This window comes from Sinohyriopsis cumingii, chromosome 14, assembly GCF_028554795.1.
Source record: "Sinohyriopsis cumingii isolate HCF-2022 chromosome 14, ASM2855479v2, whole genome shotgun sequence".
In the NCBI taxonomy this organism is placed as follows: Eukaryota; Metazoa; Mollusca; class Bivalvia; order Unionida; family Unionidae; genus Sinohyriopsis; species Sinohyriopsis cumingii.
The window spans coordinates 122943812-123015900 of record NC_142974.1 but is presented as its reverse complement, the minus strand read 5'-3'; the positions used below and the strand labels follow the sequence as shown (position 1 = coordinate 123015900).

The following is a 72089-nucleotide window of genomic DNA, read 5'->3' as shown; positions in this document are numbered from 1 at the left end:
CAATATATATATATATATATATATATATATATATATATATATATATATATATATATATATATATATATATAACAGATAAAGGTATAAAGTTCTTAAAGCATGTGAACCGTTGGAACACCTGTGACTAGTATATTCGTTCCGTTAAGCTTAGAATTTTCTGAAACTAAATGGATGATATAAGAAAACGCTGGTTACAAAATTGACTGATATACTTAAATGTATTATCGTTGGTCGTTTACTTCAGCTGATGACGTATCGAGAATTTATTTGATCATGGAGCATACACTTTTTATTAAATTTATAAGTTTTTGTTCTGAATGACTCAGTGTGTGATTCATCGATTGATGATTACATTGATTTATCATTGTCGTCAATGCGATATATTACGCCAATAATTCAAATAAAGGAAAATATTTCATCCTGTCTACAAAAATGTCAAAGTTATTCCTATTTAATTTGCCTGCACGTCTTCACATACAAACAATTCAGGCCCTAACACGGATTGTCTTACCATAAGGTGTCTTTCACAAATCGTGACGAAGTTCTATGCAGTGGCCAGGTCCTTCGCGCTATTGTCAGGTTCCCCAGGTACCCAGTTGGTGTAATCGTTGCAACCGACTATTTGTCTTTTTTCATTCATCTTCAATCATTTTTTCAGCCATTACGTTTGACTCACCGATAAAACAAAAAAAAATTATTATCTGAAAAGCCAGAAGACAAAACAATAAACATGAAGTATTTACGACCTCAGTTCCAGCGCGCTCGCTACAGACCTTTTTAGATTCAAGCTCAGTTTCCTGTTCTTGCGCATCAAAAGACGAATCGTGCCCCAACCAAGGTTTGTGATTTCGTCCATGTCTTGGGGAGTCTTCTACGTATTAAAGACAGCATACAATATTAAAATTTGTACGATTGACGTGAAGTGAATAAATTTAAAACTTTGCAAAAACATACCTCTTACTGTCATAATGCAACTGGTCTACCTCGTTTGCACTGCATAGGTAAAGAACAAAGCATATACGAAAGTGATAGTTGACAATCATCTGTAACTCATCCTAAATATTACAATACCTTTGACTGCAACAACATATGAACGATAATGAAAACCCCTTTCCAATGACGAAATATTCTTATAAACGTATTCCACCTACCTCGACACTTCAGCACATTGTCAATAACGGTAAGAATTCAATAAGATCGGTGTTTTAATAAACTGCGTGTCTTTCACCACATCTTGGTTTGTATCAAGGGATGTATCAAGACTCCTCCCTGGATTAAAAGATATTCTTGAAGACAAATGGATCCCTGAATGTACTCCTTTTAAGTAGACTTAATTTCGGCTAGATTATGTGTTCATCTATATCTATAACGTCAGTGCAAATGGAGAGTTGCATTTAAATCATTTATCTATTATCTCTATAACTCTCTCAGTTGACTTAATGACACTGTTGAAGAACTTAGGAGACCATGTGCAATGAGAGATACTTTGACGTTTAAGTGAGATTTAATTTGTTTATGGTTGATATCAGAACAACATGATAATCCACCTTTTTACTGAAGTTGAATGCCAAAATTATTTCACAAATGTTTGCTTTTTACTTAGATTTATGAAGTGTTTTCAGATTGCATAGTTCCTCTCTAAGACAAACTTTCACAACACGTCGTCAAAATCAGTATCGATTTAAAGTGATACTTCACGTTTGGATCAGGACCCAGGATACATTTTATGACTTTGGAATTTGATCAGGATTAGTTGCCTCCCAAACATACATGTGCATATTACGTTTACGGTAAACTTATTTTACCTATAAAATTAAAGGGTGTGATTTGATTGCAAATTTATTATGCTTTTTATAAATTATATATTTAGAACTACAGCAAAGAAGTGTGTTTATAACTTATTTTTCTTGTTTTGTAGTTAAATGTATTAACCTCAAAAATACCTAAATGTTTTGAACCGAAATTTGGATCGAGGAGAATAAATTCGTTCTAGTGAAATCCGCAAATCAACTTCATCCGTTTAGAGCAAAGCATTGAAAAACAGAGCAGTCTGAAGTACTTGGATAATTCATTCCTAAATTGTTGGTTAAGTCACGTGATTACATTTTTCGTATCTATGACAAATACAGGAAAGCAGACTAATATGATGATATGCATTGGAAGAAGAACAAATTTATATGGATATATTCTAGCATAAGAGTCTAAATCATAAGTACCAGATCATGAACTGAACGAGAATAATATTTTGTGACTGCAAATGTGGCTTAATCTTCTGGCTGACTAAGACTAAGACCATATAATAATATTGTATGACTGCAAATGTGGCTTAATCTTCTGGCTGACTAAGACTAAGACCATTTAGTAATATTGTGTGACTGCAAATGTGGCTTAATCTTCTGGCTGACTAAGACTAAGACCATTTAGTAATATTGTGTGACTGCAAATATGGATTAATCGTCTGGCTGACTAAGACTAAGACCATTTAGTAATATTGTGTGACTGCAAATGTGGCTTAATCTTCTGGCTGACTAAGACTAAGACCATTTAGTAATATTGTGTGACTGCAAATGTGGATTAATCGTCTGGCTGACTAAGACTAAGACCATTTAGTAATATTGTGTGACTGCAAATGTGGCTTAATCTTCTGGCGGACTAAGACTAAGACCATTTAGTAATATTGTGTGACTGCAAATGTGGCTTAATCTTCTGGCTGACTAAGACTAAGACAATTTAATAATATTGTGTGACTGCAAATGTGGCTTAATCTTCTGGCTGACTAAGACTAAGACAATTTAATAATACTGTGTGACTGCAAATGTGGCTTAATCTTCTGGCTGACTAAGACTAATACCACTTTCATATGAAGGACACCTATCAGCAACATCCAAAGAATTATCTTCATCGTGTTTAATCTTATACTGCATGTACAAATACAAAGAGGCGAATGAACGAATACCATGAAGGTATATTATATGAAATTTATCTTGTTCCTTTTATTTTCAAATGTTCAATCTTTACCTATTGGGCATTTGATTCGATGTGGATCAAGGAAGCATGTAAGGCGTGCTGAAATTCATTACAATAAGAAGTAGCCTCAGTAGGCTATCATACTTTTTCTTGTCGTAAGTGATACATTTTGGCTTGCATAAAGTGTGGCTTGATCTGTCCCTTATCATTCATTCATATATCCCTTGACAGTTGTGTCTCTGAGTAATTTATTTTGCCCCATATTATTTTCTTCAATTTCTTGGATCCTTGAATTTTCTGTCTTACACAATAAATATTCATCTGAAAACAGACAAGGCATTTAAAAGATTGAGATAACCATTGGCAATTTTCCTTCATATGCCATGATTGTGTGTTTTAGGGACAGGGTTGCCAATTGCAGAAATAATATGCACAAGTGGTTCTGAAATACTATAAATCCAATTACATTGGTTATTATGTGATATCACATGCCATAAAAAAATAAACACCAGGACAGGAGATATAAACCAGTGTAGCCCGTCTTTGACTCTATACATATATTACTGTATACTTAAAAGATATATCTTTAGATTAGCAGTAGTGGTGAAATCTGGTTGTAGAGATGTAGTACATGTACGAATATGTAAACGGATGTATAAAGGTATGCAGGTGCATGCTGATAGAAAATCGTTATCTACTGAGTATGCATAAAAGATGGTTTTCATATGCATATTTACAAAACGATGTAGTGTAAAGGCCAATTCACAAATTATGTGTTGTATAGCCTATTACAACAATGTGTTATTTAAGCCTAATCCCAAAGGAATGGTTTATAGGCCTAGTCAAAAGTAGTAAGATAAGTATGCCTTAGGAGTTATTGTTGGAACTAAATGTGTCGACAAAATAAAAATTTGATGAACTTAATTTGAAAGCTTGATGCAGAATTTGGTTTTAATTTGTTTGAACGCAGTTATCTATATGCTTCTTATCTAGTAATAATCTACCGTACCTGAAATGGCTCGATCAGATTTACCATGGTTACAGTGTATGTGACCGCTTTTCAAGAAGGTTTCGTGTACCGTTTGTTTAACGCATTGTTTGCTTCTGTTTGTTGCCATCTTGAAACCGTCCCGTAAAAGCAGTTTCTTTATCACTATGCCAACCATAATACAAAGTTATGTATTCTTACCATTGATAATGTGACCGGATTGTCTTAGTGCCTCCTACAACTGTTTGTATACTTTACCGTACAGTACTGTTTGTGTTTCGTCTTCGAACCGTTTACCACTACGCATAAGATGATATAAGCATTTTCATCTCCATACCATTTCTTACCACTTGCGAACAACACCGTACGGTACTGCTATCTTTTGATTTTCGTACCTTTTCCATGTTGTAAAAGACTTTCCAAATACTTTACGTCGTCCAGTAACATTAATCAATAAATTGGATATTACACTAATACTGCTCTTAGAACAGCGAAAGAATCATCACAGATGTGCATAAGGAAGGCCAGAAAAGTTTATGCTGCGGTTATACTTTCTCGACACAGCTTTACTTCGATTTACGTGTAACACTGCACAGTATATACCGCGAGTATACTGTCTCGTGACACAAATACTGTGATTTACATGTAACACAATACAGCTTAAACCCCAAGACAAAGTCCATGGATGCATGTTATTTTGGAACATTGGGTCTGCAATTATGTCAATTTGGATATTGACAAGGGTGTCCAACCTTATCATCTTAACTCTTAAATTCAAACTATACAATTTTCTTTATGTATAGGCCTACACTTATTCAAAGACATTTAGCTTCACTAGACCGTGCTTTGCTCCTTGTTCAAGTTTCTGCTCAACTTTTGATTGAACACTCTGAATAAAGAGCTAAAACAGCAACAAAAAAAAAACTCACACCAAGAGTTATAGATACCTTTTCTAAACATAATATTATCGCATATATTTCAACATTGTATAATTGTTCGCGATCACTTATATATTTAGCCAGTACCGCAACAAAATGCATTTCCCAGCGTTGTAGAAACCTCTGGTTCTAACCACCGCATCATAGAATGTATGTTTAAAATGATTTACAAGTGTTTTTGAATTCCCTGTAAGCGATTATTGACACAAACGACGACAGACATAATATAAAATAAGAAAATGAAACTCAAATGTGCTACTATATTAGCAACATCATTGTTGAGAAAAATGAAAACAGAAGAGTATCTATTTTAGTTACTATAGGAATTGAAATATACAACTTACCTTGCAAAATATTAACCGATATATATGAAAATAATTTCATCAGACACAAGTAACTGTGGGAAAGATCTGTAGTTTCCTTCAACTTCTGGATTTGACAGGTTATAGTGTCAATGTATATTACTACCGTGAGTATCATTAATATGATATCACAGACATAATTTCTACATGGTATTAATATCACGAATATCATTAATGTGGTAATAAAGCCGTGAATATCATTAATAATGTATTAATATCATGAACGTCATTAATACCATATTAACATAATGAGTTTTATTAATACGGTATGAACAGCATTAATGTGCCTTTAGCATCATTGAACTCATTAATATGCCTTTAGCATCATTGAACTCATTAATATGCCATTAGCATCGTGGACCTCATTAATATGGCTTAGAATTAGATGTGCCGTTTGTGATTACATCACACCTACTATTATCATAACGGCCATATAGATAAAATGCATATAAGATAACGGCAGTGATTTAAACTCCGCCAAGGACTAGTTGCAACACATTTACCAGGTCTTAAAGAAAAGAGAAGATGGCTCTCAAATATTTGGCAGCTATTATACTGTTTCTTCTATGTCTCACAGGTGAGGTATTGAATTTGTATGTACATCCTTGCTCCAATCGTAGTTAATTTACTTCAATTGCCTTCAATCAATCACTTGTTGGATAAAGGTACTGCGTTAGGACACTACTATTTTCTCCTTATAAGTTCAAAACAAATTGGGATAAGCGAGCTTAAAAGAAAATTAGAACATACAAATAAAAAAGTAAGAAAAGAATAAATACAAAACTCGGGATGCTGCCGAAGACCTCTTCTTTGGCAGCGTGGACACACATGAAGACTAATGTGTGTGTTTATATATGATACATTCATCTCATTTCTTCACTACAGACAAGCTATTAATATTTTAACTTAACATGATACTGCTGCATCATATTAATAGTATGCGAATGACTTATCCTAATAGAGTGTTTCCTCTAATTGCTTCAAAAGATATTTGATTAGAGAAATTTTGGAAAAAAATTGTAGCTATTTTCTTTTTGAATCTATTTATCTCATATTGAATTTTTTGGGAATGGGTTACGTACATAGCTGAGTGTTTGGTTTGGGTTGGTAATCTGTTACCAAGGAAGCTGAAAAATACCTAACCCAAGAACACGTTATGGTCGCCCATCTGCGCACTACCTAATGGCACCCTATCGTCCGTCACACTAACCATTACATATACAAAATGATAAATCCCTTAATATTATTACAATCATTATTAGTATTATTATTATTATTATTATTATTATTATTATTATTATTATTATTATTATTATTATTATTACTGAGTTCAAAGGAACGAAAGATAAATTTAGACTTATTTAACTTCTGTAAGTTACCTTTAGACCATAATAAATGTATACTATCGACATTATCTCTAAATTTTATGATAACAAAACGTGTATAAACACTTCATAAGCTCCAATTTTCATTTATCTACAATCATAGAGATTGCGATTTTCTTATGATTATGTATCTTCGAGGGGTTGGTGATTATCTTCTGGCTGTTTATATATTCGAGGAGATGGTGATTATCCGCTGGCTCTTTATATCTTCGGGGGGTTGTTGATTATCTGGTGACTTTTTCTGTCTTCGAGGGGTTGGTGATTATCTGCTGGGTAATTATATCCTCGAGGAGTTGGTGATTATCTGCTGGCCCTTTATATCTTTGAGGAGTTGGTGAGAATCTGCTGGCCCTTTCTATCTTCGAGGAGTTGGTGATTATCTGCTGGCCTTTATACCTTTAAGGGGGTGGTGATTATCTGCTGACCTTTTCTGTCTTCGAGGGGTTGGTGATTATCTGCTGACCCTTTCTGTCTTCGAGGGGTAGGTGATTATCTGCTGGGTCTTTATATCTTCGAAGAGTTGGTAATTACCTGCTGACCCTTTCTGTCCTCGATGGGTTGGTGATTATCTGCTGTCCTTTATACCTTTAAGGGGGTGGTGATTATCTGCTGACCCTTTCTGTCTTCGAGGGGTAGGTGATTATCTGCTGGGTCTTTATATCTTCGAAGAGTTGGTAATTACCTGCTGACCCTTTCTGTCTTCGATGGGTTGGCGATTATCTGCTGACCCTTTCTGTCTTCGAGGGGTAGGTGATTATCTGCTGGGTCTTTATATCTTCGAAGAGTTGGTAATTACCTGCTGACCCTTTCTGTCTTCGATGGGTTGGTGATTATCTGCTGTCCTTTATACCTTTGAGGGGTTGGCGATTATCTGCTGACCCTTTCTGTTTTCGAGGGGTAGGTGATTATCTTCTGTGTCTTTATATCTTCGAGAAGTTGGGGATTAACTGCTGGCTCTTTATATCTTCGAGGGGTTAGAGATTATCTGCTGACCCTTTATATCTTCGAGGGGTTGGTGATTATCTGATGGTGCTTTGTACCTTCGAGGTGTTGGTGATTATCTGCTGACAATTTTTATATTCGAGGGGGGTGGTAATTATCTGCTGGCCCTTTATATATTCGAAGGGTTAGTGATTAATCTGCTTTGCCTTTTATATCTTCGAGAGATTGCTGATTATATGCTTGCCCTCTATATCTTCCTCTGGTCCTAAAGGATAGTAGATATTTAAGAATCTGATATAAAGTCTGCAAATCTTTTAGTGGCAAGGGTAGAAGAAAATGCATTGCCTAAATTAAAAATTATTCCTCGTAACTGTTTGCATTTTGTTTTCTGGAACAGAATTTTTTTCATTTGATAAGGACATACCATTTCACATGTACAGCCTCGACACATTGTGTTAAAATAAGCATTTTAAATGTCCTACACATGCATGAACATGACAGAGATAAATCATGGTTCAGCGCCCCCCTCCCCCCTTTAATATGTCAATCCGTCGATTGCGTTTAAGCATTATACTTGTACATGTTTATTGCGAACTGTTTGTTGTCAATGCGTGTTCAGGTGTATTTTCGTCTGGTGCATTTTACCGGAAGTGCCATAGGTTTTTCACCAATAAAATAGGTTCAGTTTTGCTCATATTACCTCTTTTATTGGGAATTGTTATCAAATGGAAATCTATCAACTGTTTGCTGGTTGCATAGTACGTATAAACAATTTAGCACAAGTCAAGTATCCTCGTACTTTATTTCTACGGAAAAAGTGAAGAGCATGCAGAGTTAGAATTACAAGACCCACTTGGGATGATACAGCGACAAATTTAGCAACAAGGGGCACTCCAGTCAAAGAGATCGTGGTCACTATAGCGACAAAATTAATCTTAGGCCACTATAGCGTCAAGGGAAAGTTAAAGATAGGATGGGTTTTGCATAGGGACTAAAGGGGTCAAATACAAATACAAATAGCAGACAATACAGTAGAGACATAGACATAAGCACATATATACATGCATGCATACATACATACATACATGCATACATACATACATACATACACACACACACATACATACATACATACATACACACATACATACATACATACATACATACATACTTACATACATACATACATACATACATACATACATACATACATACATACATACATACATTGATGAACATCAATCTATCACACCTCAAATATAAAATCGACTAAAACATTTAGGAAAGAGAGCAAATCTTTTCTAGACATATTATTGGCCCTGAAAAGAGCCAATGTTTTTTTTTTTTTTTTGTTAATATGATTCCGTGCACATAGAGGGCATATCATAGGTCTTCTTCTCTTCCTCAAACTTCATCTGACTTCTGGACCATAGATGAGGACTCTCTTCAGACAGCCTTGTCTCTCCACATTGATCCTTCTTTTCCAAAACGCTGTGATCTTGATAATTGTCCATGATGATGTGACATACATGGGTAAGTCCGTGCAGAACAGCATCGACGATACGAGGGTAGACGATTCAACGTTAGTCCACATCTTGTGACGAGAACAGGTGGAGGGAATAAAGTGAACCGCGGTTTTTTATTGCGGAAGAGGGGATCGAAACGGATTGAGTTCATTTCACTAATCCTAATACGCGTTACAAAATTTATTCACAGTGCGGAGTCTGTCTTCCAATCCGACGAGAGCTGCCTGTGTCGTAACATTACCTATACAGATGCGCTAGCGTCTGTGCGCAGTGAATCAATGCGACAGTTTTTAAACATGACGGACACCAAAAAGACGATGAATTGGGGTGCACCTGCCGTGGAGACGATAAGCGATGGCATAGCAGCGGCTACTTCCAGAAGAGATCAATTTTAACTGGTATTTAGTGGATTTTCTCTCTTCTTCGCAAGAATTTGTTCCGGTACCAGCACCTTCCTCACCTTCTCCTTCCCTACCACACGTCGAGGAATTTAAACAGGGAGTAAACGAGTACTATCGCCGATTGAAAACAAATCCCGAGTTTAAACGTATCGTGGAAAGTTACAAGTTTGTGGACCCACTGAACCCGCGGAAGAGTTTGTACGGAGGACGAACGAATGCCACCTGTTTGCCGTACCACTCCGACAAGGAGAAAGGAGAAGAAATCAAATACTTGGACGTGTTTTCGCTGTATCCTTACGTGTGCAAATATTGTCACTTCTCACAGGGCACCCGCAATTGCTGACGGAAAATAATGACCTGGAAAATATTCGACAACACAAAGGATTGATTAAATGCAAAGTCTTGTCTTTGGAAATGTCATCATTGCGGATAATTTGACAGCAAATGCTCGCCTAAAATTGTAGGAAGAGTTACACCAACTAGGAGATCATCGATCGGCCGGGTCTCCGGGACCCTGACGGAGCCTGGACGAACGAGCACCCTAAAGACAAGATTCTAAGTTTTGCTAGTGGCGGTCCTAAAAATTATGGTTACGAATACCAGGACCCCAAGGAGAAGTGCGCACCGAGTGTAAAGTGAAAGGATCGACCCAATTATCGCACCAGTCACGTGGTGAACTTTGGCGTGCTGAAAGAAGCTTTGCAGTATGGATAGGATCGAAACTTTAGAGTGACCACTTACGAACCGCACAAGATTTTACGTTTACCCACACACAAAATCGCCAATCAACCTTTAGAAAAGGTTTATCAAATTGTGTACTAGAAGCGAATGCTGCTTCCCAAACACTTCACTTTACCGTACTGTCACGTCGATATTGGTTAGAATATAAAAAGGGACAATGTCCAAGACCTATAGTTCATTAAAACTACCAAGATCAAGCGAGAAAGATGAATGCTAACAAATAGGTCACACTATTCAAGTTCGGTGATTCTCAAGTGGAGTACGATGATGCGCCTTGCTATTGCAAGGATACCGTATGATGTGACAGCAGTCATTCAGTACCAAATCATGGGAACTTTTCTATGACTACTACTACCATACCTACCACTGAAAGTGATGATGTGTGTGTCAAACCTGACGGATGCGAAAGCGATGCCACTTTACTGGTTTTCATGGTGGATGTCATAATCCACATGAAACCATGCGGCTACTACCCTACGGATGTAATCCAACCGTGAGCAAAATTATGCTGATTTCACTTTGCCCTCATCGAATTGAACCTGTGAAAGACGAATATTCGTTCTCTGTGTGTTTGCCTGAATACTGTAACTTCGAAAGTCAATTCCAAACGTTCCAAGGAAAGTAGATCTGGAAGGACGCACCGCCGAAGACTTAACCAGAGCAGGATTGTTCTACTTGTGAGAAGGGGATAAAGTCAAGTGCTTCAGTTGCGGTGTGTCACTTCACGAGTGGGAGCAGTAAGATTCGGCCTACCTGGAACATGCTCCATGGTCTCCGGATTTCACTAGCTACCTTTAGTGGGGCGACCTCATTAATCTCAGTAATCTCTGGATGGATACTTTACAAGAGAGCATTCGTGGTTTGCCTGTGTAGTTAAGTGAACGCATTTATCTAGAGATGGTCAAAATACAAGTTCAACTCAAAGAACAATTACATTCATTACGTCACCAATGCTGGAACCACTGGTACCTGAATGGTATAAGAGGACTGATTCATTTGAAAAATTTCCATGGTCAGACATTGTTGAACTGGACGAGGACCAGAATAGTTTAGTGGCTACTCGTACTACTACTTACAAGGTGGCCATACTACGTCGAATTCCAAGGGAACAGTTACAGGATTACCAAAATCTTTTGCACCATCAAATTTTGTCTGTAGAGGAAACTTTTGTGCAGTGTTTGACGTGTGAACAAGTGACTAAACAATTTGGATAGGACGACAATCAGCTTTGTGCCAAACGTGCACTTATTACTTCAAGCAAAAGTGGTATAAAAACAGACTACCATGCAACGACCTGTATTAGTCCTGATACAACGATTTCCGTGGAATGAAATCAATGACAATATTTAGTCGTCTTGTAATACCAACGCTTTTTATGAGAACTGAATCCCATGAATTTGGGTCGTCGTGTAGTGTGTGTCTTTGTGACTTGCTTTCTGGGATTTTTTTTACCAGCAGATTCGTTGGCGCTGCACAATGTATACAGTGAGATACCGCCATAAAAAACACGAAAGTGGTACCTTTAAATGTCCACGAGAGACTTGTTCTGTTGAAAGCCTTGCGCTTTCATCTAGATTCTTCTCGACCTCTACGGGAAAGAAAGATTCGTCAACTTTTAGGTACTGAAGATGTGTAGGACGATGTGTGCGTAGCTTGTGACTCACACCCTCACAGGACAGATGTACGTAACTGAAAATGTTTGGGCTACGAAGCTTGAGCAAACGGAGTGGTTGACTATGCCCAAGAGATGTGATCCTAATTTCAAACGCCCAGTGAAAAAAGTAACTTATAAACCTGTCTTAATGGCAGAAGAAGAACCCTTCACCGAGAAAAAACACTCCCTTTAGGACAGGACTGTCATGGACATTCCCGAAGGCCATTTCGGGAGGACACCTATGTGACTGTACCAAATGTAGAGACTCTAAGAACATTACACACTGTCACTTGAACACCACACCTTCGCCACCCCAAATGTTGTACAGATATTTGTTTAAATTCCACTTTGATCGTTTGATGTGTATTTTATCCATGTACCTACCAATACGACTTTTATGTATTTTTATCTTTAGCCGGTCTCAAAGAAGTCTTACGACGGTTTACGGTGACGGCACGTCAATTACTGTAAGGCATCATTCACATTCTAGATCATTTACAGAAAGAAAGTAGCCTTGACACATCTGGCCGATCCTCGCATCGACAGTCAAACCAAAAAGCAAATCATTTTGAAACCTGGAGGTAGCGGTTCTCTAGCAGGTGTCATCATTTTCCCCCTCTTAAAATTGGATCGCAATGACCCCATAGTCCTCGCCAAGAATAAAACCACTCCCGGACGTATCCAGAAGAAGAAAAAGAGCAACGGTGTCAAGACCAGATCATAGCCTCAGAAAAAGAAACGTCCTCAGAAATATCCCCAGATAACAACTTCTTCCCGCAAAAGAGATACCTCGGCCAGGATGCAAACTTACATTCGTAAACCACAACCTGCATCAACGGTGATCGCGTCTCCAGTAGCCTCAGGTTCTTCCATTTCTCCGTTGTTGCTGATGCAATCCAAGCCCAATTTGACAGCCGTTCTTCATAGTCTGATGAAACAATGGTAACCCGCGTCTCCGAGAACTTCTCCTTAGCGGCGACCCCCTCTTCCTCTTTAGCTGCAGTGGCAGCTGCTCACAAAGTACCTGCCCCCAAAATCAAAGTCCAAGAGAGATAGGATATATTACAGAGTTTACTGGATTTATCCAAGCAAGAACTGTACCGATTTAGTCCGTTGCGAACCCATTCACGACGTATGATGCATGTAATCAAGTTGATACCACGTAAAGTCAATCAGTGGCGAAGAATCCCATTATAAAAAGGACCTGAGGCAAACGATAGGAATCAGTGTTTTTTGCTCCTGAACGCTCAAAGATGCCTCCTCAAAGAAGTGCACACCGTTACCATCATCGTCGTTCTCCTGTCCCAAAAGGAAAGGGAAAAATAAAAGGACAGTTTCGTCATTAAACAAATAAAAACTTAGCCAAACGTCAACGTCACCCCCAGAAAAGACCCTATTGTCCAAAGAAAAGGAAAAGGTGCAAAAGGGGTGATTGTTTTGGTTTAGAATCATCTGTTACAAGGACATTTACCCAAACGTTTAATCAATGGTATCGTCGAGACTTCAGCCGACAAAGGAGCCTACGAGGACATTCCTTTCGAGTTTAATCACTTCGAAGTGTCCAAGGCCGAAGTCAATCGCGATGGCAAGACACTGTGTACCAGACCCTTCGAAAATGAATATGACAAGAACAATTACTTGAGGTCGTAAAGAGGGTTGCGTAGACTATTTTGATTTGCATGGATTACTTCCTTTGCAAGACGACATCATCGACTTTATGAGAAACAAATGCCCAGAACACACGATCCAATAATGTGAAATTACAAGGAACAGATTCCATGATGTATGGACAATATTGTGTGTATTTTCTTTGTCAACACATTCTCGGATATCCCTTAGAACATTTAATTATTTTGATCGTAAGTCTTCTACAAACGATGACAAAGTAGTTCGATGGGTTTGTGATCATTATGGCTATCATTTGTCTTTAGCTAGGAAACGTGGGGTACATCAATGGCGCAATGACTTCCATCGGTGGAAATCGATCTTCACTTTACAACGTTGTCAACCTTGTCATAAATAGTTTGTTTTATTGTTAAATGTTCATTGTTAGTTATTTGAATACAAAATGTTGCGTTTAGAAAAAATATGTCTGCCGTTTGTTTTCAAAAAACACAATGTGACTATACATGCTCTTTGACATCTCTCTATCCCTCATGATCAGATCAGGTATCATAGCGTTTCGATCCCAAAAAACAGTAGGGATGATTTTTATCGCGTCCATGCCTGAGCCATATAAATCGGGGCAGTCTCCAGTCTGACCATTCATTGTTGACTCATCTTCCTATGATTATGCCTTCAAGACTAGCAAAGCTGAACGTGAACATACATCGTGTCAGTCAAAACCCGATACCGATGAGATAGACAATGTCAGGATGTTGAAAGTTACCGAAGACATGATAGAAGAACTCTTCAGAGAGGAAATCAAGAAAAAACAAGAAAAGTGGACGGAGACGTACAGAATTCAAAAACAGCAGAAGCCAGACAGAGGATTTGTCGACTGCCGTGTAGACACGAAAGGGTTCTCCTTCTCTTTCCGAAGAAACAGACCCTGTCCTGTGGAAAAGCCTGCCGCCAGACCGGGACGCAATCTTAGACGATAAAATATTGCCATAATCCCCGTCCACAAAAACAGCCCTTTTCAGGGCTACTAAATACTCTAGAAAAGAGATTGGTAATCATATAATTTTGTCCAATTGCCAGTCATATAATTTTGTCTATAAACACTTCATTATTTTGTTTTATGTATAAAACAAGTATAAGTGTGTCTATAAGCACTTCGTTTCTTCCGCAGCTTGTCAAATAGCCTGTGTGTTTGTGTTTGTAGTTAGTGATTGTAGGTAAAAAAGTGAGTGTTTCTTTAGGTCTGCGCGTTCCATGTTTCTGTGGTGATATGGGTCATTTAAGTTTTGTAGTCAGGGGATGTTGTTCTTCACGTCCGCCCTTCACAAATATAATCGAAAGCGTTTGTCGGTCTGGGTACTCAACGTTGACTAGTCAACATAAACATTGACTACCAGAATTGCCAAATTCTTGGAGCTTCACATGCATATGGAGTGTGCCAGGCGCATACTAGATGAGCTGGTTATGAAGGCCATAACCGAAGAAGCTAGAATGGAAGAAGAGGAGGAGGACAAGAAAAAGAAAGTAGATGAGGAAAACAAAAGAGGGATTCTGCCTTACCTCATATTGAGACCTATGTATGAGGTCAAGCATGAGGTGCGAGCACCTCCACGACTAGCACCAAAATCAGTACAGCATCACAGCCACCATTAGCAAGAGTCGAAATTACCAAATGGAAAACTTGGAGGAAGAGATGCAATAGCAACCACGCCAACAACATCATCCCCGAGTCTAGCGTAGGAGAAGACAGAGGGAAGCCTTCATTATCCCAGAAACTGAAGATTGTGATACTGAAAAAAATCAACCCCTCCCCCGCACTCCCAAGAGCAAGACTAAACTGGTAGCAAGACTGGAGTTGAACAATTATATGTCATGCACCTCCTGGAAAGTGCCAGCATTAAGCTGGTGCATCTGAAGTTACAAAAAATAAATCTCTAGAAGAGAGACTATTTAAGTTACCAACTTTTGTGAATGTAGAGTAGTGTGACTATAAATACTGACTCCTTTAACTATGTCTGTGTATGTATTTGTATGCGTTCGCGTACGTCTGTGTGTTTTTTTGTGTGTCGCTTTTCTCAAGTACGTTCTTGTAAATCGTATATTTAGGTTTGTTTTTTCCCCTTCCCGTGTGTAGATAATATATTTGGGGTTTGTGGTTTTTTTCTTCCTGTGTGTGGATATTATATTTGGGGTTGGTTTTTCTTCCCTTCCTTTTATGTGGATAGTAGATTTTGGGTTTGTTTTTTTTTTCTCATTCCCATGTGTGTGTAGCATATTTGGCTTTGTTTTTCCTCCTCCGCTGTGTGGATATTATATTTGGGATAGTATATAATATGTCAAGTTAGTGTTTTCCTTCACGTCCACGCTTAAGACATAGAAAGGCGAGAGTTCGTCATTCGCTCCATTCAACATTGAGAGTCAGCCATCGCTACAAAAATATTGGTAAGATGAAGACGTTGCAAGACATTCTTGACAACTTAAACATGAATATAATCTCCTCGATGCTGGTGAAACTAAATGATAATTATTACAGTCCCCATCGAGTGAAAATGGAGATAAACAACTTGAGAAAATTAAAGGAAATGTTGATGGAGATGATAAAAGAAGAAAAGGAGGAAACGGAGGATGAAGAGGATAGAATAAGTATGAAGGTATGGAACGAAAAGAAAAATAAAAAGGAGAAAATGAAAAGAGTAAGAATGAGGAGGAGGTAAATGAGAATCAGGAGGAAGAAAAGAATGAGAAGAAGACAACAAGTGTAGGACAGACAATAAGAAGCTGGTGGAGGAAAAGAAGGAATCAAAAGACAAAGAAGAAGACGAAAAACAAAGGCCCTTTCCAGTGCCACTCATATGGCTCTTAAATATTTGCTCTTTTGCCTAAAATTGTTTTAGTCGATTTTATATTTTAGGTATTATAGATTGATGTTCATCAATTTATGTATGTACCTGTGTCTATGTAACTACTGTATTTGTCTCTACTATTTGTATTTGACACCTAATGTCCCTATACAAAACTCAATCTATCTTCAACTTTCCCTTGACGTTATAGTGGCCCAAGGTCAATTTTCTCACTATAGTTACCCACGATCTGTTTGACTGTATTTCCCTTTGTTGCTATAACGTTTGTCTCTATATCGTCACGGGTGGGTCTTGTAATGCTAATTCCCATAGTCGCTATAAATTTTGTCGCGATATATCGTCCCAGGGAGGTCTTGTCATGCTAATCACCATTGTCGCTATATCGTCTCCTTTCAATACTAACAACTGACTTTTGCCACACTAAGAAAGCAAACTGTAAATCTGAACTATATTTGCAAAATGAAATATCTACTTAGCTAGAAGATCAAAATCAATAAACATTTTTGCTTGTTTGTTGAAATAAGGTGTACATGCTAAAACTTATAGAAGGCGTATCAGTAATTTATTCTGAGAACAGTAAAAAAAATTCAAACAAATTTCATTACTCTTATAATTTTGACTTTATTGTTTAGATGCAGTAATATTTTGTGATGAGAAATTTCATGCACACGAATGGTCAACATCTAAACCATACAGTATACTGTATGCTCCCCATATGTCGCTGGGTACCACTTTTAGTTGATTTTCCCTGCTTGATAAAAGACACGAAATTAAAGTCTTATTCTAGCAAATGTTTTCTTGTTGGAACCTGTTCTATTCCCATAGAAAACCATCATCATATCTTCTTTAACTTTTTCCTGAATATTTGCTAACCGGAAAAGAGTGTCTTTTTCAATGAACAGAAAGCAACGTTAAAACCTCAACAGAACATAAGATGCTTATTGAATTTCAAGGATGACAAAAGACGCAGGTTTTATTCGGCATGTTCATTTGCAATAAACTTCAATTCAAATACAACATAACGTAACGTATATCAATTGCTGTATCAGTTGTGCTTAACGTTAGATGGAACTGGTATAACCAAACTTAAAAAAAGTGCACTGGATTTGATCGAAAGTGTACAAAAATGATGGAGATACAGAACAAACAAAATTAGTGTCGTAATACCTATGAAAGCAAAACGAATACAATCAGACAAAACGACGCATTCCCATATCCACGAATATAATGAACCTATTTTTTGCGACAATATGAAATATTCTTATTTCAATGAATACAAGTACCGACAAACTTCTGTGTAAAACTTGAAAGTTTAATTCTCAGCATCCAAAATGTTTCAATATTGAAAACTACATTTCATGAGAGCGACATAAAGTTATAGCTCTTGACCACTACAAATGATATATATATATATATATATATATATATATATATATATATATATATATATATATATATATATATATATAAGTTGTGTCCGACATTCAATTCCTTTTGTCCATGTGCAGTGTCGGCTTTTACGGTACATTGTATATATTATACATATAAGTACTAACGATTACATTGAGAGACTTACTATATGCTTATCCTCTTAAATTTGCAAATAAACACGTATTATTAAAATGCATACTGAAAATTACATTATATTCCTTAATAAAATGTCTTAATCATTTTAATATCCAAGTATGTTATCCTTTTGAAATTTTCTACTTTGGGTTGTCTGTCTTATCACGTATACGAGTTGAATCTGGATTAGATATTCTCGTTCTCCTCACAATTCTCTTCCAACCTGCTGTAGCAAAATTCATGCACTAGAAATGTAGATAAATTTGATAGTTTATATCCATTGTAAATTGCTTTGGCTCATTTGAGTATCATGTCATGAAAATGAACAACATGCGATTGTCATTAAATCTTCAAAGGCCTGGTAAATAGAAGATCTTTCGGGCACTTGAAACAGTTCTTTTAATCTGTACATACTTGAATTGTTTTGATTGTTTCTTTCTGAGATTTTAAAACTGTTTACCGAATATAATTTTGTTCCTCATTTTGCAATTTCTCAAAATCACTTGGTCTCCATTTTTTATTCTGATTAGTGTCGGTTTTCTAATATGGTTGTTATTCAAACACGACAGCGGTACTACTTTTACATTTTGAAACTATGACAACCTATCACGAATGACAAAAAACTTTCTTCAATGTACATTTACATAATAATTTGGTACAGTTATATTTCTGCCTGCCACGTGGTCTAACATGCAAGCCTATAAAGATCATTCATGTCTCACCTGTCCACATGGATTTGAGTCCTTGAGAGTAAGTAGCTTGTAGCTTCTCCTGGGTTGGAGTGTTTCCTCCACCTAAATGTACTAGCCTCTTTTACAGCTTATTACGTACTGGAAAATAATAACAAATCTAGCAATACCAAACCAATATTTTCTACCATTGAAATAATGTAGATTTTGATACTTTAACAAGGAATCAATAATTTTCATTAAACATTATTTTCCCTTAGAGCTAATGAGAAGCCCTCTAAGTGTGATATGATCTCTAAATTCACTTTTAAACAATGACACAAATATCATGTCCTCTGGCACTGCCTTTCCGTGATAATACTCCAGATCATGCATTTTAATCAACTTAGAATTATCGCGAACATGCATTAGTTTGTAACATGAGTAAGTTTTACACTAGATATTTTTAAACTTACCTGATGTATTAATCGTGGAAAACTGTTATTATAAAGTTTAGAAGCTCATTGAATATTCGATTACATGAACCAATATGCAGTCAGCCTGTAACTGCTATTAAATTCAATTGCCTAATACATCTCCGGACAAACTGAAAAAATTATCAAATAAAATCCAATAACTAGGCATGTCATAGAATATATGGGTATGCCGCTTATTTGGAGTTTTTATTTTATGTTTGCAGGTTCATCCCTACGTAAAATTATCCTAAAATCAAACTACAAAGTATATGAGTTGGTAATTACCTAAGATTGAGGCTAGTAGCTGGTTATCGTGAATTTAATATTCTAATCTTATATAATTAAATTTAACTAAACAAGATAGGCAATGGGTGGCACGTCTGACCTGTCTCCAGTTGTTGGATTGAAACTATTGCAACTAATAATACTAATTTGTAATGTATAAGAAAGCTATTTTTGACTTGAGACCATTTTGACATGAGAAAATGAGTAATGAAAGGCAAGAAAAAAAAGAAAGGTAGATAAATATGAAACATTTAAAGCGAAAGTTAATTCCTTGTCGAGCAAGTTACATCATTGATATTGGCTGCTTTATAACTTACAGATGAATAGATACACAAAACGTAAAACTTTCTTTTCCTTCAATATGTTATCATTATGAAAATATGGCTACATGTTATGCTTCATACACAAAACAAACACATTTGTACTGCATGCTTTGTCTAATCGTCAACAGTAATTTATATGTTCCAGGTATAGTTCGTAGACTGATTATACCATGTTTAACGGACAACAGTATCAAATATTTTTCAAGTAATGTTTCGTCACTGACTATACCATGTTTAGATTATACGGCAATCTCTATGAACCTTGTTGATAATTAAATCAGAAATATAAGAATAAAATTAAAAGATAACTAACTGTTTTCATATATCTACAGAAAAATTACAATACAGAATAACAGAGTAAAACTAGAACTGTATTGTCAGGTTATATCAAAATTCGATCAACAATATGACCCCCAGAGTGGCAAGAAGGTCAGCCAATAAGATGCAAGATTGTCAGAGATCTTTATTATGACAAGCAAATAATACAATATAAATTCTGCTCAAGGTACACAATGTACAACTGATGACTGGACACACCTGTTCACTTTTATGGAAGCAATAAGGATATTGTGAATTTCTTTGTCTTTCCGGTTAAGTTTATATTTTCTAGGGTATATCATTTTTTGAATGTTTTCCTATCTTTTTTGCAAAATTATAAGCCACCAGCTGCTCATAGAGGTGAAACATCCAAGACTGAATGACGTCATTGAAAAAGTGTATGTGTGTACCGTATTTACAAAACATGGAGGGACACCATACGTTACTTTTGAAATTAATTTGTATTCCACCCTATTTTCTTGGACAGATCTGTTTCTGAATCGTAAGTTTAGGGACATCTGTCCAATCCTAATATCGAACCATAGCTACAAAATGACTAATAAGGGTATGACTTATAGGATTTTAAAATAAAATCATTTGAAACGTGCATGTCCACAAATGTACTCAAACTTGAATGCATTAAAAATAATAGTAAAACACCGGAAACATTTCTCCCACCTTTCTTCCTAACTGTAAACGCTCAACGAACGAAATAAATCTAGGTGCAATATCGGAAAATCTAGTGGTGGGCAGTACGTTCAAAATACTCTAAATTCAAATATTTTTGCAATATCGTGCCACTATTCTCATCAGCATATGTATAAAGTATATGATATGCTCTGAATTTATCTATGTTATTAATGTATTCATTACGATACCAATATCTACATTTGGATTTGAATAGTTTAAAATATTATATTAAATACTACCTGCCGAAAAGAAATGTGTTCATCACTGTTTTTTTGTCCTCCGGTTTTTACTGGTAAGTATATTTCCTCCATTTCTGTCCAAGTCCGAACTTATATTTTGCACTATATTTTGTGGTGTTTTGTATAGTCACTTTGTTGTCGAAACCTTTCATCGAGCCGCGAATTATATACTTGCTGAGTGTCAAATTGTCCTATCTTCGATGAAGAGTTTATTTGAATTTTATGTGATCACGCCGCACAACTGAAACCTATTCAGTTTCGGTATGAGTTTAAACAGGCTTTACAGAATATATGATAACGTGTCAGTTAAAGAGCACAAATTGTTCCATTATTTACATTTATTCTCGAACGTTCTATAACAACCTGTAGAAAGAAGCCACGGTCGTCTTCCTTGGGTTATCTTTTCTTATATATAAAAAATGGGCATAACATAATCTAGTGTTGGCTTCCGCGGCTGTCTGGCTTTGTAAACAAAATAACCTTTACATTTTATAGATAAAGTTGAACAAAAGGATTTATTTCTCTCTGCCAGGCATGTTTATGCACCATTGAAGCTTTTATTATTTGCCACCGTGTAATCATAATTGATAAACAATACATACGAATAGAACAATGTTAGATTTTTTAGTGTGTTATCATATCAGGTTTCTCTTTATATTCTTTATTGTAACGTGCGGGTATAGTTGGGGCAAATTCAATATAAATTTATTTCCTGTCCAAACGTTTAGGGTCATAATATCTCAGGAACTAACTGTTTCACCATAAGTTACGGGACAGGAAATTGATAATCTATTTTATATTGTTCCAAGATATACATTAAATGCGCTGTTTGCACTAGCAAGCAGGATATATTTTACGTAGAAAAGATACAGCATGTAATCCGCTAAAGTTTGATGACCCTACCATGAACAACGCTAGTTATAAGAGGCCTATAAGCAACTGAGATCACTACATGACTGACGACAAATTAGGTTACAATGTTAACATAATTTTGGATATCATTACTCAAGCCTTTACTAGCCATTTGTGAGGTATATAATGTGTTAGATCATACGGTACATCTTATACCGCAATGTTTTAGAAGTGCACTTTCCTCAAGGTTCATAAAAAGCATAAGATGACCCCTACCAAGTAGTTTCAGGATATCACGATAACATCAATTAATTTTTTAAACTGTTGAGTCCTGAAAACATTTATGATACTTGTCAGCAATAACAAGATCTTCAAATTACCTCAGGAAGAACAGTTATGGATGTAAGGTCACGACCACTGAGACATGAGTTGGGGTCTTTTTTTTGAAATCCCCATGTTGACATGGTCATTATTCAGGGGAAATCGCAATTACAAAATGTTAAAGAGATACTTCATGCTAACCATTTTATATACAAGACTGGCACCATTTTCGTTTAGGACGAATACAATATCCTGAGATGTCTTTTTAGCAAAACCTTATGTTGATATTGCCATCCGTTCAGTAATCGAGATAAAAGTTTCAAGACGTCCGTCCAGCATATTTTCGATGTCCATTGAGAACAAGTATTAGCAGGATTTACAAGATGGCAGTCACTTTAGACATCAGACTGGCACATTGTTCACACAGGTTCAACTAACCATTATGTGAAATCTTCTTGTGCAAACCACAAGTTGATTTCACCAAAGAGTACCATTTCATTTAGGACCAACTAGTCATCATCAGAAGTCATCGGGTGAAACCCGATGCTGATATTACCATTCACTTGAGAGAGGTAACAATAACACGATTTTCACAATGGCATCTGTGTAAAATTTGAAGCAATCCTCGAAGTAGCAATACTAAAGGTATGCTCTTAGATTGACCATGGACAAAAAGCCATCTCACAAGATTACATGATGTGGTGGACATAACGTTCATTCAATATGCGCCATTTTCATTTAGGATCAACTGGACTTCTCACAATGTCTTCAAGTGGAAACAAAAGTTGATTATGACTTTTGGTTTGAGAGGTATAATGCTAACAAGTTTTTTTTGGTTGCCATTACTGAAATAGTATATAACAGATTGACACTATGTCAATTTGTAACTAACTAATCAAAATAATTCTTTTGATGAAAGCACAACATTGATATACCAGTCATCTAGGAGACAGCACCAAGATTTTGAAGATGGTCATTTTGGTAGCCATGTTGGCACAAGTTTCATTTATGACCAACCTGGCATCGTAATAAGCATTGTTAGTGAAAACGCAATCCTAATATTACCATTCGTTCAAACGTAGTGATAGAATTTTCAAAGTGGTAAATGTGACTGTCATACTGGTGGTCTTGGAAGCGGCATGTTCATTAGGATTAACACGAGACGTTGTCTAGTACATATCCCATGCTGATAGCAAAATCCATTTAGGAAAATCAACGATAATAGAGTTTTAAATGGCAGATGAAGTGGCTATATTGTATGTATGGTTCAACTAGACATTAAAAGAAGTCTTCCGTTTCAAATCCATGGCAATTATGTTTTAGTCAGATGATGTAGCGATATGATTTGCATGATGACTGCTATGGTTGTCATAATTTTTCACAGCAGATATCATCATTTTCATTTAGATCCAAGTAGATTATCTATACAAAATATGTTGGTGAAAACTCCTTGCTGATATGACCATCCATACAGGAGTATCCATATAGCGGCCATACTAAATGTTCATTATGGACCAACTAGATCATGGGATAAAGTGCATAATGTTTTTATGGAAATGATCCATGTAGTCTAAATGGAGTGTGATAATGGATGGACGATATACCATCCCATATGCTCGTCTCTGCTTGAGTGCCAAAGATAAAAAGTAGGCTAGAATGTATTGATTTTCTCCCTAATATTTCTGTATATTTTATAAAGTGAGTTAACTGTTATGTTGTTTCTATAAATTTTAATGCAACAAAATCGAAAACATGTTGAGATCCATATCATGTATGGAGATAGTCAAGTATGACAATGCAAGGAACCACCTTCACTGGATCCCAAGGTCAATTATGTCTGGGTTTCAAACTCATTCGCTTTATAGTTTCATATCTATACTACTTTTGAACCTTTTACAAAACTATCAAAATATGCATGACTAACAGCATGCACATCATTCTGTCATAATTTTGTTATAAATTGCAAATGGATAGTAATTTGGCGATATGAGAGTCTCCAAAGGTTTTATTGTGATAAGCCAGAAATTTTGATGGCAGAGGCATTCACATGCCTCTGTCATACACTGTATCAATCTGCAAGTAAATAATGGCAATAATTCAAGCAGATCTGCAACAACAAATGTGATTTGTTAACATTTTCATCTTCAGGTGACGACCATGATATATATCAAGTATCAGTTATCCACTCAAAACAGGCTATGTGCATATACATTACACTGTACTCAGCTAATTTAGCCATAACGGTTGTAGCTCCAAAAACATTTGAAGTTTATTGTTGAAACCATAACCACAACATTTATATAGCAATCCACTGAAAATATAAGTTGCATTAAGAAGATTTTGTTATACACCGAATTCATCTGTAAGGAAAAAGCAACAGACTAAACCCAGAAAACTAGCGGAGAGCAGTAATTTGACAATATTCTCGTCACCAATTGATTTCTATAGTATTTACAAATTACAATTTTTATGCAGACTGGGACTATTTGCATTAATATAAGTGCAATATAATTGATGGATCCATTAAAGGATAGATGGATGGATATGGGGGACCCATGACGCGCTTGAACTATATCACTTATCTGAAGCTGCTTTGTTTCTTCCTTAACTTTGTTCGGGCTTTCCAGAAAGTGCTTCGTTATTGGTTCCTAGCATTCACTATTCCACAGCTGTTTATCTAGAAGATACAGACCAAAGAATATTACTGCATCCCAATGCAATGGACAAACAAATGTGTTTGGCAAGTTCTGTAGTGCTTCCACTGTCATGTAAGCTCCAGTGAATCTGCATTAATGGATAATAATCCTATGTGCTGAAACTAATTTAAATATTTACTACCAGTGTTGATTAATCACTCCAGAAGAACCTCATGTATACCCAATCATCATTTACAAACAACATTGCTATTAAAAATGTGCTGACCAGGTGCTCCACAACAGAATTCAATTGATCATAAAAATCTAGTCCGTTCTTAAGTATATTGTGCAAATAGACAACCTTCGGCTGGGTCACATTGACCTTTCATCACACCACTATCTTCGTCGTGATCATCATCACCATCATCATCAAGATTGCCGCTAATAATCATCACAAAGCTGTTTTATTTTCATAACGTGATTGTAATCGATTAAGATTGTGGACTGCCCTCTACTTGGCATCCATCTCCTTATGACAGACGATGTTTCATTAAAAAATGGTGGATACCTTTATGGTTTTGCCGCATATAACACCATGGATGAAATGTGATCATCTTCCTGGTGTTCGGCACTTTTACACTATTTGTCTAATTGGGTTATATTTTATGAATATTCAAATAAAATGTGATATTTGATTAATAGTTGATACAATTAAGTCACCGCTGGTTCTCTCTTTCTCGAACTATCATAAACATCAGCGATAATCTCAAACAAATCAAGGCTTAATCCATTTATGCATGCCCCGTTCATATTGCCTTAAAACAAATGCAATAAAATTTACATAGAATGTCTAATTAGTAGTTTGGCAAATGGCCATTACTGGCACATACACCATGTTTGTTAGGGACAGCACATGCTCAATAGGAAATTACCTGGGAGCGAATCAAGGGTACAGAAAACCAACAGTCAATCCGAAATCAATGTGCGTTATACAAATGTACAGGTTGGAAGTTCATGCGTCAGATACGGATCAAATATAAATTCCAAGCATCAAAACCTGGAAGGTATATATTGTCACACTTCTGAATGATTTCCTTATTCCTTCCTTGCCTTATCAATTGCAATATTAGTGGAATAATGGTAGGATTTACGAAATTAACCCAAATAATATCACGAAGAGGTTGCGGCCTACTCGTGGGATAATAAATGGAGTCATTCCTTTGAACCTGTGAGACTTTTACAATGATATACAAACTATTAAGTTTTGCATACCTGTGTTGCATAATTGTGTTTTGTATATTCTCTGGACCTAAACAGTAATTCCCGCATTAGTAATCCTGGTGAGACTGGCATGGAGAGATACCCATGATAATATTAAAACCGTGAAAAGCGTTAGTTTCGTCTGGTGTGATAAGCGATCAGTGTGCATTTAAACTGGTTTCATTGACTAGGTTCTCATGCATGATATCTTCCACACAAGAAGAGAAGTAGTCCACTGGTTGCATGGGCAAAATCGATATCAGATGGAAATTTAGGGCCCTTGAAAAGATTACACCTGGTACATTTTCGTTCCTATGTATGTATCTCTTCGGAAAACCTGATTAGAGACATATGTATGACTCAGCTGGCAAGTCCTGTAATGTCTGTCGTCTAACACAGTGGTTCACAACCTTTCTGAGTATGAAGACCAATTCTTAATTCTTTTAAAAAAGTGATGCGAGTACCCGCATGCCAATAGTGCTTCCCCTGTATATCGGCACAAGTTTTCTATCTAGAAGTACGTCAATGCTTCTTGTAACTGAAATAAAGGCCACCCGAGGGAAGATTTCAAAGTGACAATTAAGCCAAGGTGTATAAATCGACCATCTAGGATACCCATGTATTATTCTATAATAAGTGTCATTTTTCAAAATGCATATTGACCGTAAAACACAATTTTACAAATAATCAAGTAATGATGAAATATTTTCCAATCATATTGCATTTCTTTATTATTTTCTTCAAGCTAATCCATAAAAGTATCATATTTAAACATATCGAATTTGTTAAGGAACTGTTCATGGTATTTCAAAACAATCATTATATTAAAATATTTAAATCAATAGTTTCATAAACGTTTCATTGAATTTGTTTATTCTAGCAATATATATGCATGTCACGGCAACCAAGATTTCACATTGCCCTTGCTGTCTCAAAATTGTTCTGGTGTGGGTTTCCCGCGAACAAAAAAGTAAATAAAATCGACATGACAAGAACCGCCGTGCCATGAGCAGCAAGACGCAAGAATCACAAACTTGTGACAAATATGGCATTATTTAACTTGGACATTTTCGTTGATTTGAATTTTACTACTTATTTCGATCTAATTTCGTTCACAATTTCTTAATCGGAACCAATTGTCACGTCAACAAATGGTGTTGACCCACTTAATGTCGTCAGGATCTCATAACAGCTCTGGAAGAAAAATAGCGCATAAATCAAGGACGTGCACAAAGTTAGGCTCCATTGCATCAGAGTCGAAGATATACATCGTACGACTGTGCAACTCGAGAAAAAATACCGTCATCTAAAAAGAAATGATACTGTTTTTCACTTGCATGTCACTCCATAAAATGGGGCTAATCGACCACAATTTTAAACAGGCGTAAAGGCAGCAGCGAAGCACAGCGCGCTGCTCAAATAAATGTACGGCGATTACTTGCTGACTCGATCATTTGGATGACCCAATGCATTTAAAAGGGTCTTTTGTTCAGATTTTAAGTTTCAAGCGTATTTACCTTCTCAGGTGCGTACAACATATGCAAAATAGAAGATTGCAGACTGACGTGCATGTGCAATATGACATCAAACAGCAGGCAATCCAAAACAGTAAAAAATCCAAAGTGGTTCCAAACACAAAACAAAAAACTAAATTTTATATATGCACGTGAAATTTACTGTACATACCACTAAATCTGAAAGAAGATGAAGAACATCTACATTACCCAACCAAAGCCACAATGTTTGGCACAGGGTTACTAGTCAGTTGCGTATGCGTATCTTTGACATGGGCGGACAAGGTATATATTTTAGACTTGGACCATGCTTCGTTCCCTTTCAAAAAAGTATATCTATTTACGATTTCAATAACTTGTGGAAAATATAACAAGCAGATACATACTATTTTTCAATGATTTTGTTTTCTCTTCAAAAGTCAAACTCAAAATATTTTTAAAACTGTAAATATGTTTTGACAATATATATAGAAATATATATATATATATATATATATATATATATATATATATATATATATATATATATATATATATATATCTGGGTATGTCAACATTCGGGCTAAAGTATGTGTGTATATGTGTTTTTATACTAGTTAATTACAAATGACTTAGAGTATGTTGAAAGAAACCCTTAAAGGTATAAGTTTACATTGATGAATATAGCTCAGTCTACTGTTTTGATATCCCAGTAGTCTGTTATAGTTTGATGTGCGAGCAGTCTTGACATATCACAATGATCTAATCCAAAATATATTACAATGAAGACAAAGTAATTGGAAAATAGTTATTTATCCCTAATGTTTATTAGAATCTTGAAATTCACATGAATAATTGAAATAACTAAATCCTCTCAAATAATAATTGACTGATGTTTAATTGATATAAAACCCTTATACAACAAACTAAGACACAATAACATAACTAAGATGATGGTCAAATATATATGTTCAGCCCATTCCAACTTATCAACAGTCAAGTCTTTTATTAGCTACGAAATCAGAAATCAAGTGAACAATAATTTCCCAGAGGAAAAATAATTCCTGGAATTCAAATACCTTCAAATTTGTTAGAAAGAATTCTTTTTTAATCTTTCAAGGTCAAAAGGGTGCATAAACTTGTTTACCAAACCTACAAACTTCAAAACAATTAGTTATTTAGGATATGATCTTACATACATACATACATACATACATACATACATACATGCATACATACATACATACATACATACATACATACATACATACATACATACACACATACATACATACGTATGTACGTACATACATACATGCATAATTTATTCCAGATAAAGAGCAAAACTGATAGTTTAGATATTTATTTTCAACCTGTTATGTTTGGTTTCCTTTTTCTTTGGACAGTTTCTCATGCCATGTGTCCCGATGGATTTCAACATCATAGAAACAGCCGATGTTATAAATTGTTTTACATTCCCTCAAGTTGGATAAAGCAAAGGTTAAACTACCTCGACTCACCTATCTCTCTCTGTCTCTCTCTGTCTCTGTCTGTCTGTCTGTCTGTCTCTCTGTCTGTCTGTCTGTCTGTCTCTCTCTCTCTCTGTATATATATATATATATATATATATATATATATATATATATATATATATATATATATATATATATATATATATATATTATTTGTGGATCGTCGGTATTCGAAGGTGGTGTGGTTATTCACCAAGTTCTTACCCATACACTTTCGCCAGATATGAAAGATACTAAACCAGTTAAACCATATTAAGTCGGAGCTTTGTGTTCGCTAAGTAGCAATAGACTGAAGTTCTGGTTCTTCCTTTTCAAGGATATGATTTTAGCTAAATAGCGTGATCCAAAACCAAAGCGATGAAAAGGTTAACATTGTTAAATGTTGTAATGTCAAACACTATCATCGCAAACTTAAACATGTGAAAGGGTTGCGTTCCCTGATGCCAACTTTAGCTGATTGTACGCACTGGACGATGGTCATTTGGAGGACATACTGCAGATAGGAAAGATCATTCAAAGCACCTGGGGTCAAGGTTTTCTATATTTATGACTGCTCTTTTAGGTATCCGTTTGGGCATGCGTATGTGCTCGTTACCTCAAAATGGGCTGTACTGCGAAATGTATGCCTTACCTAATCATCCATTGCTAACCGCCAGTTTGAGCTCTTGTTCGTCCAACACTTCCAGCATGCCAGTAGACTTATCCATAATTGTATATCCGGTCATTGACAACGCAACTGGTGTTGATGTTTGACGTTAGCAAAAGTTTTGCCCGTTTTTGTTCATGGTGGGATCATGGCTGTTGATGGTATACATCGTGTTATTAACTAGGCTTCGTGATGGTATTCGCTTTCTTACAACCTCGCTATCCACCTAAGTATGGTCCCCTCAAAGGTCTATGATTTTGTTCCATAGACACACCGCGCTTTTAATTCGATTGCTAGCGGTTTGCGCCCCAGCTAATGCAATGATGCCCGCTACCATTTTTTGCCCACCTACCCTATCAACACACGTACACACAACTGAGCACAGCTCTCACTGTCTTCTATACCCTACCAAGAAATCTCAGAATCGATCAGAAACCTTGTTGCTCTTTAATAGGTGGCCAAGTGGTCTAAAGCACTCGCTTTTGTAGATCGCTGCCAACTGACCTCAGCCTGCCTGGATTCGAGTTTCTGCTCGCACAGCATGCGTATATGAGGAAAATTGCCAGTAGTTTCCTGCAGGCTGATCTTTCCTCGCGGGTTTTTTTCGGGTTCTTTCTCTACTAAATATACTGGCCGCCATGTTAAGTCTCTCATGTGCTGATGTATGGCGTTCAACCCAAAAGCAATGCCGGTGACATATTAAACACTGATGCAAGGTGAAGCCAAATCTCTATGTTTCATTTGCAGCTAAGTGTGTTATTAACTCCTTCACTTAGCATCCAATTTTTCCTAAATTCAGCACTCGCAGAGTAACCACATTTAAAATAGAATATCATGTCTCCCGCCATTATGTTAATATAAGTGAAGGCCACCAACTGTCTGGATGAATGTATTTGGAGGGTGTAGGGGTCGCATCTTTCCTCTATATTTCACAAATTATATCTAGAATTCATTTGTTTAGTCTTGTATTAATTTAAGAAATATCCTCTAAATGTAAATGAATATCGTAGGTTAATTCAGGCATGAAATTTCTGTGATTACCCCATTCCGTACATAGCTAGTGGGTACAGTTATGCCCTTGGCGCCTGTGTGTTTATTTTAGGTATGTTCTGTTCTTGTTACACTTTTGTGTCTGCAACCGACACTAGCAAATGAAACCAGCCAATTACAAAAAATATCCTAGGTTTGCAGATCCAGTGTAATAATTTATACTATTTGTTTCAGATAAGGGACATTTTTAATCGTAAAAGCTTCAAGCAAAATCAGCAAAATCCATTCATGTTTCAGTACAGGATACTCGATACGAACGACTTTTGAAAAGCGTGCCATAACGGTACGGTTATAGCTACGGCCAACGAAAAATTAGGCTCTGTTTGATTTGCTTCTCCCCTTCTTAACCACCAACATTTCACTTAAAATATTACATAAACTATGAAATTGATTATAAATCGTTCTTTCTACAGGTCAATCGAAGTAAAGCTGTACCACGAGGGGATAGAAAATACTTTTTAGAAATATGTTTTCCTAGTAGTGTCCTTAATTCATACACTATTTCAAGAAATATTTTCATTGTGTACATTGTGTCAGATGTATACTCTATTACAGGTACCTGTTCCCATGTACATATTGTATTTGTTCCCATGTACATATTTTATCTGTTATTATGTACATTTTGTATCTGTTCCCATTTATTAATTGTATCAGTTCCTATTTAGATATTATATATGTCCCCATGTACATATTATATATATTCCCATGCACATATTGTATATGTTCCCATGTACATATTGTATCTAAACAAAAATAGTTTTTTTTCTAATATGATAGAAAGTAATGACTAAAGAAGATTTAACACTGAAGAATAACAAGAAACTGCTACAGTATCATGCACAATTCACTTGTTAACTTATCCTGCGATAAAAGGGATAAAGGCATAATGGATTCGCTTGTCAACATTAATGGCAGTTCTTCTAAGATATGTTATAATTCATGGCCTCGCTTAAAGCAACCACATATATTGGACAAAATACAAACTGGAAGATTTATAAAGTATTAAAATAATATACGAAATACGATGCCAATTTCTGCGTGTTTGTCAATTTTAGAACACGGTCATAATTGGGTCTAAAAATGTAAGTGCTATGTATTAATAACCACATAAAGAATCTTCATAAATATAACAGACATATATAGGCAAAGCAATCCAGAATATTGACGATATTCAAATGTTTGCAGATGTACTGTCGAGTATTCGGAACTGACCTAGCAGCAATTGAAACTGCTGAAGAAATGGCAATAATAAAGGGAATTCTGGCGGCAGCCCCAGGTATTTTTTTATTTTTTTTAAGTACCAAGCAATTTTTCAAAAACGTCAGACAGTAAAGATAGCACAGTGACATGAGGAGCATTTTACAAGACATTATTTGACTGGGAGATTAATTATCTACAGTGCGGTATGCTGCTGTATTACCTTTGCCATGAACTTGCATAATTAGAGCGCGGTATGCCGCTTTACTACTTTGTAAGCATCGTGTCTAATTAGAGTGTGGTATACCGCATTACTAATTTTCTCAAGGTCCTTTGATCATTAGAGTTCGGTACTTATTTAAAGCGAATTCTGCTGCTCTACTACCTTTCTCAAGGCCCTTGAAGAATTTCTAAGTGCAGCATACAATGTATTACTTTTGTCAAGGCCGTTGTATAATTAGTGCATGTTTTGTATACCGCTGTTCTATTTTGTCAAGGCCTTTGTATAATTAGAGTTTATAATTCTGCTTGGCTACTTTTGTCAAATATCTTGGATAATTATTTATAGTGCGGCATGCTGCTTTTTCAAGGCCAAAGTACTTGACCGAATCTTTAGTCGCTAGAATAAAGCAAGAGCTAGTCTGCAGCACAATATCCAGTTAAAACAATGTACATATGAACTACATTAGTGCATCTACAAAACGATAAAAAGCGATAAAAACAACACCAGCCCACAATACCAGCTCCCGCTCCGTACAAAGAAAACACATACAAGCAAACACAAGACACGTGTAGTGAACCTGCAGTGTCGCAAAGCTATGGTTCAGTATTAGAAACATGGAGTGTCGTGCCTGCAGTCGGTAACAGTAAGTTCAACAAGTGAAAAAATCTATTTTGCTGCTATATACTGATTTCGGACAAAGATCTTTTAAATTTGTGTTAATGAATTAACCGCTTATATTATTATTAATTGTTTTGGAGAATATATGCGTATTTCAAAAATATTTTCAAATATGTATTTTATATAGCTCTCTTATTCTTATTGAAGTCCTTTACATATAACGAATGCATTGGACCGTGCGTACATCAATCTATCTGAAAGGATAAGATAATTTTCTTTTCATTACATACCAGACTTGCTCCAGAATCGAAGTCTAGAAAATTACACTCACTCTTGGGTCCAACACGTTCACATTTTTCGTAAATTCACCTCGCTTTCATAGTCTGATCATGTAAATATATACAGAGAGACTTTGGCAAGCAAATGTTTCAGCAGCAGGGAGGGTGAACCCTACAACATTTTAGAGCAGCCGATGGATGAAAATGAAAATACTAGCGTTACCGAGTCCTCTAGCCGGGTTAGCTTATTTTTGTCTCGTGTCAGATTTGTATGTCATCGTTCACTGACCTGTTGGTCGTCACCCACCCTCCTGCTATTTGTGTAAAAAAGTGACAGGTCTCTCAACCAAAGATTTGGTCGAGATATCCGTGATATCAAGACCCGGAGTCATGTAAATTTATCGTGATAAATCTATGAGGAAATATTTTAGCGCGCGAGAAGAAATTTCTAAATTTAATCATATCCACATCCCAGTCTGACGAATGTTTCGCAGAGTATGTGTATCGACTCCATTAAACATAACTAAAAGATTGCAGTATTATCCGATCGCCTTATGTATTTGTGTATATCGCTAAGTTACATTAATCACGTCTGTATCATTGTGCCTGCTTCCAGAAAATGTCCGAGCTGGATTTAATCGTTTGTCCAGAATCACATAATCGTGTACTACAAGATTATTAATACAGCTATCGATATCAATCAGAAATGGAGCTTCATCAATATCGGTAATAAAGTCAATAATACCATAATCGTCCTCGTCCAACAATTTAATATTTTCATTAAAATCTTTAAGCACGTTGCAAACATCGCTTATCAGTTATAAAGAATAGTGCCACTAAATATAACTTATCCCATTTGAGCCATCTCATTATCAGATTAAGCAACGATTGCGTCTTACTTGACCCAGATGGACCTATGAGAACTGTTCTGATATAATTTGATTGCGCTGCATGATGCTTGACTGGCTCTTGCTTTCGTTTCACTGGAAATCAATCATATCCATGTTGTACAAATATAATAAATAATATTAATTTATATTGTGTTCGATGCAGAGCCCCCACCCCCACCAGTGGATTGACTAGGAATAAAAAGCGTGCACTTACAGGAAAATGTATGAAATGTGGTTAAAAAATACGAATTTATCTATAATAAAACAGTTGGAGATATTGATGCTTCACTGGGAAAATTAACAGGGGCTCCATGGGCTATGTATCCTGGCGGAAAAATTCTTACTGGATATAATTATTGTGGTCCTGGAACCCGACTTGATATCCGACTCGATGAGCGAAATCATCCAAGACCAGGGCATTATCCAATAAATGCGATTGATCATGCTTGCAACGTTAGTGATGTCGTGTATAAAAATAAAGATTTTCAACAACGACATGTTGCAGATGTGAAGCTTATTCATACGTTAAATGCCATAAAACATCAGTCTCTCAGCCAATCGCTTGCTAATTGTTTGATAAGATATGCGAAGAAAGGTAAACTAGTGCTAGGGGCTGGTAATTAGTCAGCCGATTATTATCATTACAATAATGGAATCGGTTTATTATAGCCCATGAGAATTTTGGATGTGTAGATCAAAGATTAGTAAACTTGCTGATGCAGCAGGTGTCGCACATTCTGTTTCTGCAAATTGCTTAGCGCGACAGGCAATGTGGCAAACTTACCTAACACCACCTTAACAAATTCAGTACACACATTTTGATGCTATCACTCCCAATGAGGTTCATCAGGCATATATTTTTTTTTTTTTACCGCATGATAATATTAAAATTGGTAGACGTCAATCGTGCACAAGCAAATACGCGTTGAATGTCGTTGACAGTACAAGCGGATATAAAGAAACTGAATCAAAGACAACAATTGTAGTTGCATCTGCATTTGAATGGATTTATCAACAAGGACAACAAGGTGGTCTACGATGGATATGTAGCTACAGGTTGATCCAGACAAAGAATTTCTTGGTGCGTAAAGTCGATGATGAAACAGCACAGTGTCGAAATCAGGTGAGGACAGACAACAATTCATCACGATCAGGCAATCGTTGCAATTGTGATGACTGAGTTAAATAATGAATTACTCGTGAAATTTATATTCAACCAATACATGCGATCACAAAAATGCATACTAATACAACAACATGACTTTTTCTCAAAACAGCCAGTACTAGTTAATGTGACTGTCAGATATTTATATGAACCTGGTGAATTTGAAGGTGGTAAAATGAGCTACTGACCCATTCTGGAATGTGACCACACATACATTTTCCAGCGTGGTAAGATCGAGTGGTAGATCTGCAATTCACAGACTAGGTTGAACTTCTTCTCAACGTGGATTTGTATGTGAAAAATTACATGTAATTTCTGAAGATACACAATTACCACCGCCTTCACTTTTGTGAAAGCAGTCCACCATAGCCCCGACGTCAATTACATTCAGGATTGGTCAGCATCACATTTTTGCGTGTGTGACCAAGACTGCTATTAATTCTTTCCACGGTACACTGTCTTGGAATATTTTTCGAATACTGCCACAACATTCATGTGTTTCAGCTCGCACAATGATTATTCTGTCGCTGTTTCAGTGTCATGATGAATTCAGTATCGAGATCAAAGTCACGCTTTTTGTCACATTGCTTTTACCAGCTAGTGTTTTTTTTTTACTATATCATCACCATTCCGGTATTTGGACTGTGAAGTCTATGATAAGCCTTTGTAGATAAGATATTCTTCTGGCTCGAAACACTGACAAATAAACTAAATTTTACCATTCTATCCGATCATCGACAATCCATATACTGGTATCAGAAATAATTAATCATTGTGAGAGAATGAGTCGTTATAGCATAGACTAGAGTCCATGGAGATTTATCCATTGTTAATGCGCTCTCAACAGCAATAACAGTAACAAGAATAATATCATTAAAACGAGTTTTTGTTTCTAGATTTACTGCTGGGGGAAAAGATATGTGTGCCATAGATTTGTCTATGAATGTTTTCGCGAACAAATCGAAAAAGGACATGTGAATGATCTTATTAATTGAGACCAAAATATTATTTGAATAATTTGCAGGCTGTTACACAGAATCAGAATTACAAAATTGGAGGTACTGGCAGGTGTCATAATGTTCCAAAATCAGTTAAATCTGAATGTAGAAGCAGGCGAAGAAATAATATTTCCACCAGTATATGCAGTGGCAACCACTTTGATATTTTTCCACCTTCGGTACAACCTACAGGCGTCTGCCTCTTTGTTACCACTCTGTGTTAAGACCTCACAGAAGTCGCTTGTATATTTTAAAATCTAAATTTCGGTAAATCATCTTCGGATACTGACATTGCCTTTAAACCTTATTGTTTGACTGAGTGTTCGATACCATCATTGATCATTGATACCATAATTGATACAATCATATACCATCATTGGTATAATACTTGGTGTTTGTATCCGTTAATTAATAACAGACTGCACAAGTTTACGGTTGGAGGATTCAAAATCAAACTTGATTTTATTTGTGTATTTTATATGTGAAATAATTTCCTCACGAAGTTTCTCATTTATATATTCTATTATGTACTAGTTAAATTTCTTGCGTAGCTCATCTATATTGTAACAATATGATGCTACAGGCTGACAAGATTGATATTAGAGACAGCAGAGAAAAATATAATTTGATTTCCGATATCGTCTCACGTGTATAAAGTAATATATTACTTTATTTTGTACCATTTATAAATTATATGCTAATGTGATTTTAATTGGTATAATATCAAATGCATTAGTACTAGTATGTTAAAGAAAATTTTATAGTACAAATCTTTATTTCTATGAGAAGGAATTATATGTTTATCTATGTTGTGTGCTTAATTTCTGCCTGTGATTGTGGGTTGTGGAATTAATGCCTACCTGAGTTTTGTCATACTCCAAAGATATTTATTTGAATTTGATTTCAAGAGTTGACAGTTTGTACGAGTTATTTTGTTTTCCGTAGACAATAGTGTGAAATGTATATAAAGACTTTGGTAAACAATGATTCATTCCTGTTTCATGATCAGTCTGTAGATTCACTTATATTTGTTTTCAAATATAATTTAAGTAGAATTATTTATTGAAACTATTCATTGGAATTCATTGCAATTACAAAGTGTTCTTTGATATTTTGGCCTAAAGCACTATATTGGAATTATTGAAGACTCGTTTTAATACATTCTGGATTATAGTATTGTGAAAAAATCATGACCTTTGATACTTTAGGAATTCTGAACATTCTAAAGATTTGGACATGTGATAGTACATTTAGGCTCGTCTAGGATTTAATTCACAGTACTTAAAGAACTGTTACTGGTTTCATTTTCAATATGTTAGATCGTTAACACCATAAATCGTAACATGTTGATGGCATGATGTGTGACAATTGGATTATATTATTTGCATCTATGCAAGGAAAGAAACTTCCAACCGAGAATCAGAACTTTGCATCACGAAATAGGCCTTGCCGAGTTTCAGTTGTAAAATTGTGATCCGGGGACAGAATTGTTCCGTCCTACAAAACAAACTTAGTGAATGATCTTTTCATAATTCTGAGCGAAAATGACGTTTCAAGTACAGCTGCTGTATTGCGAATACTGGTGTAACTTTTAAACAGCAAAACATCCATTTTTAAATGTTTCTTCTTGTAAGATAGAGGGTACAAAGAAGTGGGATTTTAAGTGAAGAACTAATCTTTAAAGACATTTTATATCACACAGATGTGATGTCCAAAATTAACGTTTACATCAATGGCTTTTCGACTCGAAATTTTAGTAAATAAGGTGTACATGTATATAGGTCGTTCCATCGGAAGGGACCTATGTGATGGACACAAGATTCAACAATTTTTCTCTCTAGTACGTAAATGTGTTGCATATAATATGTCTTCGTCAACAAATGTTTACCTGATGACGGAAAGTGGAAATTGTTTACTACTCTGTGCACACTATGCTTGCAGTAGACTGTCAAATGTATGGGATAAAAGCAGTGTATTTTAGGGGTTTTTATATTGAATATAGTATTTGCTTGTTGCGTGTTTGCCTATTTTGTTTGTTAGTTTAAAAGGCGCTTTTCAAACGTTAACGGCTATATCATTTCAATGAATAGAAGCTCTGTGACTTTCCCAAGGACTCAGATAGGCCGCCAATCCACTCTAGCTTATGTATGTATGTACGTATGTATGTATGTATGTATGTATGTATGTATGGATGGATGTATGTATGTATGTATGTATGTATGTATGTATGTATGTATGTATGTATGTATGTATGTATGTATGTGTGAATATATGGTTAGGCGTTTGCTTATAGCCCGAGCCACAGCAAAACTGAGGAGACAGATAAGTGATCCTGGAATGATAATGCAAGGTGAGCGTTTATAGAGTTAGGCATCAGGGAAGAAATAATAACATACTCCATGATTGTTACTGCAGGCCACTTTTAGTGACTTCACTAGATTATATATAGAAATAAAACATAATTCAAGTAAAAATATATACAAATGCATTATCAAAATTACTGCTATTATGGCATATCTTCTCTATACACAAGTCATGGATTCTTTAGTCTTACTTTACATACATAATGAAGCTCAAGTGCTTGAAATTTTGGGCTCCGACCGCCACCACACAGAGAGGGCCCGCCACATCTAGCGCTCTCTGCGTAGTCCAAAATGAACAAGAAAGAGGGGAGAGGGTAATACAGTATAAGATAAGATAAGAATTCTAACATTCAGACTACATAGTCCGTATATCCAAATTAATATACAAAGCAAAAACATTGTAAACTGAAAAGAACATATATCCAATGTACAAGTATATAGATAATGCCGAATTATGCACCCCATATCGCGAAAAGGGTGTATTACATGACGCATAACGCAACTGGAAGAATATGTTTCAAGATGGTCAAACCTTCAACAAACTCATGTGAAGTAAAATGCTCTTCAGTGAACCTATATGAAGAGCAGTGCCCATATGATGTGGACGGCTATATCCGTCTGTGCACCCACGAGACATAGTACTAATGTTTGTACCCCTACTTCTACCTCGTGGACGGGGTACTAACATGAGCATATATGAGTCAATGTCGCCTCTTTTAGCTCCTTTAGCCTAATATCAACAATTAGAACATATTCCATGTATATAATCCAATAAATTGAGTAGTCCTCTTATTTAATACCGGACGTATCGCAAATCATTGCAGAAATAGTTGTAAAAACTCGTTTATCTTTCTTATCCGATATTTTCGTTTAGATCGTCCGCCATATTAGTTTAAATAATGATTACTTCCGTTCTCAGCCTCGTTTGTTTGTGTGCCATATAAGAACATGGAGGCCTTATATGGAAACGTAAACAAATCACAGCAAAAATATGGCGCGGTTTGAGTCAGAAATTCTTCGCGTTAAGGGTAAATACGGTTTATCGGCAACTTTGAATTCCCACCAAGAAACCATTTATTCTCCACTTGATTGATAATATCATAGCGTAGAATATCCAAATATGGTCTGGTAAGCCTTATATAGAAAAGGGGTCACGGCGAGAGTCTCGAGTTATCTTGTATGGCGGACTCGGTGAGGTTAGTGTAATTATGACAATTTATTTTATCGTGCAAGGGTTTATTAAAATCAAAATAAGCCAACATGTCTTTCACAACATGATTATACGTATGTAGTAGATTTCTACACTATTTGTTTTGCTGACTTTAGTGATGATTTTGTTTTGCTGTTGCTCCATTACAAGATATGGGATCAGTTCGTCGCCTCGACCTCAACCAATCAAGTTGAGGCAACGACATCGTTGCTAAAACGAGACCAAGAAGGAGAATTGGAAAGCAGAACAATGCAGGAGGAAGTGATATGATAACGTGTAGAACAACAAATGAAGTCCATACATCTAAATTATAATATAAAGCAAAACATTGTAAACATAAAAGAAAATATATCGTATGTACAAGTATACAGAAAATGCCGAATTGTGCACCCCATATCACGAAAAGGGTGTATTACATGTGGCATAACGCCACTGGAAGAATGTTTTGCAAGATGGTCACACCTTCAATGTACCCATGTGAAGTGAAATGCTCTTCAATGAACCCATATGAAGAGCAGTGCCCGTATGATGTGGACGGCTGTATCGGTCTGTGCACCCACAAGACAACTATACAGATAACGACGAATTGTGCACCCGATATCGCAGTGCCCGTATGATGTTGACGGCTATACCTGTCTGTGCCCCCACGATACCTGGAAGAATAAGAATTAGAAAGCAGAAGACGGCAGTAGGAACTACTATGATGACATGTGCAACAACGTATGTCCATGCATCTAAATTAGAATGTAAAAGTAAAAACATAAAGGAGCATATATTTCATACAGATAATGCCGATCTGTGCACCCCACATCACGAAAAGGGCGTATTACATGTCGCAGAACGCCACTGGAAGAACGTTTATGCAAGACGGTCACCTTCAATGAACCATATGAAGTGAAATGCTCTTCAATGAATCCATATGAAGAGTGTCCGCATGATGTGGACGACTGTAGCGGTCTGTGCACCCACGAGACCTGGAAGAAGAATTGGAAAGCAGAACACGGCAGTAGGAAGTGATAGGATGACGTTTACCCGAACGGAAGTCAGCACTAAATTACAGACTGGAAATAATATCGCTCAGCCGTATATATTTCTTACAGGCATCGGACCTCCACCGACCCAAGACCCAAATAAGACTGTCTGAGAGACCCTGCTTAGCACCCTCGATGGCTGCCCCTATCCTAAAACTATGAGTTTTGAATAATTGATAGTTAAAACCGCATTTCAGGAGCGCTGTGCGTAGGGCTTGATTGAACTATTGCCTAGTTATGGGCAACCCCCGAGAGGTAAGGAAGAGTGGTCCCACCTGACAACTCCGCAGTTGTAAATAATGGCGCAGCGCGTGGACATGGCACTGGTCTTGTACATTTTGGGGCACGACAGTTAAGCGAAAAAGGGTACCATTGGAGTGTTTCTAATGTGTAAACTGGACAACTAAAACATCGTCATTGATCCGAACCTGAGAGAAATGAAGCAAGTTTGGAATGCTGCAACCAGGCTGTCTAACGGTCATTTCTCCTCAGAAAATAATGAAATGCAAGAAGAAACGTAGACTTAAATCAAGCCGCACGAAAAACTTTGTGGGTAAATGTCGGCAGGAATATAACGAGTTTATGTAGCATGCATTTTTCAATTGGTATTCTGACATCTGTGTGCGGTAAATGATTATGAAGCGCTTGCAGTAGTTTTTGAATAAGAAATGAATTGGTTGGATCAGGGATATTTCTTAGCTTGTGCACATAGCCAATAGCCGAGACATAGGTATATATGGCTGATGGTGCATAGTGTTCGTCAAAATTATACGAGATATAAAAACACCAAATTGGTACTTGAAACCGGGACAGTGCTGTCGAGGTTTAAAGCGGTTGAACAATCGATGTATTGTTTCCAACTGCGCCTGCAAGATTCTACCAAAAATGAAGAAAGAGCACTCTGTACTAACGTAGACATTATCACTACCAGTCTGTTAATGTGGATAGTTCCGGGACCTATTCTGGGATTTCGTCTGCACAAGGTGAGAGCTGCAGAAATCTATGCACATATCAGTGTATCCCCCACCAATGCTGACGTTGCCATCTCTACGGCCTGGTCCACCACCTCATGATTCCGATGCTGTGACATAGATTCCGCAGATGCTGGATTAGCAGCTGTTTGATGTATCGGTTGTAGATTGCTAAAATGTTGTCATTTACCTATCTTGTTATGTTTTTTTTATCGCCTTAGCATCAAGTGATGGAGAAGTGCCTGTAGCTGGAGTGGAGGAAGTTCTTATATGATTGACACCCGTTGTACCCCTATGAAGCTTTTCGTCGCGGAGGAGCTCTTTTGCGTGCTTTATTCATAGTCTACCACCATCTGTATCCCCCCGGAGGCTTTTCTCTGTGGACCTATTCTGGAAATAAAAAGGGAAACAGCAAGCAGTATCTCCGTATTGTTTGAGTAGGAATGAAATTATTACATGGTGTACAAATGGCATAAGTCATGGTAACTAACACCCTAAATAACGGCTGTCAACACGACCAACTAGATACAATATAGGAGACACGTCATGTGTGTAGACTTTGTAGCTCTGGGATTGAAGCCAGTTGCCAAAATTGAGAACTGAATCAACCAGTAGATGCAACTGGAAAAAGATGAATATTGATAAAATGCAGATGGAACTAGTCAAGTGGTCAGAAGCGACTTGATAACTGACAAGAGTATGCATCTATGTATGTATGTATGTATGTATGTATGTATGTATGTATGTATGTATGTATGTATGTATGTATGTATGTATGCATGCATGCATGCATGTGTGTGTGTGTGTGTGTGTCTGTGTCTGTGTGTATGTGTATGTATGTATGCATGTATGTATGTATGCATGAATGTATGTATGTATGTATGTATGTATGTATGCATGTATGTATGTATGTATGTATGTATGTAATACATTAAAGTTCAACGACACATCATGATATGGCATTGCGGCATGGGAGAAAGTTACAGTTCAGTTCTAAAAATTTAAGTAAACAAATTGTACGAACTCTTTAGGAGGACAAAGCCTTCAATTGTGGATCAAGATGGCCGCTATCGCTAAACCGGCTTGAAGCAGCTGTTCCGATTTTTGTGCCGTTTTCATATTTGTGCTTGTTGTCTGTCTTCGTCTACGTTATTGTGTTCATTATGCATTGGCTGTTCAGTTAGTACGTGTTTCTTCATCTACTTGTTTTGGAAACTTCACCTTTTTCTAAACAAACCGCCATCACGTGATACTCGCCAGTCAAACCGTTTATGCTATGATGGACCCTCATTAATTGCTTTAAATGACCACTCCTTGGCTCTCCACACTAGATTGTGCTCTAGACTAAACGAACTGGGACTACATTCATCATCACCTAAATGTAAACAGAAGCGAAACAAAAAAAAAAGTTGTTTCAAAGCCGGCCGGCGTAGAACAGGAAGAAGAATTCCAATTATCTCCCTTATGCCCTTTCCGGCTCAACATTTTAAAAATTCGACCGTTAATTTAGATAACCTAACTCAAATCCTTATTAATTCGTCAACATTTGTGTCAACTATCCAAGAGATACTTCTGCGTATTGCATTAGTCACTGCCCAATCAGTAGGACTACGGAAAAGATCATAGAAATAGTTAATTTTATCAACGACCAGAATATTGACGTCTATTTCCTGACAGAAACATGGCTAAAAACATCAGTGTGCGGATCTAACACCCACTGGTTACTCCATCAAGTCGTTCCCCCCGTAACTCTCTCGGAAGTGGAATTGCTGTCATCACAAAGAACTCCATGATCAAACGTCTTAACCACCCGACAACATTCAATTTCGACTACACATCGTTTGAACTAGTCCAAACCACACTCACACTGGAGCAATGGTCAGTCCATTTTTTCTGCTTATACCACCCTTCTCCTAATAGAAAAAAAAAACAAGCTGACTAAATCTCTCTTTGTTTAAATTGTTTCCGAATCTCCTGGAGTATGGAAGTTCGATAGGTGGCAATCTGATTATTCTTGGAGATTTCAACTTTCACTCTGACTGTCCCGGAAACCCAAACACATCAAAACTCTTAGATTCCATCAATGTTTTGAACCTCAAACAGTCAGTTAACCAACCCACCCATAAACATGATCACACTTTAGACGCGATTCTTCATAAACCTGATCATAACAATATACGGTCCTCCCTGGTATCCCATGAACTTGCATCAGATCACCTCTGTATTCTATGACATCTTGAAGAATCAGTATCTAACCCTCCACCTTATCTGTTACTAAGGGGAACCTCCATATCGTAAATAGAACAAAACTAATGCATGACATCCAAGCAAACTTAACAACTTGCTTACCTCCTACAGTAGAACAACTCGATAATTGCCTGCGTTCATTGATTGACAAACATGCCCCAGCTACCAAGTGCAGAGTATCAATTCAGAAGTGTTCTCCATAGTATAGCAGTGATATAGACCAGCTTCGCACTGCTAAAAGAGACCGCCGTAAAGCTGAGAGGCTTTGGCTTTCCACCAGACTCGCTATTCTTAAGTAAATCTATGAAACCGCTAAGAAAAATGTCACAAATATAGTCCATGCAGCGAAATCAGCCCACTACACTACTAAGATCATGGAAAGTTCCAGATGCAAAGAGCTTTTCGAGATTACTAACACGCTAATGTCAAGGAACAAATCTACACCACTTCCAACTACCTTCTCTCCAGTGTGACCTTCCGGATATGTTTGTACATTTCTTCCTTGACAAAGTACAAACCATTAGAGATAAGCTAGACACCATACTTCCAATCGATTCGTTATCACCATACAGTTGGGATACAAAATTTGAGCGGCAACCATTCGCAGCATTTGAACATGCCCCTGTGGATTTCGTACGTACAATCCTGATGAAGAGTGCACCAAAAGTCATGTGAACTTGATCCAATTCCAACATCACAGCTGCTTGAGTGTTTTGATCCAGTACTGCCTTCACTAACTGATGTTATTAATACCTGTCTCTTATCCGGGTAATCCGTATCATTTTTCAAAACTGCCATTGTTAAGCCTCTGCTGAAGAAACAATCACTAGACCATAACGATTTAAAGAACTACCGCCCAGTTTCTAATCTCCCATTCATATAAAAAGTCTTAGAAAAGGTTATTCTATCCCAGCTTGTATCTCATTAAAATTCAAACAGTCTTGTAAGCAATGTATACTCTGCATATCGCCCTTGCCACAGTACTGAAACTACTCTTCTAAAAGTAGTTAATGACATTTGCTCTGCTTCGGATAACGAAAAGATTACAGTCTTCATCCTCTTTGATTTGTGTGCAGAATTTGACACAATAGACCATGATGTATTACTTCACCGTCTTCAGCATTTATTTGGCATTCATAATACGGCCTTACTGTGGTTCAAGTCCTACTTGGTCAACATGACATAAATTGTCTGCAAATGGAATACACTCCAGCCCAGTTGATATATGTTGAGGTGTTCCACATTGGTCTGTTATTGTACCTGTTCTCTTCATTCTATACACTCAGCTGCTCTCAAGTGTCATAAATCATCATGCAGTGTCTCACCAATTGTACGCTGATGACTCCCAAATATACAAATCTAGCCACCTAATTGAAGTTGATGCTACCATCCAAGGTGTAGAGAGGTGCATTTCATGAATGACATGTAACAAACTGCAGATGAATGATGATAAAACTGATGCCAATCTAATCACAACACAAAGACTTTCTCATTCACATCCTTTACCTCAAACAATAAATATCAGCAACAGCAACATTACCTTCACACAATCAGTACGGAAACTAGGCGTTACTCTGGACAGTACTCTCATATTGCACCAACATGTCATGAACATATGCAAGGCTGAAAATCTTGAGCTGAGACGCATCAGCTCCATTCGCAAATATCTTTCAGTTGATGCCACTGAAAACACTTGTGTGTTCATTATTATTTGGACTCTTGTAACTCAATTCTGTCTGGTTCATCTCAATATCTACTCCAGAAGCTTCAAAAGGTTCAACACACAGCTGCTTGGATCATACTTAGATTACCACAATCAGAGCACACCTCCCCGCTGCTCTGTACCCTACACTGGCTATCCATTCGATCCAGAATCAAACACAAAATTTGTTCTCTGTGCTAAGTTTCACTGACGGACTCTAGTCCAACATAGCTATCCGACCTCACCCATGTGTACACACCATCAAGATACTTACGCTCCTCTTCTGACAATCGTATACTCATTATTCCCATTATGAAAACAAAGTCATATGGACAGCGTTCTTTTGCATACAAGGGCCAAGCAACACGGAATGAATTGCTCACTGAACTTAGACACAAAGACACAGTGATCCCATTCAAGAGTGCTCTCAAAACTCACTTATTTCGACGGCAAGAACAAACTTAAAGACCTAATAATGTTTCCTACCTTAAATATTATCAGCATGTCTTTTATGTGTTCAAATTTCATGGAGTTTTTTTTTGTAATCATATCATTAAATATGTTTTTTTATCTGATAGGTGTTGTCTAATGTTATAAAGTACTTAGAGCTTCTAAAGAATAGGTGCTATACAAAGTCCTTATTATTATTATTATTATTATTATTATTATTATTAACTAATTATATATATATATATATATATATATATATATATATATACATATATATATATATATATATATATATATATATATATATATATATATATATATATATATATATATATATATATATATATATATATATATATATACACGTTTTCTGGAGAACCATGATCATAAATTTCCTTCATTAACTAGACATCAAAACAATGGTAATGGTAGAAAGAATGATTGGGACACTAACATACTCAAATGTTCGTTGACAAGAGACTGTTAATCCAATTCCAAGACACATTGTCGAAAACATTGTAAAATATTTACTTTTGCGTAGTACCCCATAACGATATGTGAATATCGTTGACAATTCAAGAGCTGAAGCAGTCTATCAGCATTGCTCGAAAAAATAAAAGAATTGAAATAATATTAGAAAATGAAAATGAGACCAGGAAACAGATTCTATCATTTAAAGTGTAGCTTCTGCCATTACGTACTCCATATTTTTTTTTATTTGTTACTTTTAAAGAATAAAATATTGTTTTACGTATGTTCCATTCCACAGTAATACTATGTTGCAAGGAAGATACTTCTCTTTTTCTACTCAAGTTAAAATGATGTTACCTTGAGTAATTTACCTGTTTATTTATAGTGTTCATAATGTCTACAGGTGATATGTTATTAATAATGAGGCATAATATATATATGTGATTTCATATTAATAATTAGTCATAGTATTTGCAAGGTATAATTGGTGTATGTTTGCTGTATGTTTGCCAAAATGCCATGACAAGGTGGAAAACTCGATAATGTGTCTTCAGTGTTTGTATCTTTGAGTCAGGCTAACATTCTGCTTTTTGTCAGGATAAACTGATTTTGTGTCAGGCTTAATTTGTATGTCTCTAGCTAACTTTGTATCTTTGTGTCGGGTTAACTTTACATTTTGTGTCAGGCTTACTTTGTATATTTGTGTCAAGGTGACTTTGTATTTTTGTCTCAAGCTAATTTTGTATATTTGTGTCAGGCTAACATTGTATCTTTGTGTCAATATAAACATTGCATTTTGTGTCAGGCTAACTTTGCATATTTGTCTGAGGCTAACTTTGTATCTTTGTCTCAGGTCAACGTTGTATTTAGCTATTATTAAACTTCAAAAGACAGCTCATTTAATTTGCCGTTTGAGATAACCTCTTTTTTATGTCGCAAAAGATGTGGCTGAATTTTTCATCGATGGATCGGATGCAATGGCGGAAAACGATTGGAGGTGGATGGGTGCAGATGGAAATTCTTATCCTCTTACTTACACACACTGGAATCCCATCGAACCGGACAATTATGGACCAGGTCAACACTGCATGATTATCCAACAGTCTAAGGATAATGTTTGGGGCGATCGAGAATGCGAGGGCCGGAGAGGGTTTATCTGTGAAGTTCCGTGAGTATAAATCGAAGGCCCATACATGCTAAGAAATATGAATGTTTTTGATAAACGAACCGTGCTTTAAGTGATTAAAGAATCCTGACATACTTACAAAACAATCGTGATATTGTGTGCAATTGTTTGTGAGGCCGGACATGGGATATTCCAACTCTTTGATGAATATTTAATATTTTTTAAACCTGTCCTTTTTTATTATTAGTTTATTAAACCATTTATTTTATTCGATTCAGTTTTTTTAGGTTTTTAGTGTTTACATACCTGTAATATACACACCTGTTGGCTATTACCGTATTTACACATGCAATAAAAAGAGTTGTGAGAGTTTAATGTGTTACGTTAGTGGACGTCTATTTTAAAAGCGTCCATACACATGTCTTTGTGTTTGCAACATATTCACATAAAAGAGATATTGTTGTGGTTGTTGGTATGTATGTATGTATGTATGTGTGTGTGTGTGTAATTTGGATTTTTAACGTAGCTTTAACAATTTTTCAATCATATCGCTACGATGTCTGCAATGTGGCAGTTTATAGTGATGTCTAGCACTGGGGCATCATGCCGCAGACATGTAGCATGATGTCCCACCCAGTCAAATTATCTGACACCGGGCCGACCAGTCCTAACACTAACCTCTTAATGCTGAGCGCCAAGAGAGGCAGCTGTTAGTACCGATTTTGTAAGTCTTTATTATGACACGGCCGGGGATCGAACTCAAGACCTCCCGCTTCCGAGGCGGACGCTCTAACCACTAGGCCACCGGAACGGTATATGTATGTATGTATGTATGTATGTATGTATGTATGTATGTATGTGTTATTGTCAATCTCATCTATTTAGGGTTTACAAGCGTCTTACGCATACAAATATTTTCATATTGTCTTTAATCTGAAAACTAAATATATGGCTATAAAGTAACAATGACTATATATCCAATATAACGCAATGCTACTCGTTCCTATAGTAATATATCATTTTATAAAACAAAATAGCATAACCGGATTATGTCGGTAGAGTATAGAGCGAAATTTCCAGCCATATTACAAAATACTGAGACACCAAGTCATGTTCCTTCTGTCTTTCATTCAAGTAGTCATATATCTCAGCTGTTTCCATTCAGCTTTATAGTTTTCCTCTTTAATTCTGTAATGGCCTTGTCCTGGTAAATTCGTTGTATAACCTTTCCCTTAGGATCAAATAACCTAATAGATAATTATCACCAATCATTGTAAGACAGTTAGCTTATTTGTTATCCAATGATTACAGATTATGTTGTCATTTATCCTAGAATAAAGGCTTCACAGACTCAGAATGTCCAAATACTTCGAAATCATATTTTATAATTTAACTAGAGATGCATAATAATAGGCTTGTTTCCTGTATATAAATCATCACCTTCGATGGTCATTAAGATCAGGTTTGTTTTCCATGGGCAAAAAAAATCACCCTTGTTGGTGACCAGTCTCGGATCGTTTCTTATCATCATTTAGGGTATGATTAGACTTAGATTTGCTTCCATAAACTAATCATAAGCTTTGGCGGGCATGAGGCTCTAAAAAAGATACAGTAGTAAATATTACGAGTTTGCTTTTCCATAGACAAATCTTCACCATTGGTAATGAGGCACACTGAAAAATAATTAATACAATACTGCTGATAGTTTATATCTTACTCTGAACATCTCCATCGTAACACTCGTGAAGCGAAACTCTGAGATTATGGTTCAATTTTGAAAACAAAATACGTCATAGTTCTATTGTATATACGATGTATTTCTTTCTATGTACGTAGTAATTTATTTTATACATTGAGTGTCTATACAAACATTGTTTTAGTTTACCTCAGACTCTCAAAATAAATGTTCAATGTCGGTTCTATATACAAACTTAATATGTGGTTATTATTTTAATATTATAATTGCTTTTTCGTTTTCATTTACCTGTTACGTTTTCCATGGAGCTTCATAATTTATGAAGGAAAATGTTTTGGAAAGTGTTTCATTTCAAAACTGAAACACCAGTTTGAGAGCGAGGTTCATACAAAAGCTTTGGGAGATGGCTCGTTCTGTTAACAATGTTTATTTCACGCTGGAAAATCCCTGAATCCAACGTTGATATGAACACTATCCGTACCAAGTCTAGTGCACTCAAACATATAGTTTATGTATGTGTCAGTTTCTTGAGTAAAAAAAGATTATTTCTGTCTATTTTTTAGTTTATTTGTCCTGTCTCGAAATGCCTGCTGTGAACGAAACGGCTTGAAGATTTGAAAGTATTCGACATTAATACAGATTAAACTGTATTTCATTCAGATACAAAGATTCATAAATGAAAAGTCACCGCTCATCATTATAGAACGTTTGCTTATGTTATAATTTGTAATTTTCGTTAATACATTATTTTGTTTGTTTTCTTTATCAACTAATCGCGTCTATAAATTTAATTTATTTTTTTTTTTCGCAGAGACTCCCGTCTTCAACCAGTGGTAGTTGGTTAGATGTCCTGACTCGTCAAAAAGCTATAACGGTCCTTGTCAAGCATATAATAAAGCCAATACAAGTTCCTTATAGACATTACTTTCCCTGATTGCGTCCCCGTGTTCCTGTTCCTGATATATGTTAATGTCGCTGATGACATAGATGAGGGGTCTCCAAATTTAATGAGACGTGAACCATATTAGATTTTTGAACTGACTTTGCTGCTGAATCGATTGCGAAAAATAAATTAATATATGCAAAATCGTTTTAAGAACAACGCTTCTGTGTCATTGTTGCATTCAATTCTAAACCAGGTCTAGCACACAAAATATCTATCAATACATTAAAACTCATTTCACATTATTGTTTTGTGTTGGTTGGGGGGCCGGACAAATCGAAGACGCCGGCCATGGTTTGGAAACCCCTGAAATAGAAGATTGATTCAAAGAGGGAAACTAATATCTCAAACCAGGAAGTAATCTTGTTTACTCTTTCGTTCAGCATAGTAGTGATGTAATATTTATTTTTAATGGGACAGTATTTCTTTTATAAAACTATAAGTTTTGTGAAACAATTGCAGAAAGAATCATATTCTTATGTTGGACCTCAAATATAACTTTAAATTTTTTTTAAACCTTTCATTTATTCAGAGGTTGGCTTAACTCTTCCAATCATTTAAAATCAACTTTTGAAATTACACTTTAAATTCTCGAAAGCCACAATGATGAAATTATTTCTGAACGAAAATGTATGCCGATTCCATTGATATCAAAAGCAACGTGTACACGAAAAACAGATTTAAGAAAATAATATAAGTTATGTCTATATATATCTTATAAAAATACATAGTAATTGACTTTGTGAGGACTATGTAGCCCAGCCAGGGGATATGATCGAATATACCTATATATTATAGCTAAACTATGCCTTTTCTGACAACACATGTCAATAGACCTGAATAAGAGGTAATGGTCAGTGGATGTATTTTGTTTCAATCTGATGCTGTCACATTATTTTCATTATATGTGCGGCAAAAATGCAAAACATAATATAAGTCCTGGAATTACCTAAGAGTTTGATAGAGAAATGGAAAAAGCATGCTTGATCACTCCAAACATTATCATTTTGAAGTTGGATATTTGGTATGATTCATAATGTATGATTGATAATAGAAATAAAAGAAAATCGACTTTACTTTTAGAAGTTTATTGGACAAAAGAGATTATAAATATTTTCCTTTTTTGTCTTAGATTTCCGATGTGATTTCAGATTGCTTTGGGACAAACGTTTATAACACATCGTCCAAACCAATACAAATTTAAATTGTTACTAATCTTTCGGCTCGAAACGCACCATGCTTTTCATGAATTTGGAAGTTGATTACAAACATACGTACGCATATTCGGTTAAAATATACTTTGAGTATAATATAAAAGGACATGACTCAACGAAAACATATTCTGCTTTTATAAATTAGATATCTAGAACTACAACATAAAATATATTATTTTGCGAGTTTTCTATTCAAAAGGGATACGCTCAAATGCAGCTAAATCTTTCCGATCAAAATTTGCATCAACTAAAACGGGTTCATTCTCGACCAAACATCGTATCATTTTCATCCATTCAGAGCAAAGTGTCGCACAAACAATTAATAGCAAATATTTGGATGATTCATATCTCTGTCGTTGCTAAAGCCACGTGATCAGATAAATACGAAAGCTTTGTAGCACAAATATGGAATGGAAGACGATTAAGATGATGATGATGGGATGGGAAGGAGAGGAACAATGCCGACGAAATGTATTATGATAGACTCTAGAAAAAGACGCTCATTCAGGAGTAGCAGATTATGACCTATTACAAAAATGATGATCTTTCTAAATGAAACTTGAAAGGTGAAAAGCAAATGGAGGAGGAGCACGTCTGTGAAAGAAGATATTATAGGTGCCTACCTGGAGTTGTTTAAAGAATCCCCTTAATAACTGACATATCATCAGCCGATTATATGGCAGCTAGATCGGTACCAAATACAAGGCAATGCATCTGCAAATTAATTTAGATATGGCAATTAATTTTAAATTAAGTTCTGATTTATCATCAATCAGTTTGAAAAGATATATTTATTTACCTATATCTCTTTAATCTGATCAGAGCAATATAAGAATACATTCATCATGGTTTCTGCTGGTTAACCCACGAAACAATAAAGCTGTCATACATCTAATGCAACATATCTTAAAGATATTTAATTATTCTGCGTTTGCGCCGTTAGAAGTAAGAAAAGTTGCCGAAATTTGTGAAACCCATAGTTATGTTCCCTTACAACGTTTCGTCTTCAGCTAATGTCTAGTTATTTTTCTTCTCTAAACAAACTTATCATTAAACCATCCTTTAAATTCCGTAACGTCCGAAAGGAAATACTACTGAGCGTTTGTTCAGTTGCAAAGTTGGCTTAATCTACTGACTGGCTAATTATATGATCAAGGACACCTAACAAGACGTCGACGAATTATCCTCACCGCGTTTAATCTTAGACTGCATGGAGAAGAATAGACCATATAAGTTTGAATACAAGACTATCACGAGTAGAACGTATATGACATGAAGTTTACCTCAAAAACATGTATATATATATATATATATATATATATATATATATATATATATATATATATATATAATAACTGCTTAATAAGTTATATAATCATTCAAATGCATGTCACGTGAGGTAATGTAATATAAATAGCCGTCCGATGGCTAATGTGATTGCTAAGCATTTTGTATGAGCCGTATCAAGCGTTTCGACCATGTATTTCATGAGGTATTTCTTTTGCTCCATATTTTATGCTTTTCTTTCTTCACTTTTTGAATTTTCTGTTTTACAGAGAAAACATTCCTCTGAAAACCACGCACACATAAAGATACATTTAACAGGTCGATATAACCATTTGCAGGTTTCTTTCATATGGGATGAATTTAGGTCTTAGCGACACGATTACCAATTGCATAGAAGAAAATGTAAACAAGAGGTTACGAAGCGTGAAAGCTTCCATACATACGTTGTTATGCGAAATATTAGGGCTGATATCAGATACCTGGGTAATACACAACAACAAAATAATTCAAAAAAAAAGATATACACCAGTGTCACAGTCTATCGACAGTTACAAGTTTAAATATATACTTGATTATATCCTTATCATCACTATCCTTATCATCACTAGGAGTGGAAATCTGGCTGTGGAGATGTACTTCATGTACAAAATATAAACGGATTTTTAAAGGAGTGCAGGAATGCAGATACTTGCTGATCTAAATTATATTTCACTCACAAGATTGATCGAATGAAAAGACTTTATAACACTGAGCCCTGTCATTTTAATCACAATCCCATCTGGACACGTTGTCTTGACAACTGTTTAAACAAAGACAAAGTATGTGTTCAAGAATTAATTAGAGTAGAATATATATTTTATACAGAACATAGTATTTAAAGGCCTATACATAACAAATGTAAATTATAGTCCAATTCGCAACCAATGGTTTGTATAGGTCCATGCAAACGTAATGCGTTTTAAAGACAAATTCACAACCGTTGGGTTTTATAGGCCTATTCACAACCAATGGTTTTCATATGCATATTTATATGTTTAATAGGACTATTCACAACAAACTGTTTTCATATGCCTATTCATAACCATTGGATTGTATAGGCCTATTCACAACCATTGGGTAATATTGGCCTATTCACAAACGATGAGCGTTATGGTCTATTTCAACATTTATTAGTTTTATATGCCTATTAACTAACGATGGGTGTTATAGGTTTATACATAAATAATGGGTTGAATGTGCCTAATCACAACAAATGAGTTGCCTATGCTAATTCACAAGCAGACGGCTTAGCAGGCCTAATCACAACCACTGGGTTTAATAGTCATATTCACAAACAATGGGTGTGATGGGCCTATTCACAAACGATGGGTTTTATGGACCCATTCACAAACGATTGTTTTATAGATCTATTCATAACCCATGGGTTTGATAGTTCTATTCACAAAATATGATTTTTTTAGACTTATTCACAACAAATAGTTTTATATACATATTCACAACATTTGGATTATATAGACCTTTACACAAACGATGTATGTTAAAGGTTTGTTCTTAAATAATGGGTTTTGTATGCCTTTGCACAACCAATGAATTAGGCCAATTCACATTAACGACTGTATTGTCCTATACACAAACAATGGGGTGTCTAGAGCTAAACACAACAAAATTGATTTGTAATGCTTTGAGAGTTTTTATTGGTACTAAATGTTCCAACAAAATAAAAACATGATGAACTTAATTTCAAAGCTCGACACAAAATTTGCTTTAAATTTTTGGAAAGCATGTATTTGCTTCTATTAATTTACCTTACCTACAACTTAACTATGTATGTGTGCGAGATTAGATAGATAGATAGATAGATAGATACCGTATAGTCAAATGTATTACAATATGAAGCGTGGCATTGATACTAAATTTGATCTTACCATGAATAATTTCCTTCATTCAGATTTAATTTCTTTTTCAATAAATGTCTGTTTGACTAGCACGCATAATGCTGCTGAGTTATATACAGTCGTCACGATACTTTATCTAAGGATAAATAATGGGTAATATATATATTTTCCCACACGGAGAAAAGAACACAAGTGTATAATTTGTGACTGCTCCAGATACGTTATTTATTCCATATGGATCAGCACAACTCTAAGGAAGTCCAGATGCCAGAACTCAGAAAAAGAACTATGTCTGACTTTTTGTATGCCTGTAATTCGTCTTTATCGTGTCTGAAATTGATGTAGTGACATTCTCCGATCTATCTGAAAATTTCTGGTGATCTGTTTCAATCTTCCCTCTTCTTTTGGGAGAGTTTTCAATTGGAGCCCAGATGGAGTTTGCGTAAGATGGTGCGATGTCAACTTTGTAATCACACTATTACTATCACTATTACAATTATCTGCCTGCATTCATCACCATTAAGAATTTATTTTCAATGAGCGATGAACATAGCAGAAATTCTGTCAAATATGTTTTGCTACAAATGCACGAGCAATATAGCAGCTAGTTTAAAATTCAGAAAATACAATGACTTTCTTTATGATGCTTTTTCACCAAAGCCCTGACCATGTCAGCCTGCAGATTCATTTATTTGTGCATACAACACGCCAGGAAAACTTTCCAGGCAGCCCATACAACAGTTCGAATTTTCAATCGACAGCATGTAGTGCCGAAAATGCGATAAATTAGGCTTGGTAAGCTACCAACAATAATGCCAACAAGAATAAAATATAATGAACAGGCCAAGCTTTTGTCAGAGGCTCTACTAAAGTTCTAAATAAGCTTTTGGTATGAACAGAAAAATCAAGAAAACCAGCATTCCAGAGGTCAGCAAACCAAACGACACCAAACCAGGAATGCGAAATCCCTTGGATTTACACGCAGGATCCCCTGTTAGCATGGCATTGGAAATAAACTTGTAAACAAATTTTATATAATATTGAATTCAAAAGTTTCTTCCATCGCTTTAAAATTGCTTTTTCATAATGAGAGGCAATTTGTTTTTTTTTTCTGGTTTCCTTCACAAAGCAGATAATGTATTGAGTAAATTCTATGATGCGAACAACAACAAAATTTGTAGAAAATAAAAGGAAAAGCATCAAGCATAGAAAGTACAGCACTAAGATTTGCTATGCTTTTGCTGAAGCTGATAGACGATTCAGAGAAGCACGCTAAAGGTGTCCAGAAAAAGGATGTAACAAATACTTTCACATATAATGACCATGTGGAGGAGCTTTATTTCTGGCAAAACAAAACAAAAACGCTTTTGGTCCATATCATAAGGTGCTCAGTATGATCATACAAAATGCCTATGATGACAAACAATTTATCTTAAATGACAGCATACATAAGCAAGTGAGAATATCTAAAATAAACTGCATTATGTATGAAAAGGAATGTATTCAACTTGAAGTACACGTGCACCTATATGACCTTCAGTTATTTGATCTCAATTATTGTCAGAAGTTTTCTTCTAGTCCCCCAGACTTTGGATAAACAAGAGTAGGCTGTATTTAATCAATACCAAATAAAAAACGTTCCATTTTAAAATCCCACCAGCTTCTATTGTAATTTTTTTTTTAATTTAATGAGTTATTATAAATTTAAATGTTCGATTTAGTGGAAGTTTTATCACAGTAATACGAATATTACAGTGCTATTATGGTGACATATTTTTTTATTTCTTTCTTTTTATATATACATTCTAGTTGTGTTTTCTTTAAGGATTGGGGGGGGATTCTCCCTGTAATATGTTGACCACTGGGTCGGGGAACCATCCCAGGGTCACCTTACAGCTGATGTTATGACATATTTATGAGACAGTCCTTACAATATGAGAGAATACCAATCATGATGTATGGGATACCACTACAGTAGTTGTGGATTTGAGGATATGATTAATCCTTTTTGTGCCAAGAAAAGGGCTTCACCCCTCACAAATAAGGGCTTCAATCCACACAAATAAGGGCTTCATCCCACACAAATGCCTATAGAAAATGTATTCAGTATAGTTTCTGTCAGATGTTATGAAAATAGACTCCACCATTCTGGATAATAGCTCTAAACATGCATTTCCACTTGGTTGCTAGAAGCCAAATTGATGCTATGGGTATCAACCTTAACATAGATCTGGTTCAATACATCAAACATTCCTACCAAGGATAATCAAAATTGTCTTGAGTGTTCTAGAGAAGAAAAATGTATCCACCTAGTAGCTATGGAAGTCACATCATTGCTTGGGAGTCATTCTGAATTAAATGTGGTAGGTTATACAAAAAATTGTTCTGTCTTAAAGACATAGGTCCATACATTCTAGAAATAAGCAGAAAAAAGGTATTCCTCATTTTTGTTAGGGAAGACACATCATGACTAATGAAGCCCCCCACCCACCCACCCAGCACAAGTTTTGATCAGAGAATATCTTAAGAAATATTTTCAACAAGTTTCATCCAAACTGGCTCATCCATTCTGGAGAAGCTGAAAACAGTTTTTCCACATGGTGGCTAGATCAACCCTGGACAAAATATCATTATGTTCTTACAAACATTCTTACCAAGTTAAAAGAAAACTGGTTCAGCCATTCAAGAGAAAAAGTTCTAGTTTTTCGCCTGGTTATGAGATCATTGATGGTCAAATGGACTAATATAGTTGCCTTTACATATCATTCACAAATTTCAACTCTGGCTCAATGAGTTTGTCTCGGCTCAACCAATGTATGTGAGAAAGTTTGGGAGTAGCATCCCATGAGTTGGTGGTTCATACCAGGGTTTCACTGGGTTCTTCCGCCACAAAATATACTGGCCGTCATGCATAGTCTATCAAGTGCTTAAATATGGCATAAGACTAACAAACAAAAATACCACTTGGTTGCAATGGAAGCCATATTGTTTCTAGGGAGCAATCCCAAATAATGCTCTTAAAGGGCATGTCATTCTTACCAGTTTTACCAAAACAGACTTAGCCATTATGGTTAAGTTGAAAACAGGTTTTCAATGTTTGCTATGGAAGCTATACAGTCACAAGGAAAGAAATCAGGTTTTCAATATGTTTGCTATATAAGTTATACAGTTGCACCAGGAGCCACCCCCAGAGAATTTCATTACAGCATCCCTAATGATTATTCTTGCCAGTAGCCCAGAGGTTTCTGAGATGTCAGAAAATTCAAATATGGATGGACAGACTGACAAAAGGAAAACAGATGTACCATGGGCACAGGGCCTTGCATAAACTTGCATAGCCTTCAGCTAGGTAAGTCAAAAATTAAAAATAAAGAAACAATTCCAGCTACATAAATGAACCATTCAAAATGTATTATTCAACAAATGAAAATAGTACAAGGTAGAATAGTAAGGTCTAACAGGCCTTAACTTGCAGTTCCTTTTTCTCTTCATTTATATTAAGTATCATATACGCCAAAAAATCAAACAGAAAAATCAATCTCAAAGGTCAATGTTCATTTCTTCATAATACAAAACTACAAACACAAGGTAAATTCAGTGAAAATTCTACATTTATACAAATCCTTCTCATCTAAATGCAAATTATATCAGTGCTTTATCATTTAATGGTATTCAGTTTCATTTCAAATGCAAAACATTTCACTGTTCCATTTCTTCTTATTCATCCCCATCATCTTTTTCCTCTGGTTTCGACGTTTTGATTTCTTTATCTTCACCTTTTTCCTCATCTTTCTTTTTCTGGGCAGCCTGCATGGCTTTCAAAAATGCATCTAAATCTGGAAGAATAAAAACAACCTCAATATTCTGCTGAATCAAAACTCTCATTTGCAACCACATATTCATAAATCCCCCATGAAGAGGCTTTAACACTGTTGATACTGACAATGTCTATGCCAGTGTAAAAAGAACTTGATACCCATGTTTCATAAAGCCCATGATGGTGAGAAAACTTTTGCTTATCCCATACATATCCTGGATACAATATCTAATTTATCCCATGATACCCTGCATATTATATCTAATTTATCTTACAATATCCTAGATATAATATCTAATTTATTCCAACGTATAATACATGTGATATCTAATTTATCATATGATATCCTAGAATAATATTTAACTTATCCCAGGATATCCTAAATATGATAACTTATTTTAACTCAGGATATCTTGCATATGACATCTAACCTATCACATGCTATCCTAGAATAATATGTAACCTATCACATGCTATCCTAGAATAATATCTAACTGATCACATGCTATCCTAGAATAATATCTAACTTACCACATGCTATCCTAGAATAATATCTAACTTATCTCAGGATTTCCTACATGATCTCTAAATTATCACAGGATATCCCACATGATACCTAAAAAACTTAAAATTCTATTTAAATTTATTTTTACATAATATGTTTGAGCAACCTTTCTCAATGGCTTCTCAACAGTACATGAACAAATGAAAGACTGGATCAAGCAGGTATTCATAATTCTTCCATCCCTAATAGTTACAGAGTAATGGTAGCATGAGTCCATTATATTAGGCACACAATTTATATTCAGATCTCCATGTGGTTTCATCGGACCAAATAAGTGAACATGTACTTATAAGAGTAAACAAAGTCAGTGATGTGTGAAGTATAGGTCACAGCAAACTTCTTTCCTTATGATGATGTAGAAATCTTGGATAATCAAATCACACAATTTCATGCCTATTACGAACAGTAACAAAGAAATTACACAACAAAGAAAAAGTCCCAAGTGTGCCTGAGATAGCTTATCTGGGTTTTCTTTCAGATGATAGATAAATATCAAATGTGTAAACTTCCAAGATCTTTATGCAGAAATGTTATTCTGTAGAATTTTGGCAAATTATATTACTTTTTTCATTAATCTTAGCAAGACTGGCTTATTTTTAGTGATGACTCTGCATTATTTGTACACACTGAAAGGCCTTGAGGCCTGATGCTTTTTGTCCAAATTGGTCTCATATGAGGAGAAGTCATATGAATCCTTTCAGTAACAAAACTTCGTGCATAAATGCATCCACATTTGTAAAAAGCTTGGTGCATCATCCCTTTAAACTCACCTCCCTCGGCTGCAGCATTGGCCACATCCTCCCCAAGTCCAAACTGTGTCATCAGTGGGCCCAACTGTCCTGATTGTAAAGCTGCGCTGAAGGAACTCAGAGCCTGCAAATTTAAAAAGATCAAAGTACTGGGAATACTGATGGCTTGTTGCATGGAAGTGATACTAATTTACATCAGATCAAATGCAAACAACATAAATGACAATCTGTTACTGATCTTGTCCCATAAACATTCTGCTCTACATAATCTTTACATTTCCTAAATTTATATTAGAGCCTGAAACATTGTTTGTGGTGATTTAAAAATGAAAAATATTTTTTCATTCAGACTAGATTTCAGGACAGTGCAATGATATCCAAGGAAGATAAGTATGATCAAGTCTAATAATTTAGCAACATTTTGAATCACCTCCCTTTGAATAAATATGCACTGAAATGCCAGTGGATCGACACCTAGCTATGAATTATTGTATGACCATACATTTTATTATTGTTCCTTGTGATACAAACTATATTTGGCAAATGATAATGGACACAATGCCATGAACAGTGGGGTTGAAATCCCTCCAAGTCAAAAGCTGTCACTGATCTTGTATGGTTACACTAAGTCTTCAGCAACTGAAACCTGTGTTTTAAATATAGAACAACAGTAAAACAAATGCTTATGTCATGGATATTTCTCCACAAGAACTGGACTTTCAGTTAGGGACTTGCTTACTATATGATAAAGTATGAACTTGTGTAAAATTTCACCAAATGTCTAAAGAGGTAAAAATATGATAACCTGGGAAAGGAAAGTTCTCAGTTTCATTAATGATGCCCCCAAATGTTCCTCTGACTGTCACTCTGCATTATCATTCCTATGATATTTCTGATAATTTTTTTTCAGCCAGAGACACAATACAAAGGTTGAAAAAACACTCCTTCAATTTTAAAACTATACACCTGAGTTCTTTAATTGTAGAAAAATGAGGCAAGCAATTGGTAAAATTTGAGTAAATCATACTTTCTCCTCATTTACAAAACAAGCCTATTTTCAGGAAATAGTAGGATATTATGAATGCATTTTAATCATGAAAGTTCATAATTCCAACTCAAGAAATATTTTTAAAACTCTCAATCCAGCATAAGAAAATTTGCATGGCACTGACTTGTATTATCATTGTAGTAATTGTGACACTGAATCAATGATTACATCTGTGAATACTGTAATGACATCTAAAAAGTTAAAGTTTCTTAAGAACTACTCATGTGGTGCAAAGGTTATGCTCTACACCAACAGAGGTCACAACATTTTACTTTCCCCTGATGTGACCTTGACCCTGAGGCAGGCGCATGGGTATGGTTTGCCCCAAAATTTGAATGTCTAGCCATGAAATACAACTTCTTGAAGTTTCATCAAAATATCTTCAATGGTTAAAACATTCTACTCCAGGCAAAGAAACAGATCATAGAATATAAGTTTTCCTTGCCATGATCTTGGGGCAGAAGGCATGGTTATGGTTAGTCCTACAATGTAACATGTCTCACTCATATATGTGTTTTGGGATGCAGCATCTTTCTGCCTAAATAATGGCCTTGTTTGGCATGCTACCTGGTCAACTGATGCATACAGGACACCACATTTTCAGGAATATATCACACCTGGCAGCACATATTGACACTTCCCCACAAATTAAAGTCATGTTGCTTTAGGCCGACTTTACTTAATCGGATGTCTTTTTTTTAATAAATTCAAATTCTCACACAAGAAAATATGTTTCAAGTTCCAATGTACTACATTTCAGTTGACTCCAGTGATAGAAACTGGCAATGCTGAAATCCATTAAAAGGATGATAACTATTTTGAATGAAATAAAGCCATATAAACACTTTCTTCAGTATTAGTATATTTTCATTCATTTCATTCAAGAAACACACTTCAGCTTAATCAGAGACAGAGTTAGAGAAGTGATGATGATTGACTGAATAAATGACTTTGGAATGTATAATCAGTGATAAATGTTCTTACTGTTAATATTGTATAACTGCTATGATCCTGTATTATGTTCATCCTTTTAAAAACATGAGAATTTCTATCACTTTTTAATATCTGACTGTAGATATCTTCCACACCCATAAGGAGGAAATAAAAGCAACCAATTAATCAAAGTTACCTGTTGGAACTGTGGGGAGGATATGGTGTTGCGAAGTTCCTGTTCAGTTCTAGGGAGTGATTCACCCTTAGGTAGATACTGTATCAATCGCTGCTGTACTTCTGGATTAGCAAGAATGGGGATCATGGCCTCTGGATTCAGTGCTTTTGCCAAGTCCAAGCCTTTAAATGGTAAAAAATAAAGGCTTCTTTATAATACAGTACAATTCTGAATTTTTCAACAGTAACAAAATAATTATATATTTTGTTCAAGTTTAACTGGCTTCTGAGATTAACACCATTTGAACGTTATGTTCTCCAATAAATAAATAACTGAAGGCATAATGTCAAATTAAAATGCACAAGAAATTTGAAATGTCCTGTTTGGAAACCTGGCTTCAATTCAATCTTCCGTGTTCCATTTTTAACTTTCATTCCAATCTCATACATTATAAGTGACAAGGTTCAATAACAATGGTTTTGTACAAACAATGTTTTCTTTGCTGCCCTTGATGTGCTGTATTCAACTGTGTCTTGTACAAGCTTTAACACAGAGATTTAAACAAGACACTTATCACTTATGTTGTCGTAATTGCTGCCCAAAAAGGATATATATATATGTACATGTCTACAGAGAGAGAGAGAGAGAGATATGCTTACATCAGACAGAGCAGAAAGTACCATCGTTGGATCCTACTTGAGCAAGTGTGATAATATAGAAGGATATTATTTATTGGGAAAAGAAAATCATAAAGTTAGAGAATTTTGAATTCATTCCCTACCAAGATTCAAGCACTTGCCTTGTGATAATTGCCATAATCTACATGTCATAATATATATATATATATATATATATATATATATATATATATATATATATATATATATGTACGTATATATATATATATATATATATATATATATATATATATATATATATACATAGAGATAGAGACTGAGAGAGAGAAAACGACAAACAGACAGACAGTGAAAAGAAAAGGGAGAAAGACAGACAGCAAAATGTACTATCCATGGACCTACACGAGGATGTGTGATAATATAGATTAAATTATGTACTGGGAAAAAATATAATAATAGAGAGTTACAAATTTTTTAATGCATTCCCTATTGAGATTTGAAAACCTGTCTTGCAATGATTTCCATAACCCATCAACCCGGGTTTAATGCTCAGTAGGGAATGAAATAAAATACACTAATCTGTACCACCCTTTTCATATAGATATATCTATAGGCGAACTAAACAAGAGGTTTAATGCTTACACTCATTTGATTGTCCAGTTGGAACTGAAAGAGAAAAAATAAAAATCATAATTAAGTTCCTGCAAATATAAAGGGAGACTTTGAGGATAACTATATATATATATATATATATATATATATATATATATATATATATATATATATATATATATATATATATATATATATATACTATTATTTAAGGTGGGTCGTGGGCAGTTTTGTCGTCCTCAGACGGTTTCGTGGGCAGATAAAAGTTCGTGGGCAGATTTCCATCTGCCCACGAAGCACGTCGTCCTTTTCTGCACCCTTGCCACGAATATCAATAAAATAAATGCATATTTACGCTGCTGAATGTTAAATATTCGATAAATATTCATCTGCAAAATAAATAATTGCCTTTTTACCTATTTATTTCCATTTTTTCATTAATGAATTGAATTGAATAGCACAACTTGAGTTACCTCCCATTATGTACTAGTATTTATTGCACCTTAAAAATAGATTGACCCGGAAGCAGTATGTTTCAAATTTATTGCCCATGATGACAGGGGGTCGTTACAAAGAAAATCAAGGGATGGGGTTCTAACCTGTAACAATATAATATGTTAATAGTGTTACAGGTTAGAACCCAAATCTGTTGATTTTCTTTGTAACGAGCCACTGTGCCCGTGATTATTATTGTTAGAGATCAAAACTGCCCGGGAACCAGGATGTGGAGTGAATAAACTGACAATGTCGCCAACAAGCACCATACATATATACTATTTATTATGATATCTAAGAAGTTTTCAATAATGCTAATTAGTAACATTATAATGAGTGAGCTGTTATATGTCTTTCGAAATACCTCTATTCACTATTGCTGGTCTTGAGCCCAAACTAAGAGGATTGTGGCTGTCATTAGAAATACAAGTGATACCATTTATTTAAATCCAGGCTTATAAGTTCATAACTTCACTTAAGTTCATATTATATGCTGCTGCATTTTCTTCTCTCAGTCTACCATTAACAACAACAACAAAAGAAAAATGGTGTTTACTCAGAATTTGTTCCTATATTTATCAAAAAATTTGTTTTGGAACACATATTTTGTTGGAAAAGCTGAAAGAATAAAATTGGGGGAAAATCATGATGGTATAATAATACAATTGTTTACTTATAATAAAAGAATACTAGATTTAGTGTACAACATCCTTGCAATAATTAAATGGCATTGTGAATATGCAGAACCCCAATTCTTTAATGTACATGTACTGTTTAAGGTACAAAACTGTTTTGCATACTTCATAACTTATTTCTATAACAGTGCAAATAATAGGAGACAGAAGACATTTAGAAAGAATTAATTTGTCAAAATAAGTTAAATATCAAGATTAGTTTAATGGACGTTGGAAAATTTATTATTAAAGTAAAACTGCCTATTTTTGAGACAAAAATCCTAATAGTAATACACGTAATTTTATTTAAATTAGCAGTAATGTAGAGGATGCTGATTTATTTATGAAATATACCACAAACGTGTGTTTCATGTTCATTACTCCAAAGTAAAATACCCAAGAACCACCTCAGAAAATCAGTAATGACATATTCACGTAAAACACAAAACACAATTCTAAAAAAGTGTTGGAGATGCAGTTATCAGCTGTGAGTCACATAGCTAACACATGTTGAGTAGCAGACTGGATGCTTGGTATGGTACGAATTGTATTTGCCTTGTCAGAATAGTTGGTAAAGATTTTAAGAGGACTTCCTGGTTGGAAAAAAGTGAATTGGAGAAATGTATTATTTTTTTCATCGTATGTGTCCTTGTTTCACTTCATTAATAATAATGATATGACTTTTGACAAATCTTTTTGTCCGAGTGACTCAATGCTGATAAGTGTAAAACAATGTCGAGCCTGCGATAGATGTGTCCTCTGTAGAAATGGGTGTTTATTAAACTAGGTCAAAATTAGGTAGTGTAAAAATAGGAAGTGGAACAATATACAATATGGAAAACGCTCGCTGTGGAAGACATTGGGCGGACATACAGACACATCAAGATGTACTTAATAAGATTCATACACATATTATATACTGTTGTATGCTTCAGATTTATGCTATTAACATTGAAGTTTGTGGTACCGGGGCAAACGGCAATGGAAGATGCACGTATCAAGGTTATGAAGATGGTTAAATTCACAAGCGATACAGAGTCAAATATACCAAAACTTTCATATTGCATTTTCTTACATTTCTACTATCACAGATCGATTTAGACTGATGCGAAACCTATCAATTTGTATCAAATTTGTCAAAATCGGGGTTTATTTACTATTGTTATGAGTTATTCACCTGTATGGAAAACGATCGTATAGGAAGACATTAGGCGAAATGACAGACAAAGGAAGACATACTTAATAAGATACATACACATACTATTTACAGTTGTACGTCTTTAATTATATGCTTTAAATATATAGCAATAGCATCGAAATATGTAGTACGATCGCAAAACGGCAATGGTAGATTCACGTAGCAAGGATATGAAGATCGGTAAAGTCGTACCCGATATTCAGTAAAAAGAACAAAACCTTCTATTTTGCATTTTCACACATGTCTATTGGTACAGATCGATTTAGTATGATTAGAAACATATCAATTAAAATCAAATTTGTCATCTGATATCAAATGTGTCAAAACCGTTGCTTTTGCGATTGTTATGACTTATTCGCCCATGTGAAAAACTTTCGTATAGGTCGGATCTAGGCGCACGGACAGACAAATAAAGACGTGCTTATTAAGATATATACACACATTTTATAATATTGTATAGTTTTAATTCTATACTTCAGATCTCTAATATTAGCATCGAAGCATGTGCTATAATCACAAAACGGGAAGGGTGTATTAAAGTAGCAAGGATATGAAGATCGGTAAAGTCGCACCCGATATTCCGTAAAAAGTGGAACTTTTTTATTTTGTATTTTCTATTGGCACAAATCGATTTAGGCAGATGAGAACCTATATATTAATATGAAATTTGTCAAAAGCTGTGTTTGTTTACTATTGGTATAAATTATTCACCTATATGGAAACCGTTCGGATAGGAAGGCATCGGGTACACAAACAGACATATGAAACCGTACTTAATAAGATACATACACATATTATTTAATGTTGTACAGCTTAAATTATATGCTTCAAATCTATAGTATTAGCATCCAAGTATGTGCTACTATCGCAAAACGGGAAGGGTAGATGCACATATCAAGGATATGAAGATCGGTAAAGTCGCAAGCAATAATGAGTCATAAATACCAACTTTTTTATTATTAATTTTCTCGACTTTTTTGGCACAGATCGATTTAAACTGATGAGAAACCTATACATTGATATTATATATGTCGAAATATATGGTTGTTTAAGATTGGTACAACTAATTTACCTATATGGAAAGTCTTTGTGTTGGAAGGTATTTGGCGCACGGAAAGACAAATAAAGACGTACTTAATAATATAGGTAAACATGTTATATGCTGTTGTTTAGCTTTAATTTTATGCTTGAAATCAGTAGTATTAGCATCGAAGTATGTTGTAACCCCCCTCCCCTTACTACGCTACTGCAAGCAGACTTTGTCAAATGCTAAGAGACACTAATTGCTCGAAAATTATAATTTAAAAAATATTTATGTATTTATGGACTCGTATATTATAACCTTATAATGCGCCTTCATTTTCCATCAGGTAGGTCTCCAGGTCGAGTTGTCATGAAAAACAGGAACCAGTATCGTACATTCTTTACTAAGCGACTTCTCCGATGGTGCAATGTGTCTATAGAGCGTCCGCCTCGGATGCGAGTGGTCGCGTATTCAAACCCCGGCCGAATCATACTAAAGACATAAAAATGGTACTAGCAGCTGCCTCTTTCGGTGCCGATCATTAAGAGGTTAGTGTTCGGATTAGTCGGCCTGGTGTCAGGATAGTGTGACTGGGTGGGACAAGTTTGTCTTATGTCCGCTAAAATGCAAAAGCCTACTGAACCAAGTCGAACAGGTTACGTATTATACAACTTATTTTCGAGGTTTCAGCGACCCCCCCCCCACCTTAAATGCGTACATATATTATCAGTATACCTCCATACTCAAGCCTATGTATTTGGGTTACCCCCCTCACCCCTCTATGCGTACATACTAAATGGGCGGCCCCTAACCATTCATGAGATGGTATTGATTCAAATTTACGAGTGCGATTGTGATGTACGCATTGCCCTACACAAACACGGGATGGTATTATTCAACCGTACATGTCCACCAAACTATATATATTTATAGATATATGTATACAACCATGGTACAACAATTAGGTATCTAATTACATAATGACAGTGTAGTGGTTAGCAAATTTGATAAATATACTTTTTTATTCAGACACCATGCCAAAAGGAAAGAACTAACTTACAGTTTACGCTGAACTAAATTAAATTTACTATTTTTGTTTCCAGCATGGTCGGAATATGTTTACATGTTTCATATTAGGAAACAATTTGCATTATGGCTAAGTCTATCTAAGAAGGAAATAAGATGTTCTTACAAACTCTTATTTTGTTGGTGTATTGGTTACCTCTCAACATATGAACCATTCTTTGCCATCTCACGATTATAATCCGTATGTACTTATGTGTTGTCTCATTTGTAGTATTAATTTTTAAATGTATACTTTGCTTGTAAAATGATCCCACTTTATATAAATGTACAAACACCGCAATCGTGATGTGCTTACAGGAATACATTCTTCTGAGTTCTACTGAAGTCAATTATTCAGTATAATTTGTAAAACGATATGGACTGATTGATAAAAGTGACTGTTTTCTTTACTTTGGTTTGTCGCAATATATTTCTAACACAATACTAATATACACTGGTCACACATGACGCCCCAAAGAAGTAGTTGTAGTTAATTCTTTTTTACCTGTAGTAATGGGATTTTTACAATATATGGCAGTGGCAGATGTACGTCGATTATCAGACAATGGTCGGCTTTTGCATTATTCACTTATTTCCCTACTTCGAGTGCGGACTGATTGACCGTTAAGCAAAATCTCAATTAATCTCTGCGATTTATGTGCAACGTACGATATTGTCCCCAGTGTTTATTTAATTCCATCATCGTTTAACAAAACTTCTTTTCTTATCCTCTCTAAATCAACTTTTGTTGACCAAAGACAATGCATTTTATAAGCAAGGCAGAACGCAAAATCACATTGCCCATCCACTTGTACAATGAAAATATGTAAACAAAAATAGTTAATAAAATTCCAAGGTATGTATAATATTGTAATATATTTTGGAGTATGCGCATTTGTTTACCGCTCTCCATTTTAAGGATTCCTTATATACTTGCTTGAATATGGCAAGTCGGTGCTGGGATTATAGTCTTTAGACCAAAATAATTAGCCAATTACTAGGGGCAAACGTTACGGAGTGAAGTGTAAGTGAGTTTCAAGATGACATGGTTTACTTTTGGTGAATTCAGGTAAGAGCCGCATGAGTATCCCTGTCACTCAGTAGTCCCTATTCAAATCTATTTGCGTGAATTGATCGTGTGACTCCAGGTACAGTATTTATGACTGGAGACTGGTAAATTATACAATGAAATCAACAGAAAAGGACTGTTCCGCCGTCGGCAGGTGCCATTTATTGTTGCTTTGGTGGTAAATATGTTACAAAGTTACAGGCGAAATGAAGCTAAAACTCATGATTTAAAAGGCCTAAGGTGGCGTAGTAAAAACGGTTCCCTGTATTAGGTTGTTGAGTTGTATAGTTTCACGGCGTGAAATACTGGCGGTAAGTTACGGAAAGTTAACGAAGAGAAGCTTTGCAGTTGTGACCTTGACATACAATTGGGAAGTTGGGATTTGTGGTCATGTATTAATTAGAGTAACATTATTGATAGATTGGACGCGTTGGACTTTCCAGTTTGCAGAAGTAGTTGTACAGGATTCCTTTGAATCACGGGAAACTTATGACTCGTAGCGGGATTCGCGCAAGGGCTTGATATCGCTCGGTCAAGAAACCCCTTTGGTTGATACAATATTTCTTGCGTGAGGATAATGCAAATATGTATGCTGGCTTGCACTGTTTTCAGCTATGATATACGATGTTGAGATCTCAGTCGGTCAGGATATTCTTTAGCAACGGTATCTTTTATCTTAACACGTCTTTCAATACGGTACCATTTACCCCTTGTAATAAAGTATATCAGTTGGAGGTTGAGGATAACTAATCGATATTGAATTTCTCTAAGTACTGTTTGGTCAATGTTCGGATCTCATTATCTTGTTATTGCAAAAAATATGTATTGGTTATAATCAATTACACCTTTAGTTTTATGATTATTTAGACATTCTATATAAATCCAGCATGGTATCAGTTAATATTTCGACGATATTGTTATATGTGACCAGTACATTTGAACAGGTATGATTATAAACAGTAAAATTAGGCATTTAAACTGTAGGGAAAAAAATTATACTGAAAAATGTTTCATCAGCATAAAAAACTAAGAATTGTCAAATCCGAGACTAGCAATATTTTATAGTACCTATATTTGCTCTTTTCAGGCCAAGTTCTCACGTAATGGCTTGTTTTAGTTGATTGCTTGTTTTTGTGTGGGGTTTTTTTTGTGCTCCCACACAAAATGCGCATGCGCGGAATTTATTTTCCGTTGCCATGACGTATAAAAGTTACCGGCCATGCACCAACATTTTTCTTTTTACATCAGATTTGCATAACATGATTAAAAGTAGTTATACTTGAACAAAAAGAACCAAAAAAAAAAACTATCAAGTGTACAGAAAAAATAATTTAATTTCTCGAAATAAAAGTATACATCACTGTTACTTAGATACGATTTTCCACCTATAGAGGACGCCAGCAGGAAATGACGTACATTTATCCCCACAAGACGAAGTACTGGGGGGGGGGGGCACCAGACAGACCCCCTCCACTTTTCCAAAAAATTATAGTGTTTTATGTGTATTTATCGCCCCCCCCCCCATGTGTTGTATGTTTTATATTATGCAAAAGAATTTAGGTCAAAAAAATTTAATTCTCGTTTTTAACGGGGTATTTCTTTTAAAACCTAGTTTTATCTGTAGGGTTGTTTTTCCGAGTAGGTTTCCATCTTTCCATCACCTGACTTGAAATCCCTTCCCTATACTCTTGGTTGACCTTGGCTAGAGGTCGCCTATATCCCATGTGTGCTATATGTATATATGCTTTAGTTTGTGTATGCTATATTTTGCTTCCATGTTCGGATAGCCTTTATTTTTTTCCCAAATCTCCCCAGTAATCTTAGGACCTTATAATCGGATCAAGAAAAGATTTATTTTTATTTATTTAATATATTTTTGAATTTTGGCTAAGTAACGGTTTATTATAATTTAATTAAGAAAAAAAAACTTAATGTGTTCTGTGTACAAATATATTGTGTCATTATTCACATATTAGATTTGTAAATTGAAATCCGCTGTACTCGAGTTGGAGTCCATACACTTTTTTATTTGCTTGGATTTCTCCCACCTAGAGTTAGGCCGTCTCAAATTATTTATTGGATTTCTGCCAAAATCTCTAAAAATGGTTGTTCTCTCCCCCCCCCCACACACACACACATATACACACACACAGTGGGGATTTACTGTGCAGTGCGAGAGCTGAACATTTTGAGCAAATAGAATTAGAAGAGAGGCTTATTAGATCCTTTCTTTTCGTGTATGTATGTAAAGTTTCCTATATGGGGTGTTTTTCCCGACTCTTTCATAGCCCCATGACGTCATTATCTCGTACTTTTCCCATATAGTTTCTCTGTCCCGATAATTAGGATTTGTGATAGGTTGCGTAATATAATTAAAGTCTATTTAATTATTTAATTTTAATTGTAATGGATAATAAAAAGAAACTGAAGCTGTTTAGGAAAATTTATAAGAAATTAAAAGGGTGGCGGCTACAGCAGATTCCAATCCAGGGTGGGGGGTATGAGGGCAAGGGTTCACTTTGTGGTGGTCCCCTTTAAGGGGAGATTATCCATTGCCCCATCTCCCTCCCCTTCTTTTCACCCTTTGCAGCCCCGTCCCTCCCATTCACAAATCTTCCTAGAAGTTCTTTTTTCTAATTAATCTGAAAGGATTACAAAAAAATTGGCCTATTCATTTTTTTTTTATGTTTATGACTTGGTCACACGCCATCATGGTTTTAGTTATGTAATCTTTTATTTTTCCTATTAAAGTTTTGTTAAAGTTGCCGTCTTGATATAAAATTTGGTTTCTTCTGTATTTTTATTTCTTGGATATAATTAATTGTATCCTGTCTTGTTTCCTAAACTCGCACTGTGCCATCGCATGATATTTTATGAAGTTCGCACATTTGCACATGAGATATTTTACATGTATGCCATATGTCGTGTAGATATTTGAATATCAAGCTTTGTATTTTTGGAGAGCCGATGTTGATCCAGTACCTCCAAGGTCTGTCCCAATTAACCGAGATATTTCCTCCTCTACTTTATTTTTAATTTTAGAGGTTAAATTTTCCATTATCCAATTATATGTTTCCTAAGTTTCAATTCCCCAAAGTTCCTCATTTTCCCTATATTTACATAAAAGTTCCTTTATACTTCTAAAGGTCCTTGTTTTTTCTAGTCTTTTTACCAGTTTATTATTTTTGTAGATGTCACTTATGTTTTTCATGCTAAAACCAAACCAGTAAATGTATAAAGCTTCCTAAGGGGTTTTGGGTTGGATATTTACTTCTTTTACATTATAAATTAAATACTAGAGAGGAGGCC

At 35.5% G+C, this 72089-nt stretch overlaps 2 protein-coding genes across 2 annotated transcripts; one reads left to right on the top strand and one right to left on the bottom strand.

The window, feature by feature from the left end:
• The first annotated feature begins 31928 nt into the window (after window positions 1-31928).
• Window positions 31929-50741, top strand: LOC149784752 (perlucin-like). The gene is made up of 3 exons (XM_089933043.1): window positions 31929-32019; window positions 47500-47725; window positions 50191-50741. The coding sequence occupies exons 1-3, from the start codon at window positions 31929-31931 to the stop codon at window positions 50222-50224; spliced, it is 351 nt and encodes a 116-aa protein (XP_089789169.1). The 3' UTR covers window positions 50225-50741.
• Window positions 50742-58112: 7371 nt separating this feature from the next.
• LOC149784751 (proteasomal ubiquitin receptor ADRM1-like) lies at window positions 58113-62454 on the bottom strand. Its single transcript, XM_089933042.1, has 4 exons — window positions 62397-62454; window positions 62027-62187; window positions 59871-59973; window positions 58113-58554 (listed from the first exon to the last, which is right to left on the bottom strand). The coding sequence occupies exons 1-4, from the start codon at window positions 62452-62454 to the stop codon at window positions 58436-58438; spliced, it is 441 nt and encodes a 146-aa protein (XP_089789168.1). The 3' UTR covers window positions 58113-58435.
• Between the last annotated feature and the right edge of the window lie 9635 nt (window positions 62455-72089).

Excerpts from the sequence above, each read along its gene's own strand:
- LOC149784752 (XM_089933043.1), top strand. The coding sequence starts at position 31,929 with ATGTACTGTCGAGTATTCGGAACTGACCTAGCAGCAATTGAAACTGCT. Across the intron at positions 32,020-47,499 it reads AATTCTGGCGGCAGCCCCAG|ATGTGGCTGAATTTTTCATC; the intron begins GTATTTTTTTAT and ends ATGTCGCAAAAG. Across the intron at positions 47,726-50,190 it reads GGGTTTATCTGTGAAGTTCC|AGACTCCCGTCTTCAACCAG; the intron begins GTGAGTATAAAT and ends TTTTTTTCGCAG.
- LOC149784751 (XM_089933042.1), bottom strand. The coding sequence starts at position 62,454 with ATGTATGAGATTGGAATGAAAGTTAAAAATGGAACACGGAAGATTGAA. Across the intron at positions 59,974-62,026 it reads CCTCCCCACAGTTCCAACAG|GCTCTGAGTTCCTTCAGCGC; the intron begins GTAACTTTGATT and ends TTAAATTTGCAG. Across the intron at positions 58,555-59,870 it reads CAATGCTGCAGCCGAGGGAG|ATTTAGATGCATTTTTGAAA; the intron begins GTGAGTTTAAAG and ends TTATTCTTCCAG.